This window comes from Nicotiana tabacum, chromosome 21 (assembly GCF_000715075.1).
Source record: "Nicotiana tabacum cultivar K326 chromosome 21, ASM71507v2, whole genome shotgun sequence".
NCBI lineage: Eukaryota > Viridiplantae > Streptophyta > Magnoliopsida > Solanales > Solanaceae > Nicotiana > Nicotiana tabacum.
The window spans coordinates 42,188,312-42,260,400 of NC_134100.1; the positions used below are offsets into that span (position 1 = coordinate 42,188,312).

Here is a 72,089-nt window from a genome sequence, read left to right on the forward strand (position 1 = left end):
TACAACAATATATTGTGGACCCAAACGAAGTTCCGAGCGAAAAGTTATGTGCATTTTACTAGACACTGCATAATATGCCTGCTCGATTCTTCGTTTCGTTCCACTATCATCCGTTGATCTCCGAACACGATCCCGGCTTATTCTTTGGGCTTTTACTCAGACTTCAAAGCTCCAAATCACTTGAATTTATTCCATAACATCTACATAGCTCGGAATCGCTCCTACAAGGCATAAAATACACAATTAGTGCAAAACACTAGCGATTAAAGCTCAAACTCAACTAAAGTGCAGTAAATTGGAATGTAATAATCGACTAAAACATGAGATTATAGCCTACCATCAACACCCCACACTTAAACCATTGCTCGTCCTCGAGAAATCAAACCACACTTTATATAGACATAACCTTACTAAGCAACTCTCCTAACTCATCACACCAAGAATATTTAAAATAGACTAAGCACAATAGTGTAACATCTTCACCTCAAGATTTGACTCACAAGTACCACGCATTATTCACAACTCACTCACTTACTCTAACATAGAGGTCAATGACATTACCTTTCCTTCATGAATCATGTGCCCTCGCACAACAATAGAGAGTAGTTCCACACACAATAAAAATTAAGAACAATCAGGAACTCAAGATAGAAAGAATTCACTCACTCTCAGAAACAACATTCATATGCCACAAAAGATGAACCACAGGCTTGCCCGTAGTATACTACTCTACTAATTGAGCTCATTCAGTCAAGGATCAAGTAGGAATTTTAGCTGGTCGTAATGTAGGATGCGGGACGGGTAGGATATATTTAGATATAAGAGTGACTACACCTCCCTAAGCACTTTAATACATACATTTCATAGTTCAAACCCCAGACTTATGTCAAACCATACTCCACCTTGACATCAACATGCATTAACTCCCCAAATTATTTAAGCACCATTACATCAAGAGTTACCACTTATCAATGAATCTCGTTCACAACAATACAACTATTTTTTCTTTTCTTGTTCAATTCAAGTGGCTCTTACTTTTTTAAGAAAGTGCACCTTTCTCCCTATTTCATTATTTCCACTCAAAAGCCAAACCAACCATCCCACACTTCAACTTTTACAAAGTTCATACAATTTCAAGTGCTCTAGAGAGGTAAATGGTTCAAATAGTCAATTCAAACAAAAGGGTAAGGCTTGTAATGTGGTTGCCAAAGAAATAGGATTACAGGCTCAATGGGGTTAACTAAGATACATAACAATTAGGCGGGTAAAAATGTATAGCTGGCTCAACAAAGAAATGCCTAAATCACTTCCAAGACTGAACAAAACTACTATTTCGCTTTGCAAACACACGGAGCAAGTTCTAGACATCAAATATAATGCACAGAATCATACAAACCTCATACACACATGGCACATAACTCACTCAAGATTGGATTCATCAAGACACTCTAGTCCAAGCAGTTAAGCAAAGTTAAGATCATACGCTTTAAGGTACTTACACAAGAGTAAAAAACTGAGCCTAAGCGTCACAACCAAAGCACTCATTCTTCTCAAGGCATAACCAAGTCAAGAAATATTGCTTTCAATTCAAACCAAATCACAAGGTTTCCTACACCTAACAAAAATAAAAACTAACTACACCCGGTTCAAACAAAACCCTTGGAAAAGAACCGCGACAAAAAGAAAAACCAAGGGGGAATTAATACACTACCTATCAAAAGAAAATCTTTTTGTCTTTTCCTTTCGACTTTAATCCCTTAAGAAACCCGTCGAATGATATCCATCGTCGGGAAAAATCAAAAAAAATCAAATTTTATATTTTTTTCAATTTTTTTCTCTATCTCCACTACTCAAACTAACAAAAGAAAACTAAAACTAATATACATACATACATACATACATACATACATACATACATACATACATACATACATACATACATACATACATACATACATACATACATACATACATACATACATACATACATACATACATCATATCCCCCACCCCACACTTTAAGTTATGGCATGCTCCCATGACACATAATTAAAAAGCATAAGGTAAAGAAAACTTTCTTGAATTTTCTTCTTTTTCGAGAACTTATGAACTCCACCCCTAATTCTAAATTCATTCCTCGTTTTCGCTCCTTGGGATTCTTTATAGAGCTCATTAAGTCCAATTCTTCTAAGGATACCTGCAAGACCCGCTCTTTACTTTCTTTTTTGTCCTCATCTTGAGCGGCGAATTGCTCGTTCATGATGATCCTTAACTTGTTTCTGCATTCTTTCACAGGATCAATCCATGTATATTCCTGTAAATCCCCAAAAATAAAATCCACATGATCAAGGTTAGAATAAGAAAACAAAGAAGAAAGGTCAAGTGAATATTCCTCTAGTATGTCCAAGACTATTTGTTTCTCATTCTCTTATACTACATATTGCAGATGTGGAAAGGTGGATGGGGGTTTGAACTCTTCTTCCATTGCTTCATACTCAACCACAGCCTTATTTTCAATCATCTCAGTTGAATCAGAGTCATCTTGAACAATGAAAAGCTCTCTCTGTGGATGCTCATCCTTTTGGGTAGGCTCATTCTCACAGGGTATCTCCTCCATATATTCACCATCACAATGCAATGAGCTTCCTGACAGTGTACTTACCAATTGCCTCACTTGCATTGTTAGGTTGTTAATGGCTTCATCATCTTGTGTAAATCTTTCTACCGGCTTATTTATGAACTTATACACAAACTCTTCCAAACTATCATTCTCCCCTTGAGGTGGTTGTCTCACTTCGCTTCCATTCCAGTCATAATAAGGGTATTCATCCCAATCAGAGTCAAGATTGTGCCCATATGAATCCTCATACATGTACGAACTAGAAACAGAGTGAGACTCTTCAAAATACGAACCATAGAAAGAATATATACCTGCTTGACAGTCAACCTATAGATGATTTCCACCGCATTTAAAACACATAGCAGACCGCTGATAATATTCAGCTGCTAACTCTTCAACTGTTTTCTTAGGCTGGTTGTACTCCATCTTCACAACATTTAGAGTTCAATATCTACAGTATCTTCTCCAACTTTTTAGGTACTACAAAACAAATCTTGAAAAGAAGTTAACTAATAAAGAAAATAAAATGGAAAAGAAAAGAGAAAAGAAAAACTAAAACCTAATTCCTCAATTAACACTACAAACTATTTCGAACACTGTTGATTGCCAATCCCCGACAATGGCGCCAAAATTTGACGAGCTAAAAACATAACACAAAATTATGCTCGCTAGTCGAATATAGTATAGAAAATATCGTATTCACAGGGATTGGATTTGAATAGTGTTTTCGTAGCTTCTAGTTTTAATTGCTATCCAAGATGATCAACAATTTAGAGTTGTGTGATTTAAAACTAAAATTTCCTAAAAGTCTAAACTATTGGCTAATGACAATTGCAACAAGAGTAAGCAAGAAGATATCAAAGGGATAAAATAGGGGTTGATTGGATAGGTGTAAGATACTTATTTGGGAATTAACTCTAGTTACTTCACTTCTATGGTTCAAGTGAGTCTCTCGAATTCACTCTATTATGTTCAAACATTCAGTAGAAACTCCTTTCTTGATTAAGTCACAACCTTAAGATATGAACTAAGTTAAGCTTGGTGAATATATGCAAGAATGATATATGCAAAAATTCATAGTGGATTGATCCCTAGGAGAACCTCTTTCGATTATCCTCCTAACTAGGTCTAAATATTAATTCAACTAGCCTCTTTCGATTACTAACAAGAATCAATGAATTCAACCAATTAGATAATGCAGAACATCACAAATTATGCCTCTTTCGATTACATAAACAAGTGAATATATATGCAACAATAAAAATACCCAAAACGATTCAATACGTAAAACTAGAGTTAATATCCACAAATAATTCTCAAAACACCAAATCCATCAATCCCTAAGGAAGAATTACTCCATGGATATGGAGAAATTCATCACAATTAAGTTTAAGTCAAAGGAAAACATAAAACATCCAAACCTTGTCTTGAGTGAGGATGAATGGTGAAATCCTTGTGCTCTTGCTTCTCCCTCTTCTCCTTAGCTTCCTTAGGTCTAAATTATGTCAAAAGTCCTCAAAATACCATTTTTCCATATATATATACCAAGTAGGGTCGGGCCCAAACAAATATAACTTCTCCTACGCGAAAAGGGACACTTTTCCGGAGTTGGACGTGCGCGGCCGCGCACCTAGAAGTGTGCCCGAGGACTTGGCTTTCATACTGTTCTATCCCATATGCACTGTCAGTATGCAGCCGCGCACGTGCTGTGCACTTTTCACCTGTTCTGTTGGGAATTGGAAAAAACGTAAAACATTAAAGTTGTATCCCTTTGAATTAGCTTTCCAACAATATATTGTGGAGCCCAAACGGAGTTTTGAACGAAAAGTTATGTGCATTTTACTAGACACTGCGCAATATACCTGCTCGATTCTTCGTTTCATTCCACTATCATCCGTTGATCCCTGAACACGATCCCGGCTTAATTCCTTGGACTTTTACTCAGACTTCAAAGCTCCAAATCACTTGAATTCATTCCATAACATCTACATAGCTCGGAATCGCTTCTACAAGGCATAAAACACACAATTAGTGCAAAACACTAGCGATTAAAGCTCAAACTCAACTAAAGTGTAGTAAATTAGAATGTAATAATCGACTAAAACATGATATTATAGCCTACCATCAATGCCTAAAGTGGGGAATGCCCTGGTGTTTGGATTTATTCACAGAATAGTTGTCGAGATGGCAAAGGACAATATTAAAGTATTCATAAGAGCCATAGGTTATGAGAATGATAAGCGCATCAGTCAACATTCGAGGAAGAATGTTCCAAAGGGAGGAATGATATTATACCCCATGTTTTTGTACGTGAAAGCACGTCGTAAGTCAATTGATTTAAGCTTGTAAATGAGATCCTCTTTAAAAGTATATAAAGTGATTTAATGATGTTGTGCCCCATTTTCGCAAGCCTTTAAGAGTTAACATTCGGGGACAAATGTTTCTAAGGGGACATGTTGTTAGACCCTGTACTTTAGATGTCACTGTCATTATAGGATTATCTAAGGTAAGCACAAAAAGGACGAAATCCTTCTAAAAGGATAAGAAAGGTTTACCGAAGTCTTAAGTAAGTTAAGATGAATATGAGACTTTTTAATCATGATTTAAATGAGTTTAAAGTCATTATATGACTATATATAATGTTTGGATATGAAATATAAAGTTTGAAAAAAATCGGATTTAAGTTGCGGAAACCGACTAAGAATTTGCCTTGTAATAAAGTTTTTGAGCAATATATTTCGTGTGTTATATGAGGTCTTTTGGGGACATATTATATACCAAATTGAAGGTCTTAGAATGTAGTTTTCAACGTTGTTAACCGTTTGCTCATACGACACCCAGATAAAAAGTTATAAGCGTTGAAAAAAGGACCAGTGCTAGGGTGCCAAGTAGCACCTTTTTTACTTTTCAAAAAAATGGATATTTATAACCTTATCTCGTCTCTTTCTTCAATTTTCTAGAGAGCACGACCAAATAAGACCCCTAAATTTACCCTTAAGCTCTCTACAAGGGTTTCAAACAAGATTATCATCCCTGGCACGAAATTAAGAAACGATAACATTAGAACGATCCCTACTACGTAAGTATCACTATATCGCCTCTCTTTTTCTTTGTAGTTTAAGTTTTGGAAGGTATTTAATAGTTAAGAAATTACCTACTTTCTGTATTTAAGCTTTTAAATATCAATAAAGGTTGATAAATTCATTTTCTAATAGTTAGAACTCACGGGACGGTGATCGGAAGCCGTGAGTTCGAATTATTCGACTTGTAGTGGATTGTTTTTGTCGGTTGTTTCGTGTTACTTTCGGGCTGTCTATTTTGATGCTGTTTAATGGAGTTTTGGATGAGAAATGGTGTGGAGAAACACCACATAATGGCAAAATGGTGGATTAGTTGTTCTTTGTAATATTTTTGGGGTGTTTGACACTATTATAGTTGTCGTTTTGGGTATGAAGTGATTGAGGTATGTTGGGCTGTTGTAAGCTAAATATAACATATATTTCGACTTGAATCCATTATAGGAGGTAATTATATTGTGTTCTTGCTTCTTCTTAAGGTTATCTTGATATTGATTAAGTTAAATGGATGGACTAGACATGAACTAGTGAATAAAGTTGCTAATTGAGGATAATTGGAGCTGTGGATTATTTTTCTTGTTATAGATATGTGGTATAAGGCTGGAATCATTGATGAATGAATTCATTATCATATTAATGATACTATTAAGTTAAAGTAAGAAGCCTATAAGGGGTAATATGGGGTATACGAATTTCAATTGGAGCTTGTCGCTCGTTTTGAAGTAGTTGTGACTTGTTGTTGTTTTATGGTATCTTGTTATTGATAATTATGTATTGTTGGATTTCTCTGATCATTGTTGTTGGTATATGGTATTGGAGGAGGCACTTGTTACAGGGGAGAGTCTTCCCAAATTTACATAAATGAGCTACTAGTTTAATTTGCGAATTTAACCTTTACTCAACACTGATTTTGAATCACCTTATGCTATGGTAGATTGAGTTGAGGTGTTTGAAGAATTTCTTGGAAGGTATTAAGGACTTAATGAAGTTAAGGTATGTTAAGGCTATCCATTCTTTCCTTTTGGCATGATCCATATGACACAAACGAAACGTGCAAACGCGGAACATTCATAAATGACTCTATTCATAGAAGTACTAGGGGTGCCTATGTTCTTGATTCCCCATGTGTCCTATTATTATATCTTCTGTTCACGAGTCTTAGAAAAAATACGTAAGTTGCAAAAGTTTATCCAAGGCGTATTAATCTTATGACATTTCGAGAAATTTTACTGACTTACTTCATTATGCATTGCATTCATTTATACATGTACATTGACCCATGACCATATAGCGTTATATACGTGTATATTATATATATATATGGGATATGAAAAAAGGTTATGACGTTATATACGCACCACCACCTGATCAGCTGGTATACGTTGATGATTTCGCCCACAGTGGCTGAGATGATATGATGGGATGCCCTTAGAGGCTTGATGATGTTATGTACGCATATACCTATGCATGGAATGTCATTTGTACGCACATGCATGACATTATAAATTTTTCATGATTCACAGAGCTATTCAGAATTACATGTTGAGTTTTTTACTCCATGTTTCTTTTATATACTACTGTCATGCCTTACATACTCGGTACTTTATTTATACGGACGTCCCTTTTGCCTGGAACGCTGTGTTTCATGCCCGCAGGTCCCGATAGACAGGTTGAGAATCCTCCTAGTAGGCTATCATCTCAGCAGAAGGTGTTAGAGCGCTCCACTTGCTCCGGGGTTGCCTATTTTGTCAATATAATTTAGACATGTATTAATTAGTATGGTAGGACCCTGTCCCGATTTTTATGACATTTATGTACTCTTAGAGGCTTGTAGACATATGCCATGTATATGGATACTTGTATAGCCTTGTTGGCCTATGTTTTGGTATACAAATGATCATGTCGGCCTTATAGGCATGTATGTCACATGTATAAGTTTCTATATCATGTTGGATCGTCCTATGTCTAGTATTCCCTTTTGTTTTATTCTGGTTATCTCATGACGCCCCTTCTGGCCCATTTACCCATGATAGTATGATAAGAAAGATATGTTACATTGGTACTCGGCTGAGTAAGGCACCGGGTGCCCGTCGCGGCCCTGCGGTTTGGGTCGTGACAGATTAATAGCCTATTTGAACAAGCTTCTTTTGAGGCAAAAACACTTCTTTTTTTTTTTGTCAAAAGCATTTTTTTCTAAAATTAAAGTATTTGACCAAGCTTTTGAAAGGGAAAAAAAGTGCTTTTGAGGAGAAGCATAAGTAGTTTTGGAGAAGCCTTTTCTCCTAAAGGACTTTTTGAAAAGCACTTTTGAGAAAAAAATACACTTAGAAATAGTTTTTTAAAGCTTGGTCAAACATCAATTGCTGCTCAGAAGTGCTTTACAGATTAATTAGCCAAACACAAATTATTTCTCACCAAAAGTACTTTTGATAAAAACACTTTTAAGAAAAAATATTTTTCAAAATAAGCTGAATTTTGTAGCTCGGCGAAACGTGCTATAAGAGTATTAAGCACACAAACTCCATATCTATGAATAGACCACTTAAATAACAATAGAATGTTCAAATATAGCAGTAGAATGTAACGAGGTATGATGATATGGAATCATCAAAAGATACCTTTTATACAGAGGTTGAGTACCAACAGATAAGGCAACAATGTTCTGTGTATCTAATCTAATAATATAATGAATTCACAAAATACTCAAATGTCTGTTAGCAGACTGAATAAACGAAAAAGGTCATTCATGCACGTGAAAAGCATAAAACTGAATTAGTATTTGGATATTTAGATAAGCATCCAATATATCAGTGTACTAAATAATGCAAAACACAATTAATATGCATTTTTACAGTCCGATATAACAAATCAAAACTTTAGCTCAGAAAAAAAATATATCAAGCATTAAATGAGTAGGCAATCAACATGCTTTGCAACTACAATTAGAAAATAATTGAGGACCCTCCAAGATAGATTTATTTATGTTCTGAAGTGAGTTTCAAAATTGAGCCGATGCCCCAATTTTGCGCCATGTATGTTCTACAAGTACATGATTTTATTATATATTATATAAAGATACTTAGTTGTGAATATATCATATATTTTTATAACAAAAGATTTAATATCCTTGTAAAATACAGGAGGTGCATATCCAATTGAGCTAATATTACGTGAACGTTGTGTAATTTACTCTAAATTTAAAGATGTACAAACTTTATTCAAAAACCAAATCTAAAAGCTAACTATTTCGAATTAACTCTGAAACTAAATCCAAACTGCACCTTAGAAGCCAAACTAAAAAAGAATAAAGAATAATCGAATGTTGCTTTTTTTTAAGTACCCTCACGGTTTAAACGAGGATGAAACGATATATGGATAACCGCACCATTGTTAAAAGAAGAAAATTATCATAGACACACATGCACATAATCTTAGACAAATATCTATGTATTATATTAAAAGCACGAAGGCCTTAACGAAATATCGTTCGTCTTTATTGCCCTTCGTAAATGCATTTTATGTTGGATAAAATTGTAAATATAGACACAAATTAGAAAAACGAAAATTAAATTGTGCAGCAATTAATGTTACTGTCGCGACCCAAATCGATGGGCCGCGACGGGCACCTGATACCTTACTCAACCGAATACCAACGTAACGTATCTTCCTTATTACATCATCATAGGTAAGTTGGCCACAAGGGGCGTCATGAGATAATCAGAGTAAACATGAGGGAATACCCGACATAGAACAACCCAACCTGATATAGAAACTCATATTTGTGACATACGGGCCTATAAGGCCAATGTGATCCATTATATACTTAACATATAGGCCGACAAGGCCGTACAAGTATCCATATACATGACATCTGTCTACAAGCCTCTAATAGTACATACTTATCATAAAGGTCGGGACATGGCCCCGCCATACCAAACAATACACGTTTATATCATACTGACCAAACAAGCAACTCCGGAGCAAATGGAGCGTACCAACACCTTCCGTTGAGCTGATAGCCTACTTGGAGGACTCTCGACCTGTCTATCGGGACCTGCTGGCATGAAACGCAGCGTCCCCATACAAAAGGGACGTCAATACAAATAATGTACCGAGTATGTAAGGAATGAAAATCAATAAATAATAGACAATAGACATGAGAGAGACATGGAGTAAACGACTCGACATGTATATCTGAATATCTCTGTGAATCATTTAATATTATAATGTCATATCATGCATGGGTATATGCGTTCATAACATCATCAAGCCTCTGAGAGAATCCCATCATATCATCTCGGTCACTGTGGGCAAATCATCAACGTATACCAGCTGATCAGGTGGTGGTGCATATATAACGCCGTAACCTTTTCCCATATCCCATATATATATAATATATGCGTATATAACGCCATATATATATACACACATATATAACGTCATCTGGTCATGGGTCAATGTACATGTATAAATGAATGCAATGCATGAGAAGTACGTCAATAAAATCTCTCGGAACGTCATAAGACCATTATGCCTTTCGGATAAACTTTATCAAATACGTATTTTTCTAAGACCCATGAATAGAAGATATAATAATAATTCACATGGGAAATCAAGAATATAGACACCCCTAGTATTTCTATGAATAGAGTCATTTATTAAAGTTGCGTATTTGCTCGTTTCGTTTGTGTCGTATAGATCATGCCAACAGAAAGAAGGGATAACCTTAACATACCTGAATCGATTTTTTTGACAATCCCTCCAATACACGTTGATTGCGATAAAATATGTAACGACGGATCGAAATAGGAGAAAATTCGCATGATATTCCTTGAGAAAGATTGCACTGTACTCTCTTAGAACCGCAAAATCCGGTTGCTATAATATTACGTAGTCTTTGTATGAAAGATTGAAGCCACTTCATATTGCTAAGATGATACGGTATTTTTGCTTGAATTCTTGGTAAATATCTGTTTCTTATCAAATGGACATAAGCACCTCTCTTTAAAGTAGGGAGGTTTCTTTTTTATGCTTAATATGGTGTGGGCCCACATCTAATGACTAAGCCACCAAATCAACTTAAGTGTGACACCTCTCCATCATAATTCAAGAGTCATTAAATTAACTTTAGCTTGCTGCCAAGTCCTTCTAAATCACACGTGGGTTTGTCCCCCCAACAATTATCCAAATAATTATCCGCAAAATTTAATTTACAAGTTAATCTCCCATTTAAAAATTCATAATTATCCAATTATTCATATAATTAAGAATTATCTCAAATTACTTAAAATATTACTCACTTTTAACACACTTTATACACCTCACTATCATGGTCATGTGGTACCTTGAATGACAGTATTCCATAACTACGGGGTATTATAGCTTGGGCCGTATTTTATCCCAAAATATCAAACTTTGACGAAATTCATTTTCTTTGATTTGTTTGCTCTCTCACCTTCACAAATTTACTCATCACTTTTTTGCAATAGCATAATGCTTATAATCTCAAAATAATCCAATTTTCAAACTAACGTCGATTAACTTATGACGAAACTTTAACACACGAAAATGCGGGATGTAATATCTCATTTTCGAGCTTTCATCAATTTATTTATGGCGTACTTTCACGTATAAAAATATGGGGTGTAACATCATTCCCCTCTTTGGAATATTCGTCCTCGAATATTGACTGATACACTTATCATTCTCATCACCCATAGCTCTTGCGAATATTTTAATACTCTTCTTGCCATTTAGGTAACTGTTATGTGAATAAATCCAAAGGCCAGGGCATTCCCCCCTTTAGACCTCTTTCCCACACCATGACTTGTGATCGGAATCTTTCCAATCTTGTAACTGTTGCTACCTTTTATCATGCAGCTTGTACGACTGACTTTGTAAGTACGCCTATGCGATCTTCTCCCCTTTTCCTCCGGCTTTTAGCCAATATTTAGGCCTCACTTTGTGAACATATGCAGAGCTTGATAAGATTTCCCTTTGGGCATCTATAGGTGTGTTGAAGTTCTTCGGTCGGTACTTTGTCATACTTACGAATATTGCCATATCTCATCTCGTACTTTGTAACTTCTATCCATCCATTGTTGATTTACCTCAATGTTGATCTACAATCTACCACTGATATCTTGAAACTTCTTACGTAAAACATTGCCACTAGGGCTTACGTTGCATCGAGGAATATTCGAAGTGATTTTCCTGATCCACTTAGCGGCGATACTGTACTTCAATAACCGTACTTTATAGCATCCCAATGTGACTCACTTACGTGGGTATTTTAATCCTGTACAATTCATGAAATCCCTTCAAATCATCACTCAATCGAAGGTCTAAACGTAATCCTTTATCTATCACAATCACACCCTTACTCTATTATCACGGTATCATTTCATCTCTTTTAAATTCTACTAGTCTTAGACTCCTTTGAGTTTTGTTCAGGCTATGCTGAGCTTTCTATAACTTAGAGAAACCATCAGCTCTCTTGTTTTCATGGGCTTAATCCTGAGGACTTATCCATTCTCATCACCTTCTCACTCGCCCTTTCTTATCCTTACTCCTGTCTTCCTAAAACCTTGTCGTTTTACCATACTTTAGCTTGCAACCTATACATATCTATTTATACTACTCGCAACCTTCCTTCAACTTACTTGCACCACATATTTCCTTGTGTTATTTTAGAACATCAAGCGAGACATCACATCGTCTCTAACTCTCCTTTACTTTCTTAACTGGACCTCTCGATACCTAAAAATCATCGACCGGAAGATATGCCACTGACGACGCCGCTATCATCCCTGAATATTGAATCCCCGCACTTCTAGCCTTCTATTTGAAGTAAGGACTATTCACAACCTTCTGCATTTGAGCATCTTGTACGTTGTTCACCTTTACCTTACTTACCTTAAAATCTCGCATCACATCTTCTATATCTTTCATGACCTCCCTTCCACATAGGTATAATTCACATCCGCGACTTGAAGCTCTATTATAATACTTGCACCTCTAGTGCATACACACTCCAGTGGGAGCTTCATATTGACTTCTTATGAGGCTGGTACTCTTCTAACTGACTTTATCGTAAACCATTATAAAATATGGCTACTGTACTATCTCTCTTGTACCTCTGATATTAAGAGCGATCCTGCAATATTCTCAATCACGATTTCTATAATTTTCTGGGTCCAATAATCAGACTCCTGATTTACTTCGTTATTGTAACTCTTTAGTTTTATCTTCCTTCTGATCAAACTTTATGTAGGCTTAAGCTATCTTATGATATGTGGCTTACGGTATTAGTTATTACTTTAGCCTTTCATGGGCACTATGGAATATCCATGATACAATCTTCTGATAATTCAATCCTTTGTCTATGACCTGGACTCAATTCCTTCTTTTAACTTATACTGGAGTCTTCTACGACTGTATGATTGTCAACATATATGCTGCATGGATAATACTCCAAAATCTTGAGTGCATTCATAACGTAACTAACTCTAGATCATTAAATGTAAGCAACTACTTTGCCTGGTCGTTCTGCCACTTGTTGCATGAATGCTTGGCTTATCTTAGTGCCCACATATATTGAAATTCCGTACAACCCATATGATCTTGAATATCACCTTTTGATTTTGATTTTTTTTTCTCCTTCCCGTTCATAGCCACGATAGGTGCCACTTTCTTATGGAGTACATACAATGTTGTTGTGAGATTGTTGTTACAAGACCATTTTTTCCTTCAAGTTACTATGCTTAGGTTGAAGCCTTCTTCCTTATTTCCTCAGCTAGTCTTTCGTTGTAGTACTTAGGGAAGACCTTCTGACTCTTGTAAAGTTGCGAGCTTATTACATCGTATACTTGACGGAATTTTTGATGTTCTTCCCAGTGAGACTATCTTTTTTTTTCCATAACGTTCATACGGTACCTTTAACTACCCTAACTCTTATCTGAATATTTCTCAAGTATTACAATGACATTACTACGAGGCTAAATTCACTATATTGGGTTTTACTATGTTTATCTAGCACGATTTGCTGACTCGTCTATAACCTCCTGTTTAGCCATAACTAGGCTCTTCCTGAATCAATTACTAACTACTCGTTGGCCCATTCTATTATCGCCGGAACGAAATCTGAAACTCTCATGATGCCGACTATTATCCAATCACTCAGTCCCTAATTCACGTTTAGTTTGTCTTGTTCACCAGCCCATACTGACTTCTATTATTCTGGGGTCTAACTTTTCCTTCTGGTAGTTGCGTTGGAGTCACGAACTTATTTCTCGAAGTGAGGATATGACTTTATGGCCTATACTCTTTTGTTGTCTCAAGGCCTGTCACTTCTCGTCTTTTCCTTCTTTTGACCTACTGTTGTCATTCATGTATCACATCTTACTCTTAATGCTTCATTAGCTCTCTTCCTATTTCCTGCTAATATTTCTGTCTATCACTTTATCTGAAAACTTCAACACGATATTCTTTTGCTTTTAGCTCCCTTTTGCTCCATCCACTGGCTCTTCGGGTTGTCTAGCATTATCTCTCTACTAAGGACGGGAGCCATACTAAGATAATATTTATCCCTTCCAGACTTCCAGTGCACATCTTTGTGGTACTCATATCTAGCTGTACTATTTTAGAGTGCACCATCTGGGTGTCTCACAAGGAGATCTATTAGCACATTTGTAATATCCTTCAGAAAGGTAAACTAACGCAAACAATTCATCCACCCTTTTGGGTCACTCTAACTCCGGCCGGATCCTGATATCCCGTCCTTCTCTTGAACCATATCTGTTAGCTCCCATAGGGTAAGATCAACACAGCCAATTGTACATACCTCTGTTACTGTTGAATGTAACTCAAAAAGCTTATATTCCTCTGCCTGAATTGTAAATGTTGTTAACCTTCATTAACTGGGCGCCTCGTACCCTTCTTCATCTCGCTTCTTTTGCTTGTTGACACTTGTATTTATCTTCTGAATCTCCCATTGTCTTTCACCATAAAGGTGGATAGGTATTCTTGCCTCAAGGCTCTTTATCAAGAGGCTTACACATCACAGTACACACATGATCTACTGAAAACCTTATATTTACTTATCATAAGCATCATGAAAAATCAAGTACCTCTAACTCAACTCTTCCATAGTCACATTTAATCTCTTACCAACTGTCTTTCTGGATATAGGTATCGTCTTATTACGTATAAAATAGAAGTTAGAAATTTGAATTCTTATAACTGAGCTACACGATCTAGAGTAAGAAGAAAGAGTGACAGTCCTAGAAGAAAGAGTGGCAGTCCTACCACACGATCTAGGAATTTTATCTTTTAATATTTTTATCTTACAATTCACAATATATATATATATATATATATATCAAATAATATTAATTAAACAAAGAATATAATTTGCACAAGTAATTCATGCTTTGAGTTCTAAAGTACCCGGACTTTAGCATTAATAGTAGCTACGCACGGACTCTTGTCAACTCGTGCATATGTAGCCCCCACAATTAGCATTAGAATCACTTACCCCAATGTCTTTCCTTGAAAATCTATCAAAAATCCCTATGTTCAAGCTCCAATTTGTTAAAAATGACGAATGGGACGGATGCTCTCTTTTATAATTCTGCCTAGGCAGCCCTCGATCATGACCTCGATCCTCGGCCTCGATCGTGGCTTCGATCATAGCCCTCGAGCCTTTGCCTTCGATCATGACCCTCGAGCCCTACCTTCGATCATGCCCCTCGATCATGGCCTCGATCTTGGGCCTCGGTCTTAGGCCTCAATTTTGGGCTCGATCACAGCCCATAATTTCCAGCTGAAAGGAAAAATTGCACCAGCTGTTTTAAGTCTAACTTTTGATCCATTAACCATCCGAAACTCACCTGAGGCCCTCGGGACCTCAACCAAATATACCAACAAGTCCTAAAATATCATACGAACTTATTTAAAACCTCAAATCACATAAAACGACGCTAAAACCACGAATTATGCTCCAATTCAAGCTTAATGAAACTTAAGATTTCCAACTTCTTCGATGTCGAAACCTATCAAATCAAGTCCGATTGACCTCAAATTTTGCACACAAGTCATAAATGACATAACGGAGCTATAAAAATTTTCGGAACTGGATTCCGACTTCGATATCAAAAAGTCAACTCCCCGGTCAAACTTTCAAACTTAAATTCTTGTTTTAACCATTTCAATCCTAATTTAACCACAGACTTCCAAATAAAATTTCGAACACGCTTCTAAGTCTAAAATCACCATATGGAGCTGTTGGAATCGTCAAAATTCTATTCCGGGGTCGTTTTCTCAAAATGTTGACCGAAGTCAAACTTGGTCTTTTAAAGCCAACTTAAGAAACCAAGTGTTCCGATTTCAACCAAAAAACTTCCAAATCTCGAATCAACCATCCCCGCAAATCCTAAATTATTAAAAGCACATACGAAAAGTTTTATTTTAAGAAACGGAGTTCTAAAAGTCAAAATGAACGATTGAGTCATTACATTAACTCTTTGTGATCGTAAATTTACATGTTTTGATCATTCGTGAGAGTATGACTGTTTTTGTATTGTGCGTTTATATTTCCTTTAGTTTTGTTAATCGACAGGTTTTTCTTAAATTTCTTTATTTTGTTCTTTTGGGATTTTTTTTTTTTTTTTTTTTTGTATCAACGCTCTGAGAGAGAGGCTCGAGGTTAACAAATACGTGTTATGTGTATCCCCCTTTTTCTTCATGTTCTTTTTCTTACTTTTTAGTCAGTTTATGACATTTATGCTTATTAGCATGTTAGTTCTAATTTTTGTGCATTTGTAATGTAAAAGTTCATTTCCTTGGTAGAAAAAATTAAACTAAATATAGGGATTAATGCCTATGCCTTCATTTTACTTATCTACGTCAACTTCTTTATTTTTTTTTATTTTTGTTCCATTATTAGTTCGTAGTTTGTGAAGACATTCCCACGAGCATGTGTATATATATATATATATATATATATATATATATATATATATATATATAGTGATGTGGATCTGTCCATACATTAAATTCTATTTATCTTTTTTCATTTTTTTTGGCTTTTCCTTTTTATTTTTTTCATTTATTTTATTTAAAAGGTCAGTACGGATCACACCTCTTCGGAAAGCGTTATGTTTTTTCAAGTCCATAACCCCTACTTCGTGTATTCTTTCTTTATTTCTATATATGCATGGTTTTGCCTGTTTATATGTTATGATTCCTTTGTGAGCTTGGAGATTAGACACAAATAAGATGAAGTTTATCAAAGATAAGATTATCGTTTATTCACATCAGATTGACTCCAAGGTCAATGAGTTTTATATAAAAGTCACAATTATATATTGTACTAATTAGTGTGTCTTTTCATATACTTGTCCCTGAATGAATGAATGAATGTTGATTTGGGGATTATGGCTTTTTAATTTCCATTGTTCGTCATCAGTTGTTAATACCGTCCCAACCTTTTCACCCTCTAATTTTTTCTTTACTTCTATTCTCTCTAGCTAATACTTTTCTGATTGTGAGGCTGCTTTATCTCTTCCTCTCCCGTCCATGGACATGTATAGTTCATGTTTTTATTTTGTTTTTCTGTTTAGGCGAGAAAGAAATGCCGTTGAAGCATTTTCTATGTCCTTGCATGTTTTTTTTGTGATTATGACAATTTTTGCAGTTATGTTTCGTCCTTTTTTTTTTTTTTTCTGAGAGTCTCTTTGCTTCTGAAATTCTATGTACTTCATCTATTCTTTTCTTAATTGAGTTCCTTTTTTCAAGCTTTTTTTAACTCTTTCTTTTCAACCTGAAGCTAACTTTTTGCAAATTTACCGGAGAATTGGGAGAAGAAAATTGAAGGACATATGCAGGCATGAAAATGGAAGTAAAGTATATAATTTTTTGGAGTAATTGTAGGAGGGAGAGAGTAAAGGGGATGAAACGATAGCTAAAGTAAGAGGAGAGAGGAACAACAAGAGGAAAAAAAATACTTAGGAAACTGATGTGAAGTAAAAGATTGTTCGTAATAGGAGATTATTTGGATATCAGAGGATGGGAAATTGACAGACGGATTAAGGGAAAAAAGAAATAAGAGAAGTAAAGAAAGAAAAAACTGAAAAAGTAAACAAAATACGTACACAAAAATATTATTTTATGGGCAGAACAGAGACCTGTGTTGCCACTTTTTTCCCTTTGTATTTTGTTCCTTTGACTTTTATTATTTCATGTTTTTTTAATTTGAATAGATGAAAATTTTAGAAAAATAATATTCTTATACTATTTAATGAAATAAATAAATCAAATACTTCTATTAAACATATACTCAACTACAAGATTTATGTATTAAAATCACATATGCACATTATATCAAAAAATAAAAATCTTCAAATATTTTTTCCATTTTCAAATGTAAGATATTTTTATCAATATTTAACATAGAGATTTCACATACACACTAATAATAATGTTAGTTTACAGTTGCAACTTCATAAATATTTAAATTAATATTTTTATGCTTTTATCTCAGAATTTCTAAATTGAGTAATGATTAACTAGTTAAAATAAAAAAAGGAAACCCAATACTGTATATGCAACCGCTGTACTTTATCTCTTTGTTTATTCTTAAAAGAAATGTCCTTAAAAATACTTAAAAGTGAAGTACAGTCGAAAGCTAAAACAACAGCACTTGATGGGTCTTCCCAGATCTCAACGCGAATCCAGCGACTGTCAATTACCAATGTCATGCCATCAGTGCTTTTCGCACATTTGCACTAATCGCAGTAATTTCCCAAAATAGGCGGGTCTTTTTTTTTTTTGGGTACAATAGGCGGGACATTTCGAAACTTCTACGACTTCCCCCCCCCCCTAAATTTCTCTCACCCACAGTTTTCCATCGACCTTTTAAGTTCTAACTCTTACCGAAACCCTAACCCGCCAATAGTTTCTCCACCTCATCTTTCTTTTATTTAAGTTTTAAGTATAAGTAGATAGATAAATACTACTTTGGTCATAGCTGAAAGAATTTGAACCGCAAGATGACAAACACGATGAAGGATAGGGGAAGAAGGCAAGGGCAAGATGGTAAAAGAATATCCGCGGTTCCAAACGGCGCCGTTCCACCTCAAACAGTCAGGAAATACTGCTAGTAAAAAAGGGACAAGGTTCAGTAAAGGATCATCCGGTTACTTATTTACCGAGGGAGGAGGAGATTAATTTGGTTAGCGAAAAGGACAGCGTTTTGGGGGGAGGAAAAGAGCTTCTTGAAAAGGGGGATAGTAATAGTAATGGGAGAAGGAGGGAAGAGTGAAAATAAAGGAAAGGGAATGGAATTTCCAGCGGAGGAGAGAAAGGGCGGTGTGAGTATTATGGAGGAAGAGAAGGAAATTGGGGATACTGAGGGAAAGTTTGCTTCTTTGGAGGAAAATTTAGACGCTAAAGAAGAAGGGAAGGTTTTGACGGAGGTTAATGAGCGAAAACCAAAAGGAAAAAGGGGGAGACCCCCCAAGAAAGATAAGGAAAAGAAGGTGGTACAAAGTGAAAAGGGAAGATTGAATTTTTCAGTTGTAATGGAGGAAAATATTGATAAAGAAGAATCTGAAGAGAAAGAGGTTCCTTTGAAGAAAAGCAATAATCTTGTTAGGAAAAATAATGATGTGAATGGAAGACAAGAGGAAATTGATCGTGAGAGAGAAGAGGAAGAGAAAGAGAAGTGTGATTCTGATGAAGTGACTTGTGGGAAAAGGGGTAGGAAAAAGAATGATGTAAATGGAAAAGAAGAGGAGGAGAAACAGAAGATTGATTCTGATGAAGTGACTGGTAGAACAAGGAAGTCAAGTCAAATAGCTATGGAGAAGTTAAAGGGATTTAATCAGCAAATGGCTGAATGGGATGAAGAAGACCGCAATACAGGTAGAAAAAGAAGGGGTCAAAGTCGGAAGGGTGGCACGAAAACAGAAGATAATGGTGATAGTGAGAAAATTGGAAGTAAAAAGCGAAGAAGAAAGAGGTCGAAAGATGCTGCAGAGAATGGTGATGGAAGTGGTGGACATTCTGCAGAGGAAGAGAGTAGAGAGCAGCAGAGCGAAATGAGTAAAAAGCATAAGGCCGAGGGAGAAGAGAAAGTGGAAGGATCAGAGTCCGGAAGATATTCTACTCGTCAAAGGGAAGATGTGCACGATAATGCAGTAAATCCCCGGAACAGAAAGAGGAAGGATGAGAATGTAAAAATGTTAACATTATTATGAATTCTTGATTTGAAAATCTCATTTAGTTTATTCCTTTAGAGTATGAGTACTAACCCCTAATTATCTTTGTTTTGAAATCAAAACATGGACAGGGGAATGAATTTGAATCCAATATGTGTCATCAGTGCCAGAGGAATGACAAAGGAAGAGTTGTTCGGTGCACCCGCTGTAGAACAAAGCGATACTGTGTTCCTTGCATGAACAGATGGTACCGAAAACTTTTACCAACTATAATATAGTTTTCATTTGTCTGAGTAACTGTTTTGAACTTTTAATTGTAAGTTGGACTTGCAAAGAGACAAAATACTTTGCTCCTTGTGGCTTTACTTGAGCAATTGTCTCTTGATGAGTGTTATATTATCACAGTTGATAAGATGCTAAGCAAGAAGAGCACTTTGACAACTTGAAACTTTATATCCAGTCTATTTTGCTCAATGTTGTCAACTACAACACCAATTTTCATTCATCCGTGTAGTTTACTTTTCGTTTTTCTTATCAGAGCCTTTTACCTTTATGATCAATAATAGGTACCCTGGGATGCCTGAGGAGGCCTTTGCAGAGTCTTGTCCTGTTTGTTGTCAAAACTGTAATTGCAAATCATGCTTGCGGTTGGATGGGCCAATAAGGGCTGGTTTCTTCACCCATTCCACTTTTATTAAGTTACTGTCCTATTTTGCAAGTTAACAGTGTATAATACACTCTTCTTATCCAAAATTTTCTTGCAGACATTGAAGAACTTAAAATTTGAGATTAGCAAAGAAGAAAAGAGTCTATATTCTAAATTTATCTTGCAAAAACTTTTGCCTTTCTTGAGAAGATTCGACGCAGAGCAAGTGATGGAGATGGAGATTGAAGCCAGGATTCAAGGTTGCATTGTCTCCTTTAAGATAGGATGCCATAAAAGTTCAATATACTTTTTCGTGTGATATGCCATATTCTTTTCATCTGGGCAACTGTTAGTATGCATTTTAGTTTCTGTTAGGTGATATATATCAGCACAGCTAGAAAAGATGACAAAATAGCCACTTCTTTTCCACATATATGCAGAGTGTTGAGTATGAAAGGATTTGAAAATGAAGAAGGAATACTTTAACATACTAGCTAGTATTTCCTAGATAAGAAAATATAGTATCACATAGTAGGTAGAGAGAATACTCTTTCCAGGAAAACCTAATGTGTTAATGCATCTTCCACTGCTTCCTATCGTAACAAGAACCCCCCTCCCCCTATTTTTTTTTTATCCGGGCAGGGTTACCAGTGTCAGAGTTAAAGCTGCACAAAGCAAAGTGTCAGAAGAATGAGCGAATGTACTGGTAAGCATGAAGAACCTCTTCTTTCCGTGTCAATCTTTTGGAATTATGTTCAAGTACACTAAGTTGAGCAATGTTTTGTGCAGCAACAACTGCAAAACATCCATTGTTGATTTTCACAGAAATTGTTCCAGCTGTTACTATGATCTTTGCCTTACTTGTTGCCGGGAGCTTAGAGATGGTCACCTTAAGGGAGGTGAAGAAGAAGTCATCTTGGAATTCACTGACAAAGGGCTTGGTTATTTGCATGGTGATGATATACCCGGAGACAAACCTAGAAACTTAAGGAGGACTAGATCTTCCAAGAAGGAGATGGTTGAAAATGATTCAGTGGAAGATGCCAAGCTTGCATGTGAAATGGAATCTAAGGATAACGGAGGGCTTCTGCCAGAAAATTTTGGTGGTCCTGCTAGTGAGTGGAAATCGAATGAAGATGGTAGCATCCCTTGTCCACCAGAGAATTTTGGTGGTTGTGGTAAGGGAAATTTAGAGCTGAAGTGCCTGCTGACAAAGCCAAAATGTCAGGTCACTGAGTTGTTGGCAAAAGCTGAAGATATTGCCAAAAGATTTGAATTGAAACACATGCCTGAAATCCCTCAGGGGCCATGCTTATGTAGAAAGTCAGTGGATGAAAATGATATGCAGAAAAGTAAAATGTGTAAAGCTGCATCTCGTGACAATTTTGATGACAATTATTTGTACTGTCCAGCAGCTAAAGATCTTCAGCAGGAGGATCTGAAGCATTTCCAATGTCATTGGCTGAAAGGTGAACCTGTGATTGTCCGCAATGTGCTTGAGACTGCGTCAGGGTTAAGTTGGGAGCCCATGGTTATGTGGCGAGCATGCCGCCAGATAAAGAACTTAAACCATCCTCTTCTTTTGGATGTTATTGCTATCAATTGCTTAGATTGGTGTGAGGTCAGTTTAATACTTGCGAGTCTCACATTCATCAAAATTCTCTCCTTTTTTAAGTAATTCTGTTTGTCTTGTTAATCAATTACGGCTTTTTAGTTCTTAGTTTTGGTAGACATTTAAATATTGTAGTTAAGTTTAACAAAATTACTTTCAGAATTATATCAAATAATCTGTCCATCAGTGCAGTGTATCAGCTTTTTGTCTCTTGCTTAGGACTTAATTATATTACAAATAGAACTACCGATCAATATACAATTTATATCAAAATCTAAGCACTTGATTTTTAATACAAAGTGTTTTTGTATGATTTTAAACTTGTTAGTATGTGTAGGTTAAAGCAACTTAATGGTTGTGACTGTTGAGTGAGTGGGTTCCAAGTATCTCTTTGAATGTTTTCCTATTGGATTATGTTTGTTCTTTGCTTGGTACCTACCTTTACTAGTGATGACTTTTTCTGGAACTAGTTAAAATGCCATATGGTTTGTTTAGGGCTCAACTTCTGAGCTACCTAACTCTTTAATTGAGTAGGTTATTCTATTAATTGTGCATAATGTTCCTTTCTTTTTAATTTATCAAATATTTGTTCTTTTGAGTGCTCGAAATCTATAGGCTGCTTGGCTCTAATTTTGTCTGACGTAGTACAATTTAGAAGAATAACTTGATTAACGTTTGTTCTAATTTTAGAAGTTGATATTTTTCATTTCGAAACTTCATGAAAAATACCACTAGCCACTTATTTTTTGACCTAACTGTAATACTCCCTTCGTTTCAATTTAGATGATGTAGTTTGATTTAGCATAAAGTTTAAGGAAAAAAAAAACTTTTGAAACATGTGGTTCTAAAGGCTTAAAGGATAAAAGCTTTGTGACATTTTTGTGGCTATACAGGCTTCTCATTAAGAGGCAAGTGGGTAAAATGAAAAGTTTAAAGTTAAATTATTTTCAAATATAGAAATGTGTCATTCTTTTTGGAACAGACTAATAACGAAATTGTATCATTTAAATTGTAACAGAGGGAAGTATAAAAATATTTTATACTGCTTGTGGTCAGAGGATAAAGTTCATGACTTTGAATAAAAGCAAAGTCAATATATATGAGACTGAAGGAGTATGGAGGGGAGCATTGTTTTTTTTCCATTTACTCCCTTTGTCACATTTTATGTGGGACTGTTTGGCTAGACATGGACTTTAGAAAGACTTTTGAATTTGTGGTCTAAGATAAGTCATAAATATTTGTGTATAAATTATCTCATTAAGCGTAAAATGAAAAATTTAAAGTTAACTTGTATCTAATATGGAAATGTGCCATTCTTTCTAAGACAAACTAATAAGGGAAGTGTGTCTCATAAAATGGGACAAAGGGAGTAATATATTTTGCTATGTAGTACAAACTTAGTAGCAACCTCAGAAATTTCAGACCAAGCAGTGCATACAAATGTTAGACCCAATGTTCAATCTTTTACCATTTCTTATAAAGAAATTAAAACTGTGTTGGAACATGCTCTCTTTTGGTCCTTCTTTTCTTTTGGCGGCATGTGCTTTTTGTGTCTATTTTATATGTGTTTTTATCTTTTTGATTCTTTTACTTTGAAACGACAACAATATACCAAGTATATTCCTACAAGTGGGGTATGTGGAAGGTATTTTGCAAGAAGTGTTGAATAAAGGATGAAGAATGAAATAAAAGATAAATCACGTTTGTGTAGCAAAAACTTAGAAAGACTAATTACCAATTTTTATTTTCAGCATATTGAGCCTTTTAAATAGGCCTTACATAAAATTTATGAGGTTAAGGAAAACTAATCCTAATTAAATTAGAATATGAATAAGGTTAATAAAAATCTATCCTAACTAAAATAGGGAAAAAGGAATTCCGGTAGGAATATGATACCAACTAACAATCCTAGTTTGACTAGAACTACAAATATAATCCTACTAAAACAAGAATCAAATTACTAGGAAACAAGAAATAAGAATCTTGATCTTTATGGAAAAGAAATCCTAATCTTGAATGGATTCTTGGACTACTTGAATTTCTTGAATTCTTGGCCTTCTTGATCTTGCATCATTTCTCAGTAAGCTGAAGAAGCGCTATATCATGCCTAATCACCTCTTTCCAATACTTCTTAGGTCTATCCCTACCCTTCCTTAGACCTACTATATGCAACCTCTCACACCTCCTTACTAGGACATTCAGACATCTCCTTCCCACATGCCTGTACCATCTCAGCCTCACTTCTCGCAGTTTATCCTCTACGGGACTTCCCCTACCTTGTCCCGAATATCTTCATTATTGATCTTGTCTCTCCTAGTATGCGCACACATCCACCTCAACATCCTCATTTCGCTACTTTCAACTTCTGGACATGAGAGTTCTTAACTGGCCAACACTTCGCTTCATACAGCATAGTCGATCTAACCACCACTCTGTAAAATTTATCTTTTATGTCTTGGTGGCACATTCTTATCACACAAGAAACTAGAAGCAAGCCTTCATTTCATTCATCCTGCTCCAATACGATATCCTCATCAATCTCCTCGTCAACTTGGATTACTAATCCAAGATACTTGAATCTATCCTGCTTGGGGATGACCTAAGTATCAAGCCTCACCTCCATTTCATCCTCATGAGTTACTCCACTGAACTTACACTTAATGTACTCCGTTTTAGTCTTGCTCAACTTGAACCCTTTAGATTCTAGGGTCTGTCTCCATACCTCCAGCCCGGTGTTAACTCCATCTCGCGTCTCGTCAATCAGCACTATGTCATCTGCAAATAACATGCACTAAGGCACCTCCCCCTGAATGTGCCACGTTAATACATCTTTTCTTTTACTTTGAAAGCAATCGAAAATCTTCATGCCTCTTTTTTCTTGAAATAATAGCTATATGTGATTCCCGAAAGACTTTGTAGAACCTCACGTGTAGTGGAGCCTGTGCTGTTCAATGTTTTACAACATTTTCTTCTCCATTTTAGTTTCTGAAGTTAGTTATTTGCTGTATACTCTCTGCATGAAAGTTGATGATTTTGTTATTTATTGGAACTGCAGGTAGAAGTTAACATCCACCAGTTCTTTAAGGGGTATATGGAAGGTCGATCTGATGATGCTGGCTGGCCCCAGATTCTGAAGTTGAAAGATTGGCCTCCATCTGATCTATTTGATGAACGATTACCTCGTCATGGTGCGGAATTTGTTAGCAGTTTGCCTTTTAAGGAGTACACACATCCACAAAGTGGCTATCTAAATCTTGCTGTCAAACTGCCAGAAGGGTCGTTGAAGCCTGACATGGGACCAAAGACATATATTGCTTATGGAGTTCCTCAGGAGCTGGGGCGCGGAGACTCTGTGACTAAGCTGCATTGCGATATGTCTGATGCGGTATACTTGCGCTTGCCGTCCTCTTCTTTTATTAGTTGCTTAGGTTTTTTCTCTCTTTCTTTTGCATATAATACTGCATGGTTATGCACAGTTGGGATTTTTCTTGAACTTGAATATAATGTAGACATATTCATGCTATGCAGTTTATTTGCAAGGATTGCTGTAACCTTGACTTATCCCACTGGGTTGTTGTTGTTGTTGTTGCTGCTGCTGCTGTAACCTTGACTTCAGTTAAACTAAGAGAAGCTAAGTAAACTGGTTGTACATGCTTACCCATGAATTGAAAGTCCTGAACATGTCTCCCAAAAGCTAAATTGACCTTAGGGTCTCTAATGTGGTTGAACTTATGCTTGAGACTTGAAGAATAAATGGTCATACATTCTGTTACACTCCTTACTGAGGGATATTTAATGTCTGCTTGAAGGGTGTATTTTAATATAGTGCAATTCATTTATCTACCCAAAGAGTGATACTAAACTGTTAACTATGTGTTTTCTTATGTTGTCAGGTTTCTCTGTTAAAGTTATTTGCTTTCAATTTATATCGTAGGTGAATGTGTTGACACATACTCAAGCAATAACCTTGAAGCCCGACCAGCTTTCAGCCATGAAGGCATTGAAAAGAAAGCATGCTGCTCACGATAAAAGGGAACTTCAGATGTCTGAGGACGAGAAAGAATGTGAAAATGAAGCATCATCTGAGTTGATTGAGGGTAACTCTGTTCTAGGTGAGAGACATAGTAGAATAGATAAAGGAAAAACTGATGTACTTCCAGATCAGAGCTTGAGTATTGGACCACGTAGTGGCAATCAATCAATTGTTGCATCTGCTTCCTGTGTCAAGCCAGAGGGAGATACTAATGCTGAGGTGGCAACAGATGGTGCAATTGATACGACAAGCACTTATGAAGAAAGTGGAGGAATTAAGATTGGTCATGGTAAAAGTGATGAGTGCAAATATAACCCAGTGTTTAGAAAAGGTGAAGTATTTGAGGATTTAGAAGGTGGTGCACTCTGGGACATCTTTAGAAGGCAAGATGTTCCAAAGTTAGAGGAATATCTCAGGAAGCACTTTAGAGAATTCAGGCATATCCACTGTTCCCCGGTGCCGCAGGTATTATTTAAATTTACTAAGCTTTTTACTTAGAAATGTGAAAGAGAGTATAATTCTTTTTGTGTGTGTGTTTGGGGGGGGGGGGGCATGTTCCAGAGCTCTGCAACTAAGTTTTGACGTATCACTGGTTACCTGTAACTGAGTCTGAAATACATTACATGTCGGTAGAACTGAAGCCAAATCTGATTTGTAGCAGAGGCAGAAGAAAAGAGCCCAGATAGTGTGCAGTTTCAGCAAGAAAGCCAGAGTCTAAATTCCTGAATTGATGTGCTGAAAATATTCTTTCAGCTATCCAGTCTGAGAGTGAGGGGAAACAGGAATGCTACAGCCTAAAACGACCACCTATTTTCACCTTTTCAACCAATTCATCATGTTATTTACCTTTACAAGACAATGAGCTGCAATTACTGCTGCTCTTTTGTATAGGCAGCTTTGGAATCTGTTTGCTCACCTAGGAAACAAGAAGCTATCATGTTAGATCATGTGATATTTACATTTTGGAAAAGCTTCTTTCCAATATGGGACTTCAGTTTTTCCAAGATAGAGATCAAGCATAATTCTAAATCTTCCAACTGGTTTGACTTACGCGTAGTTGTTGTTCTACTAGAGGGGTTTGGGTGGTTTTGAAACTCAATCTTTCGAAGTTCGGATGAGGAAACCATTTATGACAGATGTTACTCTTGTTCAAACCCATAAAAGTGAAGTTTGGTTTTAGTCTTTATGATATCTATATGAAGATGGTTTTGGTAGATTTCGGCTTTGTAGAAAATGCCTATCACTTCATTTTCTTCTAATGTTAAAGAGTTTTTTGGTCTATGTCGGGGTCTTTATCCTTTAATATGAAATGTTAATCGTTACAGTTTTCATCCTAATGATCTGCTATGCCTTCTGTACCTATCAACTTTTTGGTCTTGTAGGTTATTCACCCTATACATGATCAAACATTTTACTTGACTGAGGATCACAAAAGGAAGCTTAAGGAAGAGTATGGTTAGTGTTTCGTATATGAATTTCATAGCTTGAGTTCTACCTATTTAACGAGTAAAATTCTTAGTTTTTCCTTCTAATGGCTTTGTATATATTTTGTATTTTGCAGGAATTGAACCATGGACCTTTGTTCAAAAATTAGGGGATGCAGTTTTTATTCCTGCGGGCTGCCCTCATCAAGTTAGAAATTTGAAGGTGCGAGTGACTCTCCCTCTTTCTCTGTTTCACATACACCCACCCACACAAACTTGCTCACACACTTTGCTCTGATCTAAGTTGCTCGGACATGGGTGTGTGTGTCCGACAAGGGTGCAGATCTAGAGGTCGGATCCTTCGAGATGTTAATTCGATAATTCAGGGATACAAATTCTAGTATGGATATGGGTGCGGGGATCTGGCTAAAAATAATTCAAAAAATAAAATATCTCTAAATTATGAGAAATTTTGTGGAACACTTACGTATAGCTTGTAAAATGTGGATTTCTGTTTTATTCTAAAGTTGTGGATAAGTAAATGATTGATTTCCTAGATAAAGTATGCTATTTTCTTCAAATTTACCCTAGTTTTGGTTCTGATTCTAGGAATCAAATATTATCTCGTCTCGAATTTTTCCTTATGTCATGGTCAAAGTATTCAAAATTGTTTGACCAGATCCGGTACGGATTACATACCCACACCCTTACTAGTGTTGTATCAACATGGGTGCGACACCTAAATTGTTGTGTCGGAGCAACTTAGGCTATGATTGAAGGGTTGTTAGCTATAACAAAAAGCACTATGATTGAAAGTTGGGGATTTCAATACAAAGTTATTCCATAGACTTACAATTCTAGTAAGAGAAAGTTAATTGACAGAATAAGCGGCACAATGGTTGAGGACGAGGATAGGTTAAGTTCAAAGGAGTAGAGTTGGAGGCTAATGTTTGGTGAAATAGAATTTAGCCCGAGTGAGTGGGGCAGTTAAGAGTTGAGTTGTGTTGGCAACAACACAAGGGTCGGGTAGGTTGATTTTAGCCTTTTCTAGAGTTGAGTTTGCTACACACTTGCATTGTTTTAGGTCTCCGGGTAGTTTTGAAAAGAGTCTGCAACTTCCATCGCCATTATATGAAAAAGGGGCAGCGCAACCTATATAGACATACCTATTAGGCTAAAAAATGTATTTGAGGAAGTTGTGTAAATTCTTAATTATGCCTTAGTGGAAGGTAGATTGATTCAGACGAAACATTAATGGCAAATGAGTTGGTGGACCAGAGAAGAAAGGAGGGAAACCAGGAATTTTATTTACATTGGATCTCGAAAAGGTTCATGACCATTTGAGTGGATAATTTTTGAATTATGTGATCATGGAAATGGGTTCAGGAAAAGTGTAAGAGACGGATTGGTATTGCATAAAGTTCTCTATTGTGGAAGAGGAAATTAAGTTTTATGGATCAAGTTTTATGGTTATGGAGTTTTTGAGTAAGATGATGGATAGAGTAGTCAAAGAGGCTGTTTAATGGGAGTATTTGCAGTGTAAGAGACATGATGATGTTGGAGTCCCACCTCTATTATGTACCAATGACACCTTGATGTTTTTATAATGTCGAAGTGTATCAAGTAAGCTTTACGTAACGTGTTTTTATGGTCTCTAGCTATATCAAGATCGAGAATTAATTTAAAGAAGTGTGAGTTGGGATTATCCTAGGAGAAATGAACATTTAGCACAAAAGCTCAGGGTTGGTGCTAAATGTTCAACATTCATCAATGTTCAACGAAATGATTGAACATTTAGCACAAAAATTCAGGGTTGGTGCACTCTCAATGATTTATCTATGTCTTCACGAGGAGCATTGCACAAAAACCAAATTATCGTAAACCCAAAAAGGGGAAAAGTTGAGAAAATATTAGACGGGTGATAAAGGAAGTACTTGGTAGAAAGGGGTAATGAAGTACTGATCAAGACTACATTATCAAGCTTTATTACATATTATGTCCCTTATGCATGCATCGCTCAATGTGGTTGAAAAGCTGAAGAGGTTTCAAAAAAATCTCTCGTGGGAAATAATGATATGAGGATAAAGTTTCACTTAGTTAATTGGTGGTGGTTACCTCCTAAAGGTTTAAGCTAAGAGTAAATGCTTTGAGATTTAATATAGCAAGGTTAGGCAAGTAAGCTTCGGTAAGGAGGATCAGACTTTATGGAGGACGGTGATTTTGGAGAAGTGTGGAATACATGATGGTAGATGGAGGTTCTTGGAACAATTTTACCATGGAGGAAGATCATGGAGGAATGTAAAGTATTAACGACAACATCATCTTTAAACTGGGGAAACGAGAACAACATTTGGAAACACATGATTTGTGGTACTAAGGGTTGTTTTCCTATCTATATAGCATATCGATTATTGAGTTAGAAGGAGATGCCGATGCCAATTCAGTAAATTTATAATTCACACGATAGTGGAGTGCTTTGGGATTCAAGAAAAATATATACGATTGGAAAGCAGTTTTATCTTTTAAACGAGACGGAATTACCCTATGAAATAATATAACGCAGTCATAATTTCGCACGTAGAATTGAAATGGTTGTGAAATAAAATTTTATCTATGAAGTCCTTACCATTTAATACTGAAAAGTGAGAGTTTGAAGTTCCAATACTTATTCGTTTGGATTCCGGTAAACAAACTTATACTTTTCCCATTTGAACACTTCAACTCATATATTTGCCAACTAATAAATCCCTTTGATCGTTGACTACACACATGTGGCAATCACTATGCTGATGTGACTAAAGTGCGTGTCTATCACGTACATAGGGAGCGTGCATTTGATAATTGTAATAAAAAACATACTAAAATAAGAAAAATAAAATAAAAAAGGAAGGAACAAATTATTAAAAAGAAAAAAGAAAGCTCCCGGTTAATTACCTCAGCTTTTTTCATCCCTTTTCCTCCCCCCCTCCCCCCTCTTTTAATTTCTTCACTTTCTGGTTCAAGCTTTCCTGGCCATCATCATCACCATTTGTTTTGTGTTTTTCTACAAATCTAATGAGGATTATGTATCAAACCATTTACAGTAGCTTAGCACAAGTTTACCATTTACAAAAAATTGCTTTACTTATCTAAAAAGAACTTGCAAATTACATATATTCAAGGAAAGACATTAGAGTTGAGATATACTCTCGTCTTCCCAATTTATGTGAGGGTGTTTGATTGGAGACGGTGTTTAAGAAGTAGAATGACTTTTGAAACTTGTGATCTAAAACAAGTTATAGACATTATGTGGTTATAAATCATCTCATTAAAGGTAATGTGAAAAGTTCAAATTTAAATTGCCTCTAAATATAGAAATGTGTTATTCTTTTTGGGACATATTAAAAAAGAAAGAGTATCACATTAATGGGATTGAGAGTGTAAATTATTTTACAGTTGGTTCTACTTTCGATGGTAATGTACAATTTTGTGCGTCTAGAATTTGAAAACATTCCTTTCACAAATTTTAGTTTATGGAAGGGAAAAGCCATTTGCTTTGGACATGATCATTTATTAGGTTTTTAGGGTTCAAAACCGGTTGTGACCTTCGTCATCTTTTGAGAGATGAAATTAAGTCCTTTTATGTAGTTTTAATACTTTGTTGTCTTTTGTGTTAAATATATACGATAAAATTTATTTTTTCTTGTTTAAAAATATTTATGATAAAATTTATTTTTATGACAGAGAAATGAGTTTTGAATGAAAACTTTTGACCTTTCAAGGGATATTTTTGTTGATAAAGTGGGCTGATAAATTGTTTTGTATAGGTGTGGCTGTTTTAGCCAAAAAATCATGTTGAGAGGAGGTTTTTCTGTTCATATTTATTTTAGGAGTAGGTCCCTTTTTAGGTATCATGACTATATTATTAAGAAGAGGATAGAAAATTTACAATGTCCTATAAATTAAATATTACAAATTAACGTTTAAAAATAACAACAAATGAACATCCCACTATAAGTAAGGTACCAATTGATGAAATTTACTCTAGTTTTATATTAATTTGTATCTATTTGTGTCAATTGTAAATTGCAAGGGTATAATTAAAAGTTACTTTGGAATATTTTGGTTATCTACTTTAACAGTGAAAATTATTTTTCCTATTTTTGTTGTTTACATGTGGAGTTTCAAAAGCTTGTTGATTTTGGGCGAGTTTTGAGATGTTCTCTATATATGTTTATTTTTCATTTCAAAAGGGACATAAGATGTGAAACAATTATATATAGCTTGGTACGAGCATGATTTGTTATGTTATTAAATATTTTGATTTTTTATGATATCTTATTAAGATTTTAATCCAACTCTTCTGTATCGGCTACTTTGGTTATGAACATGTAACAAGTACACTTCCAGTGGTGCCTAATAAGGCTTGCATTTGATAGAGTTCTGTTTAGTTGCCTTGTTAAAATTGTAAAATAGAATGTTTGAGCATTCATTTACATAGATTCAATATATTATTGGTTACTTTATAGCGCCAATTACTAAAATGTGTTGCATAGTGCATCCTAGGATGGCAAGAATCTCTGGGTGCTAGATGACTACTACTATGAAGTGTGAAATAAATTTTGGGTGGTGAGTTGACTTAATTGGTGCCTGACCAAACTTGGTTGTTATTTTGGGCACACTTCCAAACAATTAAGATTGTAAGAATTGAAAAGTGGGCCCAACTCAAAGTTGGCAACTTATTCATACAATTTGAAGCATAGGGTAGCATAGGAATAGTCTATACCTTAAAATTTTGTAAATTAAATTATTCTTTATTGTTGCCATGCAAGTTTTTGGTTTGATGTTAAATACTTTGTTTTTTATTTGAATTATGTATGTTCTAATGTTCTACCTATTTTACGTCAATTTGAGTTTTGCTTAAGCCTTGGTAGTAGCTGTAGTAATAGTTGGATTCTTCGCCTCACCTAGGAGGTGCATTGGCATAAGCATCAAGAAGGGTTTTTGGGCTCTTTCTTGAAGAGCGAAGTAGTTGGCATAAAATAGTGACAAAAATAACTCCCGTCATATTTTATGTCATACTCTCTTTCCTTTTTGGTTATATCCTAAAAATATTGATTTGTTTTTGTGCTTTATTGACATGTTGGGATTAACTTGATATAAAAGTTTTGGCTTTTTATTAAGAGAGATGAAGGAAAGTGAAACCCTTATAATCTCATTTTATTGTGGGTAGTTTATTTAATTTTAATTTTAATTTATTTTATATGAAAAACCGACCAAAGTTGGTCGGTTTCTTGAAAAATAAATTTCGCGGGACTCAAAAATAGTTTCTCGCATTTTTGTGCCAAAGAAAAGTTGGTCGGTTTCGTAAAAAAAAAAAAAAATATTTTGAAAAACCGACAGACTTGGTCGGTTTTTTGGCCGACCAAAATCGGTCAGTCGACTGCGATCAGTTTTTGCCGAATTTCTAGTAGTGTTGAACGTGTTTTTATTTCATACCTCACCTAATTGAAGTTATTTTAATTATTTTCATGACTATAAAGTAATTGCTTGTTTTAAATTATTTTTTCCCACATTACATATGTGTATAAATTTTTTCTTCATCTGCGTCTTTTTTCATAAAGCTTGCCTTTTAATTGCACTTTGCACTAAGTTGCTTGGACTCTTCACTTTTGGTACTGCATTCGTGTCGGCGCAACGTGGGTGTGAGATCCGTATCAGATATGGTCAATCGATCTTGGGTACTCTGTCCAAAATCGGTAGAGAAATTCGGGACAAATAGGATGATTTCTAAAATTAAAACAAATGCTAGGGTACAATTGAAGAAAATGAAATACTTTGTGCATGAAAATTTCTATAGCAGTCCTTTTCTTTTTATCTCCTTCTCGGATTCTCCTCTAGGAATGTAGAAGGTCTACAAGTTCCCGCTTTTCTTCTTATCTTAGTTCAAATGTTTAATATTCTTCAATACTAAACAAAAATGTTTAGTATTCTTCAATTTTTATGGTTACTGAACTTGTAGTCTTTTTCCTTGCACTCTACAAGTGTTTAATATTCTTCAATTTTTATGTTTAATATTCTTCAATACTGCATGAGCTTTTAACTTTAAACACGTGATTTTGACTTAAAACACTTTCACCTTTCTGTAACAGTCATGTATAAAGGTTGCTCTTGACTTTGTGTCTCCTGAAAATCTTCATGAGTGCATCCGTCTGACTGAAGAGTTCCGCACTCTTCCCCAAAATCACAGAGCCAAGGAGGACAAGTTGGAGGTACATTTATTTGGATAAGCAGTTTGTGTTATTTGCTTGCTTCTTTTTGTTCAGTACTTATAGTATCTTTTTTTTCTTCTTTTGTGTGTGTGTGTGTGTGTGTGTGTGTGTTTAAATATGGTAGTTGTCTGCTCTTATTGTCCATTGGTGTTTTATACTTGAACACTGGTCTCTGTGTTCTGTCGCTTTCTTCTTTAGCTTTCCAGAATTTTGACGTTTCTATTCTGTCATAAAATGACATTGAGTTGAATCATCCATTGGTGGAGAAAGTGTGTACCAGAAATATGGTAGTTGTCTGCTCTTATTTTCAATTGATGTTTTATACTTTACACTTGTCTCTATGTTCTGTTACTTTTTCTTCAGCTCTCCAGAATTTGGGTTATTCTGTTATAAAGTGACATTGAGTTGAATCATGCATTGGAGGAGAGTGTGAACCAGATGAATATAGCTGTAATCTTATAATTAATTGTTCGTTGAGATATGGTCACATTTTAATTATAAATAAGATACTTTTATGTGTATTTATGTTTTCTTGGTGGTTCCTTTATTGTGACAGGTGAAGAAAATGAGTATTTATGCAATGAGAGAAGCTCTAAAATGCTTGGAAGAAGTTGCAAAGTAGGTCTCGTTATCCTTTTCTTTTGTGCAACTCTAGCATTATTCAACCTATAACAACCCAGTTTCTGTGAACTTATCCTATATTTTGTGGTTCCGTGCCTTACATGAACATATTATAGCAATCTACACGTGAGCATTTTGTTTCCTGGTGTTTGTTGCTGAAATTTGCAAAAGGGTGGTGCTGGGCAACCAACAGCAGCTGGATAGTTTCTCATGTAAAAAAAAAAAATCTCTTCATCCCATGCTTCAACTTTTTTGTGGGTAGAACTGTCTTGTTTTATGAGTATTGAAGTTGAAATTTATTTTCGTGCAACAAGCATTGGGATCCAAAAAATTGTCTTGCTTACAAGCTATAATCATTTGCAATTACTTAGTTACTTTTGGATTTCAGTGTTCACCCTTTGTATCTATTGTCGCTTTTTGTGTAGATCTCATCGTGGCCAATCCTGTGACAGACTAATTTTTTGTGTTTGATTCGTAGGGATTCCATCGATAAGGGTGAGAACAAAAAATCAGAAAATGATAGAGCTCAGAACGATGATAGAGAAAATTCAGCAGACGATCATGATGATTCAAAAGATGAGTAGATGAGACAAGATTCAATAGCCCAAAGGAGGATTTTGAAATGGATTGACAAAGGCTCTAAGTGAAGATGCCCTTTTTGGATTATGCCTGCATATGATTATCTAACTTAAGATGTATCTAATAGTTAATCTCTTTGGCGTGTAGGCTCTTTGTTCTAACCTGACCCATGTTTGTTAGTTTAGTTTTGGGGTTTTCTATGTGCATTTCAAGTTTATTGTGTTAGTAATTCAATGAAAACGGTACGTACAAGTTTTGGTTTGTCTATCTAGTCCTTGCGTTTCGTCTGACCAGGCTTGTAGCGTTAAGTGTAAACTCAAAAGGTCACATTCCCTTGAGTTGTTTCTTTGAAAATTTGGAACACATTCTAAAAGAATGAGTTCCCTATTTAATTTCTGCAAAACATTTAGAATCCTTTCGATTGGAAATTCTTCTTTTCCAATTCAAACTTATACTCCATTGGCCAAATACATTAATGGTCCCTCAGAGTTGGCTCCAATAAATAAGAACCTACATAGAAGTGTATCTATTAAACACAGCATCTGACGTGGCAAAGAATTGTTCCTTAGTTTCCTTTTGGCGCATGAATTAATTTTCAAGTATTATATTTTTCTTTTCTTTATTCAAAAAAAAAAACTCACATTTTCTTATTCCATTGTTGCCGCAGCTCTTCTGCTAGTGTCGTGCCCAACACACTTCTTCTACACTTTGATGAACATACAAGCTCAAATCGTATTACTAGAGTAGCACAAGCGAAGGCTATGTTTTCTACAACAATGGAGGTTTATTGGGCTCATAAAGGTGCTACCATGAATTTACAATGCTTACAATAATTAGTGTTAGTCCAATTTAGATCCAAGAATCTCAAGAAATTGAAGAAGTCCAAGAATTCATTCAAGGTTGGGATTTCTTTTCGTTCAAGATAGGATTTATTTTTCTCAAAGATTAGGATTCCTTAATTCTTGTTTTAGTAGGATTATATTTATAGTTCTAGTTAAACTAGGATTGTTAGTTGGTAGTCTATTCCTACTAGAATTCTTTTCCCTATTTTAGTATGGATAAGTTTTCTTAGCCATATTCTTATTCTAGTTTAATTAGGATTAATTTCTTAACCTTAAATTTTACTCATTGTATGGGCTATTCAAAGAGCTCAGTATGCTAAAAATAAACACTAGTGATTAATTTTTCTAAGCTCTTGCTTCAAAAACGTGATTTCTCTTTTGGTTGACTCTTCTTTCTTTATTCAACGTTTCTTGCAATCTTGGGGGACTGAGGAACGAGTGAGTAAGATTCTTTTCATTTTACATTCTTCTCATCTGATTTTGAAGAATGCTTTTGCTAGTTTTGTGAAAAACTTTACTAGAGTGCTTTTGTTTCTCTCTCTTCTTTGTGCTTGAGAGGTGCAAAGCCTTGAAAGTACATCAATTTGGTAGTAGAGCACAGGTTCCAAGTCTGAATTCTTCAATTGTTAACTTGTTCATCATGTCGCCAGACAAGAAAACAACAGGCTCGAGATCCTCTTCAATTGATGAACAACTTCAGATTGAAAGATTAAGAACTACAGCCCTTGAACGAGACAATGAAGAAATTAAAGTGCAGCTAGATGACTTAAAGAAATCAATGCAGAATCTAACTGAATTGGTTGAAGGTTTGACGATTCAAAATCAGCCACCAAATCCGCCATAACGTCTACAACATCCACCACCACCAAGACACAATATACCATTGCTACCGCAACATCTTCCACTTCAAGATCCACCAATTCAACTGCGTAGAGCATGGCATATTGAGCAAGCGAAGGAAGCTATAGCTGACCAAGTCATGAGAGTACCGAGGCGCCATGCTCACTATGATAAAATCTCAGATTCAGAATACTCAGATAATCAAGGTAGTGAAGAGTATGACTCTGATGAAGTTCAGTATCAATAAGATAGAAGGAGACCTCAGAGAAGGCCATATAATAATAATCGAGAGAGGTATTAACATGATGAAATTAAGCTTGAAATTACAGAATACAACTCAATATTTGTAATGACCCGACCGGTCGTTTTGAACATTTGCATTCCATTATGCTATTTGAAGTCTTGAGTAGCTTCGTATGATATATTATGACTTGTGTGAATCGCCGGTCTTGGTTTTTCAGGTGATCCAGAAGTGATTTGGAAGAACAAATTTCATGTTTGAAGCTTTAAGTGGAAGAGTTAATTAAGTTTGACTTTTGTTAATTTGACACCGGAGCGGAGTTTGCATGGTTCCATTAGGCCCGGATGATGATTTTGGACTCACGCGTATGCCCGGATTTGCATTTGGATAATTCTAGAAGTATTCGGCGCTAATTGGCGAAAGTTGAAAATTTGAAGATTTGGAAAGTTCATAAGTTTTACCGGGACTTGACTTTGATGGTATCGAACTCAAATTGGTTCTAGGAATTGGAATAGCTTCGTTATGTCATTTGGGACTTGTGTGCAAAATTTGAGTTCATTCCGAGTTGATTTGTTATATTTTGGCGCGAGTTTTGAAAGTTGAAAGTTCATTTGAGTTTGATTTGAGGTGTGATTCGTCCTTTCGATATTGTTATATGTGATTTGAGGCCTCGAGTAGGTCCGTCTTATGTTATGGAACTTGTTGGTATATTAGGACGAGGTCCCGAGGGGCTCGGGTGAGTTCAGACGAGGTTCAGATCATTTTTGGAAATTTTGGCTAAGGTTAGTTCGGTAGAGGTTCTGGTGTGACCGCATCAGAAGAGCTATGGGCACAGGTCCGAAGCCGCAAAAGCGGCAGTGTCATCGCAGAAGAGGAAGAAGACTGGGCTTCGAGTCTTCGCAGATGGGGAGGAAGAGGCGCACCTGCGTGTGCGCAGGAGCGGAAGCAGCGATCGCAGTAGCGGGGATTGACTTGGTTACTGTGGAGCGCGGATGCGGAAGGATTTCCGCAGGTGCGGACTCGCACCTGCGCGCGTGTGGTTGCAAAAGCGGAGGCAGACGCAGTGGAGCCTTGGGTAAACCGCAGGAGCGGAGGATTGCTCGCACCTGCGAGACCGCCGGCGCGACTAAATGAGTCGCAGGTGCGAAAGTGCTGGGCAGAGTGTTAAGTTCAAAGGTTTCGTGATGTTCTTCATTTTGGACATTTCAAGCTCGGGCTTAGGCGATTTTTAAGAGGAATTTCGAAGGGATTCTTGAGGTAAGTCACTTGTGGTTAATTTTGTTCACTAATTATGTTTCCCCATTGAATTTCCCACCTAGTTGTGTGTTTTTGAGGTGTAATTTTGGGAGTTTGAGGCTAGGGATTTGGAGAGTTTAATTTGGGAATTTGAGTGATGATTTGGTGTTGGATTTTGGTAAATTTGGTATGGTTAGACTCGTGGTTGAATGGGCTTCCACATTTTGTAACTTTTATTGGATTCCAAGATGTGGGCCCGGGGGAAGGGAGGGGGGGGGGTTGAGTTGACTTTCGACCTTTTGATTAAGAACTTAGTATTTTCTTATGGAAATTGATTCCTTTAGCTCGTGTTGATTGTATTGAATTGCTCTTGGCTAGTTTCGAATCGTCCGGAGATCGGTACACGCGAGATGGCATTTTTTGGAGCACCGTTTGGCTTGCTCGGCGTTGGATTTGGCTTGTTCGAGATAAGTAACACTTCTAAACTTGGAGCTGAGGGTATGGACCCTGATTATACGTTTTATGTGATTTGTTTGGAGGTGACGCACATGCTAGGTGATGGGCGTGTGGGCGTGCACCGTTGAAATTGAGACTCGGTCGATTCCGTAGAGCTGTGTAGCCAATTAACTTGTATTTTCCATGTATTTTTCATGTGTTAGAGAAACTGAGCTGTGATTCATGTTAGAAATCATGCTTAGGCAAATGCTAGTATTATTGGGACCCACTGAGATTATTTCTGCTGTCGAATTATATGTTTAAATTGTAATTTCGTACTCAATCATGTTCATTCATTGCATATCATATCTCAGTCTCTGTTGCTATTTATTAATACATCATATCATCATTTGGGACTAGTTTCATGACATTGTGAGCCCGAGAGACTGGAGAGATTGATGACTGAGTGAGACCGGGGGCCTGATTGTGAGTGATATTTATGGGATCGGGCTGCTAAAGTGTCTATTCATACCGTACATCTATACCTCTTATACACAATGCACCTATGCGTTTCATAGACAGTCCACAAGATTTCATATCACAATGGATTTCATGACACAATGTACCTATGCGTTCATCGACCGTCCACAGGATTTCATATCACAATGTACCTATGCTGTCACGACCCAACTGGAGGGTCATGACTAGCACCCGGGCCATACTTGCCGAGCACCAAATTACATTTTATCTAACCTTCCTTATTATCTTTAAGGGCCGACAAGATCAATATAAGTGGTAGACATAGATCATGAACATCCAACAATGAAAGATAATGTCATGAACATACATAACATGGGACGACAAGACTGTCAAGAAACTATATATAAGGTACGAGCTACCATGCTGCCATGAAAGACTATACAACAAACATCAGCCGACAAGGCATTCCAAACAATACATGAGTCAACACCTGTCTATGAGCCTCTAAAGGAACATAAGTGCTACAACATTGCCAGAACAGGGTCCCGACATACCCATAATGTCTATAACAAAAATGCATACCAAGACCACGGCAAGTCCGGAGAAGGGATCTCGCCAATAACCGCTGAACTGGACAACCTACTGTGGTGGGGGAGCTGCGTCTACCCGTCTATCAGGACCTACAGCACGACATGAAGCGTCCACAAATAAAAAGGACGTCAGTATGAATAAAGTACTGAGTATGTAAGGCAGGAAAGCATAAGTAAGAACAGTAATGTAAACAGGGATAGAGAATATACAACCTGTGACATCTGGGTACCTCTGAGGGCTACTGACATGAAATACATGATACATACATATATATATATACATAAACTTTTAAAACATACGCCTTTGTAGGCATCACCATCATCATATCGTACCCGGCCGTAATAGGCTCGGTAAAACGTACCCGTTCATCATAGGGCTCGGTAGAATCGTACCCGGCCACGTGGAGCTCGGTAAAACCCAACTGATCAGTGGTTGCACAATAGGTGCCGTACCTGGCCGACTATAGCGCGGCTCGGTAGAGTAAAATAGATACATATATATGATGCATGCTGGACTCATTGGAATCACATTTTGAACCTTTCGGAGTGATGTAAGGTCGGTATCCTTCGTACACGTTATTAGGATTAACTCTTCATCAAGAATCTTATAAGAATCAGGAACTACCAATAACATTGATAATATAAGAATAAAAGAAGTAACATCAATATCAATCGTTTCATAAGAAGGGCAGCAATGTAAGTACTGCTAGCTTCTAAGAGTAGAGTATCTTTGGGAGCTCGTTCATTACATTATGTACAATCGGAGTCGTGCAAAAGAATGAAGGGGATAGCCTCACATACCTTGTATATACTGCCCAACCTCAAGCTATGCAAATGTCACGACTCCTTAGTCTACAATAAGAGAAATGACACTATCATTATCGTTTAAGCGTCATAACTATTATGTATCGACCGCAACCTATTTTACGATGAAACGGACAGCACCTCCCCTATTTATATGACTTCCCACAAGTCAATACAATCACCAAACAGCCAAAACAACATCATTAATAATCATATTGAGCCTCCCAAAATAGTCCACCAACCAACAACATTACTACCAAGCCTTTCGATATATATTTCACAAGTTCTAGCTTCAACGACTTAGCCGCAACTTGGATAATCTTAAATATATATAGAGTAAGAGGTTCCTTACCTTTAAAAATAAATAACAACTCCAATTTGACCTTAATTTTCCACGAAATATCCCTAAAATTCTGCCGCAAGAACAAGGAAGCGAAACTAGCAATCAATTCGGGTTTTTCGGCACTAGAATTACTTTAGAAGACTTGAAATCACCTAGGGTTGATATTAAAATATTGAAGGAGTATTTAAAGAACATAAAACACTTAAAACAACCTCCCACATGAGCTGGAACAACACAAAAATCTGCAATAACAAGAAGAACAAGAAACTTACTAGCGCCACGGGATTTCCGACACTTGATTTGTGTTGTTTGCCCTTTGTTTGGGTCTTGGATCATGAGAGAACCTTGAGAGAGTGTTTTTAGGGTTCTAAGATCTTAATATACTGAAAAATAATGACTTAAAACGGGGTTTAGGTATTTTATATATATCCATATGTCTTAAACCGCCTATGTGGGCCCCATAGAGAGCTGCTTGGCACACTCTCGTGAAAACGCGAATATCTCTCTATTCCGAGATCGTATCGACAAACGGTTTAATGCGTTGAAACTAGACTCATAGATCTTCAATTTGATAGGTAGATCACCCCATAATTCCAATTACATTGGGAGAAAAATGTAGTAACATTTGACCTAAAGTTTAAGTAAAATTATAAACGTAAGTTGCGACAACTTTTATCGACTTTTGTTTCATAACTCGCTTGACTTCAAGACTTATGACACGGATATTATATGATTCAAATACATTAAAACATGAGCTCTTGGGACAATTAATCACCTCTAGTGTTACCCGAAAATACGGGTTACAACATCCTTGATTCGTTTAACTTCTAATACTTGTTAACCACTCTTATACACCCTTGTGTCGTTTAAGACCAATAGGATTAAATTCTTATCATCTCAAAGATAATATCTTCTTTGATTTACATCGACTAACTTACGGCGTGATCTAAGGTACGCGAATTTGGGTTTTAACACCCTCTCCCCCTTAGGAACATTCGTCCTCGAATGTAAGGGTTTATGGGGTGTCTAACTCATCGTGGATTCCGACGGAAATTTCCGGCTGAGTTTCCCCTATAAAATGGACACTAGCCAAACTTGCAAGCAGTTAAACCCAACCTATGGCCTTACAAGACTATACAAAGCATTATGGATATGTACATTATCTGCATATCACCATTTTGTATTAAAAAAGAGTATTCACAAGCTATTGCTTACCTCATAGAGCTGTTTCACCTTATAATGCGTCCTTCTTTCCCCCGGCATCCTCGTTATCTTCACTCTGGAATAGGTAAGGGTATTTAGACTTCATCTCCTCTTCTGCTTCCCATGTCATTTCTTCTATATTCTTGTTCCTCCATAATACTTTGACGGAAGCTACATCCTTTGTTCTCAGCTTGCGGACTTGTCGATCTAATATAGCCACTGGCACTTCATCATATGATAGATCCTCTGTAACTTGTACATCTTTGATAGGGACGACCCGAGAAGGGTCTCCAATGCATTTCCTCAACATAGATACATGGAATACCGGGTAGACAAATTCCAATTCGGATGGCAATTCTAACTCATAAGCAACCTGTCCAATTCGTCAAAGAATTTTGTACGGCCCAATATACCGCGGACTCAACTTACCCTTCTTCCCAAAACGCATAACACTCTTCATCAGCGAGATCTTCAGGAAAACCCAATCACCAACCTCAAATTCCAGATCATGACGTCGGACATCGGAATAAGACTTTTGCCTGCTTTGTGCCGTCCTCAGTCGCTCTTGTATCACTTTCACCTTCTCAATGGCTTGGTGAATCAAATCTGGCACATATAATTCTGTCTCACCGACTTCGAACCATCCAACTGGTGATCTACATCTACTCCCGTACAGTGCCTCATACATGGCCATTTTAATACTGGAATGGTAGCTATTATTGTAGGCAAATTGTATAAGTGCCAGATGGTCATCCCAATTCCCCTTGAAATCTAGAACACATGCTTGTAGCATATCTTCAAGCGTCTGAATGGTACGTTCAGCCTGTCCGTCAGTCTACGGATGGAATGCAGTGCTGAGATTTACTTGTGTGCCTAAACCCTTCTAAAAAGACCTCCAAAAGTTAGCCGTAAATTGAGCACCCCAGTCTGATATAATAGATACCGGCACACCATGAAGCCTAACAATCTCCTTGATATACAACTTCGCATAATCTTCAGCCGTGTAAGTTGTCTTAACTGGTAGAAAATGGGCAGATTTTGTAAGTCGATCAACTATCACCCAGATGGAGTCAAACTTATGATAAGAGCAAGGTAATCCAATAATGAAGTCCATATTAATCACCTCCCATTTCCAGGTCGGAATCTCTATATTCTGAATCAATCCACTGGGTTTCTGATGCTCGATCTTTACTTGTTGACAATTAGGACACTGGGCTACAAATTCTGCAATAGACTTCTTCATGTTATCCCACCAATACTGCTCCTTAACGTCATGATACATCTTTGTCGAGCCGGGATGGATAGAATATCGGGACTGATGAATCTCAATCATAATCTTCTCTCGCAACCCTGCCACACTAGGCACACATAATCGGCCCTGGTATCTCAGTGTCCCATCTCCTCCGATCTTGAAAGCTGTAATCTTACACTGCTGAATTCCCTCTCTCAATCTTACTAAGGTAGGATCTTCATATTGCCGTGCTTTTACCTCGGCTACCAAAGATGATTCTGCTGTATTCTGCACAGTAACACCTCCGTCATCAGAGTCCAACAATCTGATTCTCATATTGGCCAGCTGGTGAAGCTCTTTGGTCAACCCTTGTCTACCTGCCTCAATATGTATTAAGCTTCCCATTGACTTACGGCTGAGAGCGTCTGCCACAACATTGGCTTTACCGGGATGGTACAATATCTCGACGTTCGTAGTCTTTCAGTAATTCAAGCCACCTACGCTGCCTCAAATTCAACTCCTTCTGCTTGAAGATGTATTGTAAACTCTTGTGATCTGTGTAGATGTCAACATGGACACCGTATAAGTAGTGCCGCCATATCTTCAAAGCATATATTACTGCAGCCAATTCCAAATCATGAGTCGGGTAATTCTTTTCATGCTTCTTCAATTGTCTTGATGCATAAGCAATCACCTTCCCACGTTGCATCAATACGCACCCCAAACCTATACCTGAGGCATCACAATATACCACATAACCTTCTGTTCCTTCTGGGAGAGTGAGCACTGGCGCGGATGTCAATTGATTCTTTAGCTCCTGAAAACTATGTTCACAAGCATAGACCACTGGAACTTGGTAGCTTTCTGTGTTAACTTAACCCTTCTACAAGCTGCCTATAATATCCTGCTAGCCCCAGGAAGCTGCGAACTTCTGACGGTGTTGTAGGTCTCGGCCAATTCTTCACTGCATCGATCTTCTGAGTGTCGACACTAATACCCTCATCAGATATCACATGGCCAAGGAATGCTACTGAGTTCAGCCAGAATTCACATTTAGAGAGCTTAGCATATAACTTATGATCCTGAAGGGTCTGTAATATTATCCGCAAGTGGCCCGCATGTTCCACCTCCGAACGAGAATACACCAGAATGTCATCAATGAATACGATCACGAACACATCAAGATAGGGCCTGAATACACTATTCATGAGATCCATAAAAGTTGCTGGGGCATTTGTTAGCCCGAACGACATCACCAAGAACTCAAAGTGCCCATATCTTGTCCGGAAGGTCGTCTTTGGAATATCCTTCTCCTTAACCCTCACCTGATGATACCCTGAATGCAAGTCAATCTTGGAGAAATACTTGGCACCCTGGAGTTGGTCAAACAAGTCATCAATCCTTGGAAGTGGATACTTGTTCTTTATTGTAAACTTATTCAACTGTCGATAATCGATACACATCCTTAACGACCCATCTTTCTTCCGCACGAACAAGACTGGCGCACCCCAAGGTGAAGTGCTAGGCATAATGAAACCCTTATCCAGCAAGTCCTTCAACTGCGCCTTCAACTCTCACAACTCTGCCGGGGCCATCCTGTATGGAGGGATAGAGATCGGTTGAGTGTCAGGCAACGCATCAATGCTAAACTCAATCTCCCTTTCAGGAGGAAGACCTGGGAGTTCATCTGGGAAAACATCTGGAAATTCATTGACCACGGGAATTGATTGTAGAGTAGGCGGCTTTGCCTCCGCATCCCTAACGCGAACAAGATGATAAATGTAACCTTTTGAGATCATCTTCCTTGCCTTAAGATAGGAAATAAGCCTACCTTTCGGCGTAGCAATGTTCCCCTTCCATTCAATGGCGGGTTCACCAGGAAACTGAAACCTAACCATCTTCGTACGACAGTCAACATTTGCATAGCATGAGGCCAACCAGTCCATTCCCATTATCACATCGAAATCAACCATTTCTAACTCAAATAAATTTGCCTAGGTTTGAAGACTACAAATCATCACAGTGCAACCTCTATATACCCTTCTAGCAATCACAGAATCTCCTATCGGAGTGGATACCGCAAGTGGTTTACTTATCAATTCAGGTTCAACGCCAAACTTATTAGCCACAAAGGGTGTAACATATGATAAGGTAGATTCCGGATCAATTAGCATATATACATCATAAGAAAACACAGACAATATACCTGTAACAACATCCGGAGACGACTCGAGATCTTGTCGACCTACTAGAGCATAGGTTCGATTTTGAGCACCACTCAAACTCGGCACTGAACCTCTACCTCTACCACGACCTGTCGACTGTTGAAAACCTTGTGCTGGAGGTCGAACTGATGAGGAAGAACCAGATACAGATCCAGTCGGCTGAGCTATACCACCACCTCCTCTGTTAGGACAATCCCGCATCATATGGCCAGGCTGTCCGCAAGAATAGCACGCATCAGAACCTCGATGGCACAGTCCAAATTGGGCCTTGCCGCACTGATCACAACGAGGTGTTGGGGGTCTCGTCTGACTAGAATCTCTATGAAATTGTGAGCCTGATTCCCTCGAACTCTGACCTGAACCAGAATAGGTAAATCGATCATACCGAGGCCTCCGAAACTGTGGAGGAGCACTAGCTACAGGTGGCGCCGAACTCCTCAAAGACTGGGGCCTGATACTGCCTCTGAATTCCTCAGAATACCCTGCAAATCGCGCCCTCTTATGCTGGCTCCTATCCTGCTCCCTATCTGCCCTTTGCTGGCGCTTACGATCCTCTAGGGTCTGGGCATAAGCCTGAATACGGGAAATATCCATGCCCTCTACCAAGGAGGCTGTTGTGCACTCATTTATCAGATGTGGTCCCAACCCGTTCACGAACAGGTGCACCCTATCACTCATCTCGGCCACCATATGGGGAGCATACCTTGCTAAAGAATCAAACTGTATACTATACTCTCGTACACTCATATTACCCTGTCGAAGGTTCAAGAACTTATCAGCTCTAGCTCGTCGTATCTCAACTGGCAAGTAGTGACGAAGAAAGGCCTCAGAAAATTCCTTCCACACGGCTGGAGGAGTGTTCGGACCCCTAGATCTCTCCCAACTATCATACCAGAAAATTGCTAAATCCCGTAACCGATAAGAAGCCAACTCTACTGCCTCCGTATCACTAGCATACATAACCCGCAATGTATGATGAACCTGATCAATAAATGTTTGCGGGTCCTCCTTGGGATCTGATCCGGTAAACACTGGAGGGTCTAGATTAATAAAATCACGAAATCTCGCACTAACCGGTTTATCAGTAGCATCCATATTCTTCCTCTGAGTCTGAGCAGCTACCAAGCTAGTCAACAACTACACCGCACTGCCCATATCGTGGTCTGTAGTGCCAGACGGAGGAACTAGATGTACTGGGTGCCTCCTAATATCCTTTGGAAGAGACGGAGAGGTATGAGATGGCATCTCACTCTGAGCCTCACTTTGGCCTGCTCTGGCTGGAGGCACCTGAATGTTACCCTCTCCCACAGCTGTATCAAGCCGTTTACTAATCGCTTGCTTCCTAGTCGAAGGCATCGCTGAAAGAAAACAAGGTGAATATTAGATATGAACACTTACGACTCAACTCTACGCACGATCTAGATTTAGGAAGAAGGTAACAACCCTAGATGTCACGTAGCCTCCTGATTATAAATGTGGCGCGCTACACATCCATAATAAAAAATCTACTAGACACAGCTCATAGACAACCCCTAGGACAGACTTGCTCTGATACCAAGTTTGTCACGACCCAACTGAAGGGTCATGACTAGCACCCGGGCCATACTTGCCGAGCACCAACGTACATTTTATCTAACCTTCCTTATTATATTTAAGGCCCGACAAGATCAATATAAATGGTAGACATGGATCATGAACATCCAACAATGAAAGATAATGTCATGAACATACATAACATGGGACGACAAGACTGTCAAGAAACTATATATAAGGTACAAGCTACCATGCTGCCATGAAAGACTATACAACAAAAATCAGCCGACAAAGCATTCCAAACCATACATGAGTCGACACCTATCTATGAGCCTCTAAAGGAACATAAGTGCTACTACATTGCCGGAACAGGGTCCCGACATACCCATAATGTCTATAACAAAAATGCATACCAAGACCACGGCAAGTCCAGAGAAGGGATCTCGCTAATAACCGCTGAACTGGACAGCCTACTGTGGTGGGGGAGCTGCGTCTACCCGTCTATCAGGACCTGCAGCACGACATGCATCATCCATAAATAAAAAGGACATCAGTACGAATAAAGTACTGAGTATGTAAGGCAGGAAAGCATAAGTAAGAACAGTAATGTAAACAGGGATAGAGAATATACAACCTGTGACATCTGGGTACCTCTGAGGGCTACTGACATGAAATACATGATACATACATATATATACATAAACTTTTAAAACATACGCCTTTGTGGGCATCACCATCATCATATCGTACCCGGCCGTAATAGGCTCGGTAAAACGTACCCGTTCATCATAGGGCTTAGTAGAATCGTACCCGGCCACGTAGAGCTCGGTAAAACCCAACTGATCAGTGGTTGCACAATAGGTGCCGTACCTGGCCGACTATAGCGCGGCTTGGTAGAGTAAAATAGATACATATATATGATGCATGCTGGACTCATTGGAATCACATTTTGAACCTTTCGGAGTGACGTAAGGTCGGTATCCTTCGTACACGTTATTAGGATTAACTCTTCATCAAGAATCTTATAAGAATCAGGAACTACCAATAACATTGATAATATAAGAATAAAAGAAGTAACATCAATATCAATCGTTTCATAAGAAGGGCAGCAATGTAAGTACTGCTAGCTTCTAAGAGTAGAGTATCTTTAGGAGCTCGTTCATTACATTATGTACAATCGGAGTCGTGCAAAAGAATGATGGGGATAGCCTCACATACCTTGTATATACTGCCCAACCTCAAGCTATGCAAATGTCACGACTCCTTAGTCTACAATAAGAGAAATGACACTATCATTATCATTTAAGCGTCGTAACTATTATGTATGGACCGCAACCTATTTTACGGTAAAACAGACAGCACCTCCCCTATTTATATGACTTCCCACAAGTCAATACAATTACCAAACAGCCAAAACAGCATCATTAATAATCATATTGAGCCTCCCAAAATAGTCCACTAACCAACAACATTACTACCAAGCCTTTCGATATATATTTCACAAGTTCTAGCTTCAACGACTTAGCCGCAACTTGGATAATCTTAAATATATATAGAGTAAGAGGTTCCTTACCTTTAAACAGAAATAACAACTCCAATTTGACCTTAATTTTCCACGAAATATCCCTAAAATTCTGCCACAAGAACAAGGAAGCGAAACTAGCAATCAATTCGGGTTTTTCGGCACTAGAATTACTTTAGAAGAATTGAAATCACCTAGGGTTGGTATTAAAAACTTGAAGGAGTATTTAAATAACATAAAACACTTAAAAAAACCTCCCACACGAGCTGGAACAACACAAAAATCAGCAAAAACAAGAAGAACAAGAAACTTACTAGCGCCACGGGATTCCCGACACTTGATTTGTGTTGTTTGCCCTTTGTTTGGGTCTTGGATCATGAGAGAACCTTGAGAGAGTGTTTTTAGGGTTCTAAAGTCTGAATATACTGAAAAAGAATGACTTAAAACGGGGTTGAGTTATGTTATATATATTTATATGTCTTAAATCGCCTATGTGGGCCCCATAGAGAGCTGCTTGGCGCACTCTCGCAAAAACGCGAATATCTCTCTATTCCGAGATTGTATCGATGAACGGTTTAATGAGTTAGAAACTAGACTCATAGATCTTCAATTTGATAGGTAGATCACCCTATAATTCCAAGTACATTGGGAGAAAATATAGTAACATTTGACCTAAAGTTTAAGTAAAATTATAAACGTAAGTTACGACAACCTTTATCGACTTTTGTTTCATAACTCGCTTGACTTCAAGACTTATGACACGGATATTATATGATTAAAATACATTAAAACATGACCTCTTGGGACAATTAATCACCTCTAGTGTTACCCGAAAATACGGGTTACAACATCCTTGATTCGTTTAACTTCTAATACTTGTTAACTACTCTTATTCACCCTTGTATCGTTTAAAACCAATAGGATTAACTTCTTATCATCTCAAAGATAATCTCTTCCTTGATTTACGTCGACTAACTTAAGGCGTGATCTAAGGTACGCGAATTTGGGTTGTAACATGCGTTCATAGACCGTTCACATGATTTCATAACGCAATGTACCTATGCATTTCATAGACCGTCCACAGGATTTCATAACACAATGTACTTCATATCACAATGTACCTATGTGTTTCATAGACCGTCCACAGGATTTCATAACACAATATACCTATGCGTTTCATAGACCGTCCATAGGATTTCATAACACAATATACCTATGCGTTTCATAGACCGTCCATAGGGTTTCATAACACATTATACCTATGCATTTCATAGACCGTCCATAGGATTTCATAACACATTGGAAACAAAAGTACAAATACGTACATCTCATAACCTTTCACACCATATATCACCTAATCCGTACTTTCAACCACTTACAACATTATTATTTCATTGGCTTCCTTGGCCATACATATGATTCTTTATTCATGGCGCAATGGTCGTATTTCATATTCCACACTTTCATTTCTTCCCTTTCTTAGATCATCATCATAATTATCAACAAGTAGAATATTCCGGAAATCACAACTTTAAATTCATTAATAATGAAGGCTTTTAAACACAATCGATTTCTTTCCAATAATTGGAGTAAAAAGATTGGCAATCGAAGTACAAGTTAAAATCATACCCAATTTCCACTCACGGATATGTAAGAATGCAAAACACATTGAAAATTACTTACAAAGTATTGCATTAGCTAAAACAGCCACATATAGGCATCACTTGAGTTCATAAACTTTTAGCCGATTATATCGTCAAAGTCAATTTTGGAATAGTTGAGTCAAAGCTCATTTAATAATCTTTCTCACATTATTTCATTTCATTGGCACCATTAGTCACAAGTATAAGTTTCACTATTGGCACGTTGGCCACACTTTATATTCCCAATTTACTGATTTCACTTCCAACCATCTTTATAGGTTATCAACAATAAGACATTCCCAATCAAAACTTTAGGTACACATATGAGCAATTAAGAGTCTTAAGGATATTGAGATTTTCTCACACAATTTGGCATACTAGCTTTCATTTGAAATACGATTCAAGCCACCATATCTTAATACGTAGCCCATACTTTGAAACTCACGAAAACATTATGGAATTCAATTCCAAGAGAGAAAGTTTAGCCAACATACCTCAATTGAGCTTTCCTTAAATTACTACAACGTTCCGGAAATTCTAGCAATCCCAATCTATTTGAGACATAACAAAATTGAACCATAATTAGGAAGATATTCATGGTCTCAGCTCATTTGAGCATTTTATCAAACACTAAGTGTGGATTAAGGTTCAAGGTCCTTTTATAGAAGATTCCATCATCCTAGAACCCAATCTTTACCATTTTTAGCTCAACAATCTTTCTACACCCTTTGATAATATATGCATGTAAAATAAACAACCCTCTTGCCCAGAAATTATCTTGCTTGTTACCCATTTCTAGACAAAATTCGAAATTGAGGGTTAGGGTATTGAATCTTACCTCTAGGATGAAGACCTAGTGAGTTTTCCTCCTTAATCTTCCAAAACGTGAGCAAGAATTGAATAATCAATTATTGAGGAACACCTTCTCACTCTAGGGCACTCTCTCTCACTCTAAAATATCAGATTATACCTCAAAAATGACCCAAAGAGTGTATTTAAAAATATAGGGTCGGGTTTTAAAAATCCAAAAATGAAGCTCCGGAACAGGTTCTGCGGTCGCATATGCGACCGCATAATGGTTATGCGGACGGCATATCGGTCGCATAATTGGTGTCCAAAATGACAAGAAATCTGCCTGAGTCTGCAGTCACTATGCGGTCCGTATAACTGTTCTGCGGTCGCATAGTACACTGCATAACAGTTATGCGGTCGCATAGTCGTCCGCATAATTGCTTCTAACAGACCCAATTAACTGCCTCACTCTGCGGCCATTATGCGGTCCGTAGATTGATTTTGCGGTCGCATAATGGACCGCAGAAATGCACTTTTCCGCCAAAGTTTTTCCTTTACTTTCCCGTACATTGTTCAACCCAAAAGGTTCGAGCCACGGCGAGCAAGCTCGCCGCAAAGAATTTCTACAATCCTCAAACACGTAATCCTAGTCCGGCACCATGAAGCATTATTTCTTTTGCAAATTTTACCGGGCTTTACACTTAAGTTCTTCAAAAATGTTTTTCGGTGTGTTACAGAGTTGATAGCTAGAAAGGACATGTCGACACACATGGCATTGTGGTAAGTCGGCCAAGTCGATCGAGCGGAGATTAGATGCCATGTCGCGCACATGGTGGTATTGTGTTTCTATGTTAACCTGCATACGTTGTGTGTGATAGTTTAGCCAATCGGGCAGAGATCAAACTCCATGCCATGGGCGTGGTAGTGTGTCAGTGCTAAGGATCTCCCAACCTAAAAATGAAAATGTTCACTTGAAGCTTTATTTGTTTTAATTTTGCATTTAAATATGATTGATTTACTTACTGTTTTCCATGTTTCTCATCCTTTTACCCTGGCATTCAATTCCATGAGATGGTATTTATCTTTACATACTATTACTATTCTATATGTACTAACGCTCATTTTGCCAGGGGCGCTACATCTTTAATGGATGCAAGTGGTTCCTCAACAGACGTCAGTGATCATTGATAGTATCATACCCTCTTCTCATAGGACTTTGGTGAGCCCTATTCTGTACTGAGGCCCATATGTTATATTTTTCTTCATGTACGTTACATTGAGGTATAGTCAGGGGCCTTGTCACCAGCACTTCCATATTTGCACTCATGTTCACTTAGAGGCTCCGTAGATATGTTGCGGGTTATATTTTGATTTGGGGAAAACAAACTAGAAATGTTGTAGTTGTTGGACATGTTTTCACTTATAAACTATGGACTCATAATATTTTGGTAATTATAAACGAATCTCCTACAAGTAATGAAAATTGGTACTTCACATTTAACCTCTTATGTCTATCTCTTGTTATTGATTCTCAAATTGTTCATGGGTAAGGTTGGATAGTTGTTATCGAGTAGGCTTGCTCGACTGGGGTATCTCGGCTGAGCATCGGTCCCGCTCCCCAAGGATGGAGTGTTACAAGCTTGGTATTACAGCCTAATGCTTAATGTGTCCTTGGATGTCTCGGAGTGGTGTCCAGTAGAGGCCTTCTTATCAGTGTGTTGTCGACCACATCTACAATTAGGAGGCTACTTGGGAATTTAGGAATGTCACCCTTCTTTGATATTCTAGATCGTGCGTTAGAGCTGATTGTAAGATTGTTCCCATTTTTAACTTGTGCATTGTTCTAATTTCAGTACATAGCACCAAAGAAGAAGGCAAGGAGTGACCAAAGGGCCAATGCCACCCCAAGAGTGGTAGTTGATTTTGTACCTGATGTTAGGGTGAGCACCCAAGGGGTGACGACATTCCCCCACCCACAACGCATCCTGATCCTACTACTCCTGTTGAGAATGAAACGATTCCTCCTCCAACTGATATTCCAGCCCTGCCTCCAGCCTCAATATCCGGTCCCAGTGTTTCTGATGGGGACCTTAGGATACCTATATAGATGTTGACTCAGATAGTGGCTTCCAAGGCCCAGAGATTGAATGTTACACCTACTTCATCCAGTCACCAAGGGGATTCTGCTAGTTCCAGGGTGAACAGATTTCTTCATTTAGATCCTCTGGTATTCACGGGTACTAAGTCCGAGGAGAACCCCAAGCATTTATTGATGAGATGCACAAGACTCTTCGTGTGATGCGTGCCACTAAGACAGAAGCACTGGAATTGGCCTCATATCGCCTGAAGGAAGTGGCGTATTCTTGGTTTGAGTTGTGGGAGGAGTCTTGTGAGGAGGGGAGCCCTCTGGAAAAGTGGAGTGAGTTTACGGACGCTTTCATTGATCATTTCTTGCCTGGCGAAACTTAGGCAGCCCATGCTATCAAGTTTGAGAACTTGAAGCAAGGTAGTATGAGTGTATGGGACTACCATTTGAGGTTTGCCGATCATTCAAACGATATTACTTACATGATGCCCACTATGGAGGCTAGGGTTCACATTTTTGTGGAGGGTCTTAGCCCTTTGGTTATAAATGAGTCTGCTACAGCTGCCTTGAATTCTGATATAAACTATGGAAAGATAGTGGCATTTTCTCAAGCCACAGAGACCAGAAAATTAAAGTACAAAATGAAGCGAGAGGGTAACAAGAAGTCCGGTCCGTGGGAAACTTTACTGGTTCTTCTAGTGGTGGTAGTGGAGGAAGGTCAGTATTCAGGGGAGGGTCATTTGGACCGATACCGTCTTTTGCTTTGTCTTCAGCCAGTGCACTGTCATCAAGGCCATCTCAGCATCAATGAAGTCGTTTCAGGCCCAGTCAGGGAAACAGAGGATCTTACCAGTAAGGTCAGTCTGGCGGGAGACTTCAGCCACAGCGGAGGCCCCCATGCACTATGTGTGGGAAGATGCATTAGAGGGTCTGCTACATGGACCTACCCATATGCTACGGGTGCGGTCTTATAGGTCACATTTAGAGGGATTGTCATTTGTCCCATCAGATGTTGGTAGGGGTATGGCACAGCCAGCCAGTTCTGTAGCTACTACATAGGTGACACATCCTCTAGCTCGAGGTACTCCAGCACCTGTAGGGCATGGTGCAACTAGGGATGATGCACAGAGTTTGGGAGTGACTAGCAGGTTCTATGCTATGAGGGGTCGCCAGAGTTCAGATACTTATCCAGATGTTGTCACAGGTATACTCATTGTCCAATCTCATGATGTCTATACTCTTGTAGATCCTGGTTCCACCATGTCATATATCACTCCTTATGTTGCTATGGAATTTGGGATAGAACCGGAACAACTTCATGAGCTGTTCTCTATATCTACTCTAGTTGGTGAGTCTATTATGGCTATGCGGGTTTTGAGGGATTATATTGTCACAGTTCATGGTCGAGACACCATGACCGATCTCATTAAATTGGTGATGGACTGGCTTCACTCGTGTTATGCCAAGCTTGATTGCCAAACCAGAAAATAGGTTTGAATTTCCAAATGAGCCAGTCATTGAGTGGAGGGGGGATAATATGGTGCCGAAGGGTAGGTTTATTTCTTACCTTAAGGTTGCGAAGATGATCAACACGAGGTGTATTTACCATTTGGTCCGAGTCACGGACACTGATGCTGAGGCACCTACACTTGAGTCTATGCAAGTTTTGAGTAAATTCCTAGAGGTCTTTCCTGATGAGCTCCCTAAGATCCCACCAGATAGGGAGATTGACTATGGTATAGATGTGTTGCCTGGCACTCAACCTATATCAATTACACTCTACAGAATGGCTCCGGCAGAATTAAAGGAACTGAAGGTGTAGTTGAAGAATTTGTTATGAAAGGGTTTCATCCAACCAAGTGTGTCGCCTTGGGGTGTTCTAGTTGTCTTTGTAAGGGAGAAAGGTGGGTCATTGAGGATGTGTATTGACTATCGACAGCTCAACAAGGTCACATTCAAGAATAAGTACCCACTGCCAAGGATAGATGACTTGTTTGATCAGTTGCAAGGTGCTAAGTACTTCTCTAAGATGGACTTAAGATCGGGGTATCACCAATTGAAGATTAGGGAGTGGGATATTCTGAAAACAACTTTCAGGACTCGGTACGGGCACTTCAAATTTTTTGTGATGTCTTTCGGGCTAAAGAATTCCCCGACAACTTTCATGGACCTTATGAACCGAGTCTTCAAACCTTTCCTCGACTATTTTGAGATAGTGTTCATTGACGCTATCCTTGTGTATTCACGAAGTCGGGAGGACCATGCCAATCATGTTAGGGCAGTTTTGCAAACTCAAAGTCAGTGAATGCAAAATTTTCGAAATGTGTGTTTTGGCTTGAATGTACCGCTTCCGTTTAATTTCCAAAGCGTTTATTTGGTTGAACTGGTTGAGTAGTTGGCTTGCCTAGTTCCACGATAGGTGCCATCACGACGGTTAGTTTTGGGTCGTGACACCCAGATACTCTATCAGCTGACACTATGAGAAATCCCAAAGAAATGGTGAATGTTGTGACCTTGAGAAGCGGCAAAGTCTTGAAAGATCCCGCCCCTGTCCAACAAGAGAGTGTACCTGAAAAAGAAGTTGAGGAGCAGCTGAAAAATGAGGTTGATAAGAAGAATAAAGGCAAGAAAAGAGCTGAGAAAAAGAATAATGAGGAAACTTCAATAAGGGAGGAAGGTAATGAGAGAGAGCATATGCCCGCTCTACCCATTCCCCAAAAGTTATATGAAGAAACGCTGGACAAGCAGTTTGAGAAATTTCTAGGGATGTTGAGGTAGGTTAATGTAAACTTGCCATTCACAGAAGTGCTCTCACAAATGCCAGCTTATGCCAAATTCTTGAGGGAGATCCTTACAAAGAAGAGGAAGATAGAAGAGACCACAATGGTCAAGCTCACAGAGTATTGCAACGCAATCTTGCAAAATAAGCTCCCACAAAAGTGTGGAGATCTAGGGAGTTTTTACTATACCTTGCTCCTTAGGCACTCTTAACTTTGATAAATCTTTATGTGATTCTGTTACCTCAATTAATTTAATGCCTTTTTCTATTTACAGGAAATTGGAGAATGATCTTGGAAAGATAAGGTCTGCGCCAATATCTTTGCAGCTGGCTGACCAAACAACTATAATACCCGAGGGGATAGTGGAAGATGTCTTAGTTCGGGTAGATAAGTTTGTATTTCCTGTAGATTTCATAGTGGTGAAGATGGAGGAGAATAAACAAGTTCCCCTTATTTTAGGAAGACCATTCTTAGCGACGGGCAGAGCAATGTTATACATACATGATAGAAAACTCATGCTTAGAGTGGGTGATGAGACAGTGACTTTCGAGATGAATGTGGAGATGGGGATGAGAAAGGAGAAGCCAGCTGCAAGTGTAGAGTGGAGAGTGAAAAGCTCGAAAGAGAAGGTCCCAATTATTGAGAAAGTCTAGTGTGGGGTGTACCTCAAGAAGGATGAGAAGAAGCTGTCCGCGTGGATGTGTGCACTAGTTCGGGCAAGAAGAATGGAGCCCGACTTCGACTCAGACCCCGACTAGAGATTCAGGGAAGTTTCCTCTACCTTATGCTTTTTAATTGTGTGTCATGGGGACATGCCACATCTTAAAGTCTGGGGTGGGGGATATATTTGTATGTATATTAATTTGGTTTGTTTCTTTTGGTTAGTTGTAGTAGTTTGATAGAAAGAAAATTCGAAAAACAAAATTAAAATTTTTCAATTTTTCTGACGATGTTTATCATTGGAATTGTTTCTTGAGTGATGAAAAATTAAAAATTCCCCCTTGGTTTTTCTTTGTGCGGCGGTTCTTTTCCAAGGGTTTTGTTTGAACCGGGTGTAGTTAGTTTTATTTTTAGAAGTAGGAACCCTTGTGCTATGGTTTAAATTGAAAACAATGTCTCTTGACTTTATTATGCTTTGAGAATAGTGAGTACTTTAGTTGTGATGCCTAGGCTCAGTTTTTGACTCTTGCATAAGTACCTTAAATTGTATAATCTTAACTTTGCTCAACTACTTTGGCTAGAGTGTCTTGATAATCCAAACTTGAGTGAGTTATGTGCCATGTGTGTGTGAGGTTTCGTGTATTTTGTGCATTGCATTTGATGTCTAGAACTTGTCCCGTGAGTTTGCAAAGCGAAATAGTAGTTTTATTAAGTCTTGAAAGTGATATAGGCATTTATTTGTTGAGCCGATGATATGTGTTTACCCACCAAATTATTATGTATCGTAGTTAACCTCGTTAAGCCTGTCATCATGTTTCGTTGGTAACCACATTACAAGCCTTACCCATTTGTTTGAATTAACCATCTATTTGAGCCATTTACCTCTCGTGAGCACTTGAAATTGTATGAACTTTGTAAAAGTTGAAGTGTGGGGTGATTGGGTTGGTTTTTGAGTGGAGCTAATGAAATAAGGAGAAAGGTGCACTGTTTTGAAAAAGTAAGAGCCACTAAAATTGAAAGAGAAAAAATATATACATAGTGTATTGTTGTGAAAATTATTCATTGATAAGTGGTAACTCTTGATGTATTTGTGCTTAAAGAATTTGGGACTCAATTAGTGGAGTAGTAGACTACGGGCAAGCCTATGGTTCAACCTTTGTGGCATATGAAGGTTGTTTCTAAGAGTGAGCGAATTCTTTCTATTTGAAGTTCCTAAATGTGCTTAAATTTGATTGGGTGTGGAACTACTCTCTTTTGTTGTGAGGGCACGTGATTCATGAAGGAAAGAAAATGTTGTTGACCTCTGTGTTAGAGTAAGTGAGCGAGTTGTAAATAATGTGTGGTGCTTTAGAGTCAAATCTTGAGGCGGGGATGTTACGTAAGAGTGCTTAGTATATTTTAAATATTCTTGGTATGATGAGTTATGAGAATTGTTTAAAAAGGTCGTGTCATTATAAAGTGTAATTTGATTGCTCGAGGACGAGCAATGGGTTAACTATGGGGCGTTGATGGTAGGCTATAATTGCGTGTTTTAGTTGCTTATCGCACTCTAATTTATTGCACTTTAATTGCGTTTGAGTGTTAATCGCTAGTGTTTTGCACTAATTATGTGCTTTATGCCTTGTAGGAGTGATCCAGAGCTATGTAGATGTTATGGCATGAATTCAAGCTATTCTGGAGCTTTGAAGTATGAGTAAAAGCTCAAGGATTAAGTTAGGATCGTGTTCGGGGATCAACGGACAATCATGAACTTAACGAAAGAAACGGAGAATCGAGTAGGATGCCACCCAGGTGCGCAAGCGTGCACTGGTCGTGCACTGGGCGCGCATGTGATGCAGTGTTCTGGCCAAAGTGCCCGGCCATATGTGGGAGCACACTCCCAGGTGCGCGGCCGCGCACGTCTTATTTCGGAAAGAGTCTTATTTCGCGTAGGAGAAGGTGTGTTCAGCTGGGCCCGACCCCACTTGTTATATATACATGGAAAAATGGTATTTTTGGGACTTTTGACACATCTAAGACCTAAGGAGGTGGAGGAGAAGTTGGAGAAGAAGAAGCACAAGGAGTTCATCATTCAATCTTCACTCAAGACAAGAGTTTGGATCGTTTTATGCTTTTCTTTAATTTAAACATACTTTTGATGAATTGCTCCATATCTATAGAGTAGTTCTCTTTAGGGTTTGATGGATTTGGTGTTTTGATATTTATTTGTTGATTATAACTCTAGTTTTTATGTAGTGAATCATTTTGAATGATTTAATTGTTACATCTATATTCACATGTTCATGTAATCGAGAAAGGCATAACTTGTGATGTCGTTGCATTATCTTGTTGGTTGAGTTCATTAATTGTTCTTCGTAATTGAAAGATGCTAGTTATTTATGGTTTAACCCTAGTTAGGAGGATAATCAAGAGAGGTTCTCCTAAAGACCAATCCACTACGAATTCTTGCATATCTTCACTGAACTTAAATTGATTCATAGTGTGAGGTTGAAACTTAATCGAGAGAGGAGTTTCTACTAAACGTTTCAACTAATAATTGAGTGAATTCAAGAGACTCACTTGAATATTAGAAGTGAATTAATTAGAGTTAAATCCCAGACATTTATCTTGCACCTATCCAATCAATCCCTATTTTCTCCCATTGATATCTTCTTTGCTTACTCTTGTTGCGGTTGTCATTAGCCAATAGTTTAGACTTTTAGTTAATTTTAGTTTTAAATCACACAAATCTAAATTGTCGATCATCTTGGATAGCAATTAAACTAGAAGCTACGAAAACACTGTTTAAATCCAATCCCTGTGGATACGATATTTTTCTATAGTATATTCGACTAGCGAGCATATTTAAGTGTGTGTTTTGCGCTCGTCCCACCGCAGATGCGGTTAAGTGTCCGTAGAAGCGAAAAGTCTGGGCAGATTATTAAAACAAGGGTTCGCTATTTTGGCTTCATTTCAAACATTTCAAGCACGGATTTTGGCCATTCTCGAGAGGATGTTCGAGGGGTTCTTGAGGTAAGTCCCTTGTGCTCATTTTTGATCAATAATCTTGCTTCCCCATTGATTTTCCCACCTACTTGGTGTGTATTTAATGTGTAAATTGGGAGTTTGAGGCTAGGGATTTGGAGAGTTTGATTTGGGGATTTGGGTGACGATTTGGTGTCGGATTTTGATAAAGTTGGTATGGTTGGACTCGTGGTTGAATGGGCTTTCGGGTTTTGTGACTTTTATCGAATTTCGAGGCGTGGGCCCGAGGGCCGACTTTTGAGTCGATTTTAGACTTTTGATTAATAACTTAGTAATTTTCTTCTGGAATTGACTCCCTTAGCCCGTGTTGATTATATCGAATAGTTTATGGCTAGATTCGAGGCATTTGGAGGCCATTTCGTGAGGCAAGGGCGTGTTGGAGTAGAGATTTGCTCGGATTGAGGTAAGTAACGCTTCTAAACTTGGCTCTGAGGGTTCAAAACCCCAGATTATGTGTTATATGATTGGTGTTTAGGTGACACACATGCCAAGGGATGGGTGTGTGGGTGTGCACCGTAAAACCTCTAACCTAGTCGATTCCATGGAACTGTATAGTGGATTTATCTTGTTGATATCCGTGTTTTCATCATGTGATAAGTAATTGAGCTGCCAATCATGCTAGAAATTATGTTTAGGCTATTGCTGGCACTGTTGAGACCCATAGTGGTCGTTTTCTTGCTGTTGACTTATTGATTATATTGACATTCCGTACTTAGTCATATTTATTCTTTGCATATCATTTCTCAGTCTCTGTTGCTATGTCATATTATCATTTTGGGCTAGTTTCACGACACTGTGAGCCCGAGAGAGAAAGACTGGAGAGATTGATGACTGAGTGATGCCAAGGACCTGATTGAGAGTATCAGTTATGGGATCGGGCTGCAATCCGCAACATTTTTATTGATTTATGTCTAGATCTGTCTTATTATAGCGTTTGGGATGAAGGAGCCTGTCCGGAGCCTGTAGACACCCCCAGTGAGCGCAGTTGATTATTTTGAGGGATGGATCTTCCCTGGACATGGATCTTGTCCGAATCATTTATATTCGGGGATGGATCTTCCCCTGGGTTGGATTAGCCTTATACAGTGTGTGTGTGTGTGTGTGTGTGTGTGTATATATATATATATATATATATATATATATATATATATATATATATATATATATATATATATATATATATGGGATATGGGAACGGTTCTGGTCTGGATTGGCCATATACAATACTGAGCGATTGAGTATTCTAAGAGTGTGAGTACACGAGACTTTCAGTGTGGTGCATTGCATACAGCTTGTGCATTGGCATGTAGATGTAGAGAGGTTGTACTCCTCATATCATTCAGAATTTGATCTATTTTACTTGAATTGAGTTTAACTGTTGAACTTGGAAGCATGCCTACATTCCTGTACTGTTATTTCAATGTTGAACTGTATCTACTGAGTTAGTCACTACCTTTTAGTCCAAAGGTTAGATTTGATACTTATTGAGTTGGTTGTACTCATGCTACACCCTGTACTTTGTGTGCAGATCCAGATGCTTCCAGTCACGGCGATTGCTGAGTTGTGGAGTTCGGATTCTCGGAGACTATCGAGGTAGCTGCTTGGTATTTCGCAGACTTTGTCTCTCCTTCCCTATCTTTCCTCTTATTGTATTTAGTTTCAGACTATCATAGACAGGATTTTCCAGACTTGTGATGGATGCTCATGTACTCTGTGACACCCCGATAGTTGAAAACTTTCGCATTGTGTTTTGGGTTTCTATCCTATTTATGAGAACTTTTATTGTTTAAACTGCTTTAATTCATTTTCTGTTAAAAGTGTTGGAAATATTTTTAAATGTCGGCTTGGCAAGTACCACGATAGGCGCCATCACGACATGTTAGGATTTTGGATCATGATAGTATAGACGTCTACATACCAATCCGTAAGACTCTAGTAGACTTGATCATGACTCGTAAGACCTAGGTGAACCTAGTGCTTACCTCTTTTGAAATGAGTCAATAAAAAGTCAAAATATGGACTAACTTAAACTAATTTAAAACTTAAGTCGAATTTTCTATTCTTACTTATTCTGAGTCTTTATTAAATACTTCAACTATTGAAATCAAGAAGTCACAGTTGGTCAAATGATATGAAAGGGATTAATTACTAGTCTCTTTTGAAATAGGCCTATTTTTCTCCAAATTTGAACAGTGAATCAAACGGGGATTCAAGTTTTTCATTTTATGAAGTAAAAATGCGGTTATAACAAGCTGTCATGACCCATTTCTCACTATAAGCGATGATGGCGCCCAACGTTGCCGTTAGGTAAGCCAATGATTAAATCAAATCGCCAATAACTAGTCTAAACGCATCTCGAATCAAATAATAAAATAAAAGTCGAAATCCTTCATTTTCATAGTAAAATACTGGTGTTATTAATTTAAATGTTCAAACTTGGTCGAAATTAACCTTTCATATATCATAACATGACACAACCAAGAGCAAGAATCTAAATTCCCAAAACCCAGTGTCATAAGTACATGAGCATCTACTGGAATATATACAACACCACTACAACATCTGTCTTAAATAGAAAATAGACAAAATATAGTAAATGAATAGGATGGGGACTCTCTATGCTGCGGATCGTAACATGGAATGAAGCTCTCCACAAGTCTCCTCAACAAGTGCACTTACGCGCCTGTGTAACCACCAAATGTACATGTCTCAGTACCTGCACAATTAGTGCAAAGTGTAGTACGAGTACGTAAAATAATGCATACCCAGTAAGTATGTACCCTAACCTCGAAGAAGTAGTGATGAGGGGTCGACATCGACACTTACTAGTGGTCCAGTAATAATGTACATAAAAATAGGCAGGTATGTAGCATAGCAAGTAAAAGCAACGAAACAGATATATGTGCATAACACACTCCTCAACAGAAGAATAATTGAAGTACTCAAATACCATATACTACCTCGAATGGAATACATAATGATCAATATCAAATGAAATGTCAAATCTCAAGTTAGGAAGACTCATAGGTACGCTGACTCCGGATCGGAGGCGAACGGTTTGATCCCATAAGAGTGTGTTACAACATACTGCCGAGGCGAATGATCCGATCCCATAAGAGTGTGTTACATGTTACTGCCGAGGCAAACGACCCGATCTCATAAGAGTGTGTTACATAATACTACCGAGGTGAACAACCCTATCCCATAAGAGTGTGTTACATAATACTGTCGAGACGAATGACTTGATCCCATAAGAGTACTGCTGAGGCATTCAACCCGATCCCATAAGAGTGTGAAACTTTGACAGGTTACTGGTCCAACTCACAAATATATGGGTGAGTTATGAAATGCAAAAAGACTTTCCTACAAATACGTACATCGCGGGAGAAATCCGTAAAAGAAATTATAATTTTGATTAATCAAGTAGCGCGTCAAGCATCTAAAATAACAAAGTTCGATACTATATGAAACTCCTGTCTGAGGCTAAAATAATAATTAAGGCATTTAAGCAGGCAAGAATTTATCAAATAATACAATTAAAATATGGTGTGAGTCTAAGTCTACCCAGACATAATAAAGAATTCTAGCATACGTACAGACACTCGTCATCTCATACATGCGTAACTCCCATAATATGTAGCACATAACGAATATAGCACCTTTGGGATAAATTTTCTCTTACAAGGTTAGACAGGAAACTTACCTAGCTCCAAAATTTGATAACCGACTCCAACGCCACTCTAACACGTCCAACCAATGCCAAACGATCTGAAACTAGTCAAAGAACATGCAAACCAAACTAAATATACCTTAAGACTCGTAATTTAACAATTAGAAACAATTGTCAACTTCACACGAAAAGTCAACAAAGTCAACCCTCGGGCCCACGCGCCTGGATTTTAGAATGTTTCGAAAATAAATATTACCCATAGTACCACAAACTCAAATATATGATTTATTCTCAATAGCATATCCAATTTCATGATCAAAACTCAAAAATACCATTTCTATGTTTTTTTTTCCAAAATCTCATAATTCTACTAATTTTCATGTTTAAATTCATATATAATTCACGTATTTAATTCACAAAAATTAGGAATAACTTAGCTTATGATATATGGCGAAAATGATCTTCAAGAATCACCCCAGATCGCCCTACATATGCTCCAAGAACTTAAAAGTGAAGAAATAAAGTCAAAATCCCGAAATTGGATGTTTAATGCACTTGTCAGGCCTCCTTATTTGCGATCGCGGTCACTAGCCATGTGATTGCGATTAACAAATGTTCCAGCATCATTTTCTTCATTGCAATCACGGCGAAGAAGCCCCGCGATCGCAATGTACAAATTGTGTTTTCCTCTCCACAGACACCCTTCGGTATAATGGCCATAACCTTTTGGAAAAAATTCCAAATGACAAACATTTTAATTTTCTAGAAGCTAGATTGAAAGAGATACAACTTTAATATTTGGATCATCCCCAAATTCCTCATAGATTGCAAGATATAAGCTCTCAAAGTCAGACCACTGATAACAGAATTTCCTTGTACGCGATCGCGACCCTACCTTTCGTGATCGCGATTCACAAGGCTGAAAATGTACTTCGCTCTTAGCGATCGCGATTCACACCTGTGTGATAAGTTATCAACAGTTCAAAAGGCTTAAAAGTGGTCCAAAACTACTCCGAAACTCACCCGAGGTCCAAGTAGCTCAATCCAATCATTCTAACAAGTTTATATACCCTATGCAAACTTGTCCAAAGGCTAGGAATGCAATTTACAACATCGAAACCAAGAATTTACGATCAAAATCAATTTCTTAAACTCTCTTAACTCTTCATGCTTCGCCGAACGCGTCCGAATAACACTTAGACATTCCAAATTACGATCAAACTTCACACACAAGTTTCGATCAACTAAATGAACCTATCCAAGGTCTTGGAACACCACCTAAAGCCCGATAACACCAAAGCTCACTCTAAGACAAACTTAACAAATTCAAAAACTTTCAAAATGCAAACTTCCTACTATAAGCGTTAAATCGTTCACGGACCACCCGATACTCAACTTGAACATACACCCAAGTCCAAATTTAGGTTACAAAACTATAGAAACCTTCAAATCTCAATTTCAAGGTCATTAATTTAAAAGTCAAAACATGGTCAATCCTTCCAACTTAAAGTTTTCAAATTGAGAATTACTCTCCCAAATCAACTCTGAACCTCTCGAAAATCATAACCAACCACATAAGTGAGTCATAATGCATAATGTGAAGCTACTAAAAGTTTCAAACCGCCGAACGAAATACTAAAGCTCAAAATGATCGCTCGGGTCATTACATAGAAGATCCCTGAGAATTTTGAGCAGATTGTTAGTGGTCAAACGCCTTGTTGTGAGAGAGGCCCAACAAATAGCTAGATAAGGTTTTTGTCTTGAGGAAGCAAATGATGAAAAAATTGATATCTAATTTGATTTCAAGGTCTAGCTTAGTAGAGCAATTAAAAGCCGTTCAATTCGATGATGCAGGCTTACTAAAGATTCAGGAAGTGTCCTTAGCGGGAAGATCACAGATTTCAACATTGATTAGGGTAGTTTATTAATGCTTGAAAATCACATATGTGTGCATGATGTAGAGAACCTATTATGGAAGAAGTATACACTTTAAGATATACAGTGCACCCAGGTTCTAGCAAGATGTATCATGACCATAAGGATATTTACTGGTGGAGTAACATGAAGAAAGGCACTATAGGTTTTGTGTCTCGCTCCCTTAACTGTCAACAGGTAAGGATGAACACCAGAGACTAGGTTGTTTGGCCCAGTTACTAGATATACTAGAGTGAAAATAGGAGAGAGTAAATATGGACTTTATGGTTGGACTGTCAAAAATGTTCAAGCATGACTCAATATGCAACTTTATATAAAGGAAATTGTGCGATTGCACGGCTTGCCTGTATCGATTATTTCTAACAAAGATGCACAACTCACTGCCCAATTTTGGCAGAGTTTTCAGGAAGGTCTATCTACTAGGGTTAATTTTTGCATGGCTCTTCATCCACAGACAGATAGGTAGGATGAGCGAATGATTCAAACCTTATAAGATATGGTACGAGATAGTGTGCTGGATTTCCAAAGGAATTGGGATGATCATTTGCTTTTGGTAGAGTTTTTATATTACAATAGTTATCAGGCAAGTTTCAAATGGCAACATTTAAGGCTCTATATGGGATACGTTGTTGTTCACTGGTAGGATGGTTTGAAGCTGGTGAAACGCAACTCACAAGGCCAGAACTTATTCAAGATGCATTGAAAAAGGTGAGAATTATTCAGATGTAAGGCATCGCAACCTTGAGCTTAAAGAAGGTGACATTGTGTATTTGAAAGTCTCACCAATGAAGGGGCATCATGCGTTTTGGTAGAGAAGAAAAACTTAACCCTAGGTATATTGAGTCTTATTGGATTCTTGAAAGGGTCAGGCTCGTGTCATATCAACTAGCTCTACCACCAGAGTTATAATCAGTGCATCTAATATTTCATGTATTAATTTGAAGCAATATTTTCATGACCCGAGTCAAGTTCTTAATAATCAAGAGATTGAAGTTGGTGATATTTTATCCTACGAGGAGGTCTCGATAGCAATAGTGGATATGCAAGTTCATAAGCTTCGAAATAAGAAGATTGCTTTGATATAAGTTTTGTGGAGCAACCATTCAATAGAGGAAGCTGCTTCGGAATCCGAGCAGGATATGAAAAATAAATATTCATACCTATTCGAGGAGTCAGGTACATGGCTATAGTTGCATTGTAATATCTTATAGGGTTTCACAAAATGGTATACATACTAAAATGAACATGCATGAGCAAGTGAAACAGTTATAAGGTCGTAACGCTACTCTCCGTCTTAGGGGTGACTAGGATTCGATATTCGAGGTTAAATATCATATAAGAGGAGAAGAAATTAATAACCAACATGTAGTTTAGCTAACTTGAAGCTTTCTTAAGGCAAATAGAGTGATTAAATAATATTAACAAACATTTAATATATTACAAAACTTAGTATAAATAATAAGGTGGCTTGAAAATACTCAAAATGGACAAAATAAAATGCCGGAAGGGTTGGTCCAAGACTAGTATGTCGCACAAGCATAGCACCATAAAATCAGAAAAATTTCGGAATTCTTGTGCCACGGTTGTGGCTCAAACAACATCTGAAAAAAATTCAAATTTTGCCTGGTGCTCCGATTGTCCACACACAGTAATTCTCCAAGCCCAAAATTTCATCAGATATAAACTTACTTTAGGGAGAGATAAATCCACTTATTTCTATAACATTTTTGAGAGATTTTTGAAAGCAATAACGACTTAAAAGTTTTCCAATCCACCCAAGGTAAGATTCCTGCCACGAATTCAAGTTAAGAACTTATAATTAATGTTGTTTAATATCTAGAATTTCCAAAATCGTAGGTTTTCAGCAAGAATTCAAAGAACCCTTAAAAGAACAATAATCAAGATAATTTCTTTGCTCCCTACCATTGAAGTTAAAAACTGTAACGACCTTGCTTGTCGTTTTATTTATTACAACCCCGTTCCTCCCATTTACTGCTCAATTTGTTCTTTAAAGTTGTTATATGACTTGCCCGGGTAATTGGTTTGGGCTCGATGAAGTTTTAGAATGAATTGGAACACTTAGTTCCAAGGTTTAAAGTTTAAGTTGAAATAGTGACTGAATGTCAACTTATGTGTAAATGACCACGGAATAGAGTTTTGATGATTCCAATAGCTCCGTATGGTGATTTTGGACTTAAGAGCGTGTCCGTAAAATTATTTGGAAGCCCGTAGATAAATTAAGATTGAAATGGCGAAAATAGATATTCAAGTTTGGATGTTTGATCGGAGAGTTGACTTTTCGATATCGGGGCGGCAATCCGATTCTGAAAATTAGAATAGGTCTGTTATATCATTTACAACTTGTGTGCAAAATTTGAGGTCAATCGGACTTGATTTGAGAGGTTTCGGCATTGAATGTAGAAGTTGAAAATTCTTGGTTTCATTAAGCTTGAATTGGGGCGTGATTCGTGGTTTTAGCATTGTTTGATGTGATTTAGAGGTTCGACTAAGTTCGTATGATATTTTAGGAATTGTTGGTGTATTTGGTTGAGGTCCCGGGGACCTCGGGTAAGTTTCGGATGATTAACAGATCACATTCACACTTAAGGAAAGGCTAGAATTTTTCTGTTGCTAGTTTCTTCGCACCTGCGCATGAGGGACCGCAGGTGCGGCTTATAGAAGCGTGAAAACTTGTCGTAGAAGCGACCTGGGGAAGGTTGGCTGGGAGGCATCGCAAAAGCGACCCAACTCGCGCAGAAGCGCGACCGCAGATACGGTTTGGACGTCACAGAAGCGACAACTGCTGGCCAAGGCTGACTCGCAGATGCGAGCTTCTTCCGAAAAAGCGGAGGCCGCAAATGCGACTATGCGACCGCAAATGCGGAAGACACTGGGCAGAAGCTTTAAGTTCGGGGTTTTGCTATTTTTAGCCATTTTCGGATTTTGGAGCTCGGTTTGGGCGATCTTGGAGAGTAATTTTTCCACGAAACTTGGGGTAAGTATTCTTGACTACCTTGTGATTATATTCCATGAATTAATCTTCGTTTTCGGCGTTAGATTATTTATTTTTCAAGAGAAATCAGAGGAAGTTTCTACAATTTCATAAAATGAATTACAGAGATTTGAACATCGAATCGGAGTCGGATTTGAGTGAAATTAGCATAGTTGAACTCGTAATTGATTGGGTTGTCGGATTTTGTGAGTTTCGTCGGATTTCGAGATGTGGGCCCCACTATCGATTTTTCGAGCGTAGTTGGAAATTTTTGTAAATTGTTAAATTGTAAGCATTGGAGTAAATTGTGATTAATTTACACGTTGTTTGAATAGATACGGGTCATTTGGCTTGAATTGAGGAGATAGGAAGCGTTCAGAAGTTGATATGTGCATAATGGAATTTCTGGAGGATTGTGTAGCTTGCTCGATATTGGACTCGGCTTGTTTCAGGTAAGTAACTCTTATAATCTTGGAGCTGAGGGTATGAACCCTGATTATACGTGTTATATGTTTGGTATTGAGATGACGCACGTGCTAGGTGATGGGCATATGGGCGCGCACCGTGTGAACTGTGACTCCGTTATTTTTGTGGTACTGTGTAGTTACCTGAACTTATCTGTAATCATGAAATCTCTACGTACTAGAGTTATCGAGCTGTGATTCATGTTAGAAACTATGTTTAGACTATATATACTTATCCTGTTGGGACCCACTGTGGTTATTACTATTGTTGAGTTATTTGCTTACATTGTAATTTCATACTCAGTCAAGCTCATTCATTGCATATCATATCTCAGTCTCTGTTGTTATTTATTGATACATCATATCATCATTTTGGGCTAGTTTCATGACATTGTGAGCCCGAGAGACTGGAGAGATTGACGACTGAGTGAGGCCTAGGGCCTGATTTTGAGATATTGATACTATAGCACGTGAGTTGTCCGTGCGGATCCAGATATTGATACTATAGCACGTGAGTTTTCCGGGCAGCACGTGAGTTGTCTGTGCGGATTATAGCGCTTGGGTTGAAGGAGCCCCTCCTGAGTCTGCACATACCCCAGTGAGCGCAGGTACCTAATGAGTGAGAGTGCGAGTGCCGTGTGATTGGGAAGACTGAGTGGATTGATACTCTGAGAGTATGCATATGGTTGTTCATGACTTCACATGCACATTGACATGTAGGCATATAGATGTACTTTTCCTCATGCCATTTGATAATGAAACATTTACCTGTTGAATAGTTTTGGAAAGAAAAATCACGATTTTGTAAACTTACTCATATTTAGTGCTTTCGATAAACGATTTGGGTTTTTCACTGATATACTTGAAAAGCATGCCTATTTTCTAGAACTGTGAATGAGCTGAACATTTTTTTTCGAAGTTATTTCCTATACCATTTTTTTCTATTGTTATGAGTCGTTGTTATCTATCGTTGTTGGACTTTGACCTGTGTTCCAGTTCGTCACTACTTTCAACCTAAGGTTAAGTATGTTATTTATTGAGTACATAGGGTCGGTTGTACTCATACTACACTTCTGCACCTTGCGTGCAGATATTAGATGTTGATGTTGCTGTGATCGATGGGAGCTGTATTTCAGGATGTACTTGTGTTCCGGTCGTAGCTGCCTCTTGTTCATGGTAGCCGTAGATTTATAAAAATCTGTTTATGTCCATTTTGAACAGATGATATATTTATTTCATACCAGCTTGGTAAATTCTAATCTTAGAAGATCATGATTTGTACTACCAGTCCTTGGAGAGTATATTAGAGTCAGTTAATTATTAATTGAATCAGATTATTGTTATTTGGCTTACCTAGCGGGTGAGGTTAGGTGCCATCACGACTAGGTGGATTTTGGGTTGTGACAAGTTGGTATCAGAGCCCTAGGTTACATAGGTCTCACGAGTCAAGAGCAGGTTTAGTAGAGTCTTGCAGATCGGTATAGACACGTCTGTACTCTTCTTTGAGAGGCTGCCGAACCCTTAGGAAAATTCACTTTCTTGTATTCGGTCGAGCGAATTTGTTGGTTCCGGAAACTAAGTTTCTGTAATTCTATTCTCTCAAGATGCTGAGGATACGTACTACTGGATCAGACGGTCAGCCACCAAAGGGCCGTGAGAGGCGGGGGCCGTGGTAGAGGCCGGGGCCGAGGTCGAGATCGAGGTATAGCTCTTATAGCAGTTGGAACATCATCTGTATCACCACCAGTTTCTCCAGCTCAGGAGCAAATTCCATATATAGTTGAGCCGGCGGGGCCAATTCAGGCACCCGCTGTGCCCATTGTGATTCCATGAACAAGGTTCGAGATGATTATTCTTTGTTTTGGTGATGGGCCTGTCTGGAGGACTTGAGGCCAGGGTTAGACCGCAGCTTATGATCGGTAGTTTCGGATGTGAGAACTTGTGCATTTGGACTTATACGTCAGTAGTATCCCTATGAGTAGAATTTGTGGCTCAATGGGCGGTTGAATGACTATATGATAAGTATGATGTGAATGTGGGATGTGTTCATGTGGGTTGAATGGGACGAATAAAGTTTACTTGGGACTCAAGAGTCTACTATTGAGTACTTGATTCCTGTTTTGATGTGACATACAGTCTTGAGTTGTGAGTGTGTTGAGGGATCTGTCATGCTGTTTAATTGTGGAGCGTAGTAGATTTTCATATCATGTTGATGAGTTCAAACTCAGAAATATTAAGTGATTCCGTGGTAATTGTGGCTGCGAAAGGGTATAACAAGATGCCAATTTGAGGCTAAGTAGGTGGGTTATCTCCTGCGGAGTAATCTACGTAGGTGTGTTCCTTATAATATTGAGTGGGGAGTTTCTTTTCTACCAGTGGGGCATATGTGTTGAGATTTGAATTTGAATCTGGTTGAGAAAGTTGACTTGACTGTCACGAGAATAAATGTGAACTTAGCGGATGATTGAGGTATTTTATGGTGGGTGTTGCATAAGCTTGAGAAGAATTTTTGTTGAACTGACTGCAGTATGATGGCAGTAATAAAGTATGGGTATCATGATTTATCGAGTGCTTTGTTCTATAGCTTTAAGCCAAGTGGGGGAGTCTGCTATTGACAATTCTATAGATATATGTTAAATTTTAGTTTTGGTCTGAGGCATACTTGTGGGTTAGTTATGACTTGCAGAGGTGGAGATCGAGGCTGACTCCGGTAAGGAAATTTCTGGATACGGGTTACATTGCACTTTATGGAAATATGAAAATTAGGAATGATTAAGTTGTTATTTTGAAGGACGTAGTGCGCACGAAGTATGAATTTGATTGGTCGTGTTAAGGTAGGGTAACTTCTTTGAGTGTTGATTGTGCTAAAGGAGCACATGTCTTTCGGCTCGTTTGGGGCGGAGCAAATTAAATTTGAGTAGAGTGGATGACTCTCGAGAGGGTTCTAATGGATTCAAAATGTATATGTGGAAATTGAATTTTTTTCCCCGAATTTGTATATCACTAGAATCGGTTACTTACATTGAATGATATCGGGACGTGCACTAATTCTGTTTGACTGTGGATTCTACATTTCAGTATAAGAAAGAAAAAAGGAACAATTTTAAATTCACATAAGGTTCTTAAGAGTGGGTGTCTCGGTTGTGGTATTTATGGGGGTGCTTAAGAAGAATACAGTGGCTTATGGGTCTTAAGGCGGTGTCGTTTTATGTTAGGATATCTCATAGTGAGCTTTGGGTAATTATGATGTGGTGAGGATCTACAGATGTTTTGGTGGCTATATTCTTGGGTTTTGGTGACCTGTGTTATTTGGTCGAGTTATAGGAATTTAGTTATAATAGCTTGATTATGTAGAAACGGAATTCAAAGTGTTCTTGATGGGTTCTACCATGGTTTGAACCGGATATTTTCTATCGGTGCGGGGAACGTGTTGTGT

General features: G+C 37.9%; 1 protein-coding gene across 1 annotated transcript; it reads left to right on the forward strand.

The window, feature by feature from the left end:
• The first annotated feature begins 18,551 nt into the window (after positions 1–18,551).
• Positions 18,552–35,372, forward strand: LOC107783445 (lysine-specific demethylase JMJ29-like). Its single transcript, XM_075242266.1, has 13 exons — positions 18,552–19,931; positions 20,048–20,163; positions 20,483–20,582; positions 20,681–20,822; positions 21,205–21,268; positions 21,352–22,183; positions 25,230–25,559; positions 26,109–26,672; positions 27,590–27,662; positions 27,769–27,854; positions 33,763–33,882; positions 34,439–34,500; positions 34,982–35,372. The coding sequence occupies exons 1-13, from the start codon at positions 18,996–18,998 to the stop codon at positions 35,085–35,087; spliced, it is 3,531 nt and encodes a 1,176-aa protein (XP_075098367.1). The 5' UTR covers positions 18,552–18,995; the 3' UTR covers positions 35,088–35,372.
• Positions 35,373–72,089: the final 36,717 nt, after the last annotated feature.

Bases quoted from the DNA above. Each gene is read 5' to 3' on its own strand.
- LOC107783445 (XM_075242266.1), top strand. From the start codon at position 18,996: ATGGGAGAAGGAGGGAAGAGTGAAAATAAAGGAAAGGGAATGGAATTT. The intron at 19,932-20,047 runs GTAAAAATGTTA...AAACATGGACAG, and splicing joins GAAAGAGGAAGGATGAGAAT to GGGAATGAATTTGAATCCAA. The intron at 20,164-20,482 runs GTACCGAAAACT...GATCAATAATAG, and splicing joins GTTCCTTGCATGAACAGATG to GTACCCTGGGATGCCTGAGG.